This window comes from Camellia sinensis, chromosome 14, assembly GCF_055761805.1.
Source record: "Camellia sinensis isolate YWXY chromosome 14, ASM5576180v1, whole genome shotgun sequence".
NCBI lineage: Eukaryota > Viridiplantae > Streptophyta > Magnoliopsida > Ericales > Theaceae > Camellia > Camellia sinensis.
The window spans coordinates 69,705,299-69,777,387 of NC_138974.1; the positions used below are offsets into that span (position 1 = coordinate 69,705,299).

Genomic DNA, 72,089 nt, shown 5'->3' on the forward strand with positions numbered 1-72,089 from the left:
TGAAATTGGCAACCAAAAATTTTTTTGTCGCCAAAAGTATAATATTTAGCTACTAATTTTTTTTAGTCAAGATATATTGATTATTGGCGACTAAAAAAATTTTAGTTACTAAACATACCAAATTGGCGACAAAAAAATTATTTTAGTCACCGTATATTAAGTTTTTGCTACTAAAGCCATTTAGTCGCTAAATGAAAAATAAAAATTTATTTTTTATCTTTGGCGACGAATAATTTGGTAGCCAAAAATATATTTTCAGCGACTAAAATTTTTTTTTGTCGCCAAGTAGTTAGTTTTGGTTAATAAAATTATTTAGTCGCTGAATGAAAAATAAAAAATTATTTTTATCTTTGGCGACTAAAAATTTGGTCGCCAAAAATATATTTTCAATGACTAAAATTTTTTTTGTTGCCAAATAGTTAGTTTTGACTAGTAAAATTATTTAGTCACTGAATGAAAAATAAAAAATTATTTTTTATCTTTGGCGACTAAAAATTTGGTCGCCAAAGAACTAAAATATTTAGAGGGAACTATTTCAAATTTTGGAGGGATTTATGAAATTAATTAACATTTGCCGACGAAAATTAGTTTTTTGGTTGCCAAAGGTGTGAAAATTTTAGACAAAACAGATGGTTCTCTGTTTAGACAAAACAGATTGTCTGTTTGTCTCTCCCTCTCCCTCTCCCTCTCCCTCTCCCTCTCTCTCTCTCTCTCTCTCTCTCTAACCCAAACAAACCAAACAAAAATAGAGAAATCAAAAGGAGAAGAGTACTTGTTCAAGATAGTGGTGAATGGGGACTCAGCGGTGGAAAAATCGAACTTGCTCTCAGCAGTGATTGGGTTCACTGTTTGAATTCTTCGAAGTGCAACTTCAACCATTGCATCATCCATGTTTGCAAAGCATACCCTAAACCAACCAGGCTCCACACAATGAAAAGAACTCCCCAGAGAGACATTGAACTTCGCTTCTTTGATTATCACATGTCATAGTGCCATTTCATCTTCAAATGTCGGTTCTTTGAGCAGCAAACACAAATCCATCCAACAAATAGTAGCGGAAAATAAGATTTTTGGCGACTAAAATATTATTTATAAGACTTTGGCGACTAAGTATTTTTTAGTAGCCAATTCCTTCCCCGACAACCTTCCAACGACCAAAATATTTAGTTCGGCAAAATTTTTGGCAACTAAAATTGTACTTTTGGTGACTAAAAATTTAGCCGTCAAAAGTGAAATTTCTTATAGTGTCGCCCCAAAATTCCTATCACCTGTTATACAAAAAAATGATCAGTCAATCATAACATACAGTAACATCATTTGAACCTAAACTTTTCAAAAGAGGGCTAGAAAGAAGAAAAAAAGCAGAATTCATAAAGGTAAATTGGTTTTGTATGTCTTCCATTGATTGTAAAGATGAAGTGATTGAATTGGGTTTGTGTGAATATACAAAGATTATAGATAAAAGAGAAAGAAAAGAGAGTTAAACATACCTTGATCAATTGGATCGGAGACGGAGTCAGAGGTGCTATAACTGGTGCAACGTTTCTGCTGTGGAATCGGTAAAAGATAGCATAATTGACATGAGTTGTGAGAACTATTTACTTAAAATTTGTTTGGCTATCTGTGCTTTCATGTAAGATGTCCTCCTGATCGAATAAGTTTTAAACTGTCTTTTTAGGTTATAATTTAATTGTGGCTTGGGATAGGATAGCTGTTGTGGGTTGTTACACACTGTAGTTTTTTTATGCATCGTGTTCATTTATGTGTGCCCCTCCTAAAACTGGAGTCCAGTGTCCCTTTCCCCACCCAACCCCTCCTTGTTCTATGTTTCCATTCCAATTTTTTACTTTTTATCAATTTTATCACATCTGCTTGGCGCTCATAAATTTATATGATTCGAATGCATGTCGACGGCCTATTTAATGTTGTGTTTAACAGGATTGTTAGGTTTTATTATTGGCAATCCCATTTGACAAGGATTTCTTTAAGAAGTTGATTTTTTTCCAAAACTAGGATATCCAAAAGTAATTGGATTTCTTCCAAAACTAGGATTACTTTTGGATTTTCTATAAATAGTTGGTTTTCTCCCAAAACTATTTAATTCCTCCAGATCTTCTTTTTGGTTCTTAAGGTTTATATCTGGGGATACTTTGTGAGTTTTCTTTGATATTTTGATTAAGTATTCAACTCATGTTTTAAAGAGTCTACATCAAAGGTCTTGTTTGTTCTACAAAAGAGAGAGTTGTTCTTTGGTGGATTTTGAAGAATTCGACCCTGAAACTTTGGTGGATTCCGGGGTGGCTCATCGTAAAGACAATTTCAAGGTGAAGACGGGTTGGAAGAGGCACATAGAGGCTGGTTCAATTAGGCGTGGATTCGCTAGGTAATTGAGAGTATACCTGTGTAATTCCTTTAAATCTTCTTAGTGGATTGTTTTGTGGCTGTTGCCCGTGGTTTTTTAATCACAGTTGGAGGTGTCCAATTGTGGTTTTTTCCACGTTAAAATCGTTGTGTTGATTTGTCTTGATTGTTTGATTGAGATTGTTATATACTGCTTAAAATTGATACATAATCACAAATCAATATCTAGAGGATTTCTAGATTTTTCAAGGATGTTTACCTACTTTGGCTACAATACCAATCTGGATTGGTTTATATCAAGCTCTTTCAAATGTGGCAAATGAGGTAGTTAAGAAGTTGTTAAATCTTTGGCTTTTAAACAATGTTGATGGAATTTTTTATTTTTTTTTTAAATGCAGGATAAATAGTTTATTGCTGATTTTTCACATCATCTTTACTCAAGGGGACTGCTGACAGAAGGTTTCTTTTGGATCCCATCTTTCGAAGACCCAACTACAATAGCTGCTCGACAAAGTGGAGCTGGAATTTCCTGGCTTATCCCGTTTGTGGTAATTACACCATGTTCTTTATCCATTGTCTTTGTTGTTTCTTTTATCTATATTTGGAATTTTATTTCTTTGACATCATTTTTTATGTTGACGTCCCTTATGCATGCTTTGTTCCAAATGCTTAAAAGGAGCCAACATAACTATATGTTCATCTATTGAAACATTTTGGCTTGAAGAACGTTGTTCAGTGACAAAGGCATGGACTAGGAGAATTTTTCACCAACTCTCATCAGTACAGAACTGAGAGGGTAATTTTTGTGAAAATTGGGCCGAGCTGGGAGATGGTCATTATGGCCCACAATACGAAGGGCTGAGTAAAAAGGCCGTAAAGTTATTCCGGCCCAAGAGAGGTACAGAATTACTCCGGCCCGAGATAAATGTAATGTTACTCCGGTCCAGAAGTGACTTGGAGTTAGGCCGGTTTCAGAGTTAGTCCGGTCATGGCGTATTGTGGTTAGAACGGTCAGAACCTTGTTAATCGAAAGCTCGGTCTAAACACACCATGGTTTGTACATGAGAGAACCGAGATAAGACATAGCGAAAGGAAGACCGAACTAAGTATAGTTAGGCCTTCTCTACAGCTCAGCATAGCCATGATTACTTCAGTCATGTTGGAGTTCGGCCATGGTAAAAACCATCTCACTTGTTTTAAGCAGTGAGGGGGGTGTTGAAGGATAAGCATTATCTTTCAGGAGTATGAATCCTAGGAGGACTCTGCATGGAGGAGTAGAAGTCCTACTAGGATTATGCCACACGAAACCTATAAAAGCTCACAATCATCACCTTTGGAGAGGTAACACACAACTTTGCTTTCTGAATACACAGAGCTTTTGTCTATTTGTCAAGCTTACTGACTTAGGCATCGGAGAGGTTTCCGGCACACACCCGCCGGCTAGCTCACGTTTGCGTTTTCAGGTGATAAAGCGACGACATACAGATGAGTGCAGACTTGATCAACAGGATTATACGAGAAGGTTTATTTCTTTCCCGTACAATTGGCGCCGTCTGTGGGAAAATCAGACAGGACAAAACCTCTTGATCAAGCTTTACCTCTTGGAACAATGACACACATTGAAGAATTGCCACAGTCCGCCATCGACGGGCAAACTCCAGATGGGGGTGCAAGGCGTGAAGGATTACCTTCTATCCCTCCCATGGCGGACTTGGAGTCCCAACGACATAACCCCAGGAGAGATACTAGGGGAAGGCGGACTCACAGCCCCCATCACTCTCGTTCACAAAGTCCTGACAGGCAAAGGCGGAGGGTTGATCCTCAAGTTCTGGAGGACCGCGTGAAAGAACAAGATGAATTAATAAGGAAGATGGCGGCGGACATAGAGGCCTTGAAGCGCCAGATGAAGATGAAAGAAGTGGCGACAGGAGAGGGGCGCAAAAACAAGACGCCCCCTCGCCACTCAGAAAATCGTAGTAGAAATACCACACCCTCACAAGGAGAAAGCAGAAGCCTCAGGACAGGCGATACTCAATCCAGGTCTTCCAGAACTCGTCACTCCAGGTCTGAGAGGACGAGATTTGAAAGATCATACACTAAAGGAAGCACGTATTGGCCCTCTCATACGCACCAAACCAGATCTAGACAAACGGAGTTACCCAGATCATCCGACTTACGAACCGTGCTCGAAAAAAAGGCACGATGCAAGGAGGATGCCAGGGCACGGGATCCACACAGAGTTTCTGCTTTACAGCGGTTGGCTCCTCGAACGCATGGAAGCGTCGAGGTTGGAATGCCAATACCGCACCTTGCCTATGAACCAGCGGACAAAGCATTAGTGAGGCTACACACTTCGCCGTTCGTTCCGGCGATTGAAAATGCGCCCCTACCATCAGGCTTCCTTCAGCCCAAATTCACTACATATGAAGGGAAGACGGACCCCTACTCACACTTAAGCCACTTTCGCCAGGTCATGGCTGTATACAAGCGAAACGAGGCCTTAATATGCATACTCTTCCCATCTAGCCTTGGCGACCTAAGCTTGACTTGGTTCGAGAAACTTCCAGAGGGCAGCATAGCCTCTTGGGCGCAATTGGCAGAGGCGTTCGTAACAAGGTTTTGAACAAACACTAAAACCCCGGTGGAGATCGACCAGTTACTCTCCATCGACATGGGCGATAAAGAGACCCTAAGATCCTACAATAGTCGCTACTGGGAGACATTCAATCAGATTGGGGACTGCCCCACCAATCTCGCCATTGCACAGTATAAAAGAGGCCTTCCAGTCGGGAACAGACTAAGGGACTCGATCACCATGACGCCACCCCTCACCATAGAAGCCTTGATGGAAAGAGTGCATCAGCACATCAGGGTAGAAGAGGATGGCGCACGTGCCAAAGCAAAATCTGGGACAACCACAGTACCAGGAAAAAAGACCTCAGCAAAGGTTAATACGGTAGATCGACCAAACAAAAACGGGCGTGGCAGACGAGATAACAGAGAAGACTCAGATAAAAGATAGTTGAGAATCCGCACTGCCATAACCACGGTGTTCAAGAAACCGATATATCGGATTCTGAGCGAAATAAGAGATGAGCCTTTCGTCAAGTGGCCAGCTAAGTTGGGAGAAACACAAAAAGACTATGACGAAAGATCGCGGTGCACCTTCCACAAAGAAAAGGAGCACCGCACTGAGAATTGCACACCATTGAGACAGCACTTAGAGGAGTTGGTGGCAGTAGGTCACCTGGATAAATACATTGAAGGAAGGGCCCAACCAGCACCCCAGGACCATAACCACCCCAACGGAATGCCGATCGACGCCCCACCTCAAGGCGTTATCAATGTGATACATGGAGTCTTTGAACCTGAGCGTGTCTGCGAGCTTAGGGGATAAATCAAAAAGGCTGAACACTTAAGAGAGGTGCTAAGTGCCCAACCTGCCATCAAGAAGGGGAAGACAGAGGTAACGAACGTCATGTCTTTTTCGGATAAAGACTTAGAACGGATATATTGCCCTCACAATGATGCCCTGGTCGTCACTCTCCGAGTCAAGGATTTTGACGTCAAGCGGATTCTGATTGACCAGGGTAGTTCATGTGAAATCATGTACTATGAAACATTTAAACAATTGAAGCTACAAGACAAAGACTTGGCACCTGCCGTATCTCCCCTAATTGGGTTCAACTCCATGCCAGAATGGCCCGTCGGCAAAATAATTCTTCCAATCAGAGCAGGGAGCATGACGAAACAAGTGGAGTTTTGGGTATTGAAGGTCCCCTCCACTTACAACATCATCTTGGGCAGAACATGGCTGCATGCCATGCGATCGGTGGCGTCATCCTACCACCAAGTAATGCGATTCCCAAACGACACTGGTGTAATTGAAGAGGTCTATGAAGATCAAATTATGTCCAAGCAATGCTTTGTCACGGTAAATGGCAGCCGCGCTGCCAAAGGATACGTTCATTCGGTGGAAGAACCTGAGAGTAATGAACTGTTCGCAGATGTAGGCAAAGCAGCTAATCAGAAAGCAGTGGAAGACTTGGTAGAGGTAAGAATAGATGAAGAGAACCCGGATAAGTTCTTTTTGCTCGGTTCGTCGTTGTCCAGCACTGAGAGATTAGAGGTCTTGGAATTCTTAACCTCTAACATCGAAGTGTTCGCCTGGATGCCCTACGACATGCCAGGCATTGATCCAAACTTCATCTGTCACCAACTTAATGTCCACCCATCCGCCAGACCAATCATCCAACACACACGCAGATCGGCACTTCACCACGCCGAGATAGTGGCGGAAGAAGTAGGTAACTTGCTGGAGGCAGGAGCAATTAGAGAAGTGCACTACCCAAGATGGATTTCCAACACAGTCGTAGTGCCAAAAAAGAATGGCAAATGGCGTGTCTGCGTCGACTATAAAACAGTCAACAAGGCGTGCCCGAAAGACAGCTTTCCTCTACTACGGATAGATCAACTGGTAGACTTAACGGTGGGGCACAACTGACTTAGCTTTCTGGATGCATACAGAGGCTACCACCAAATCGCCATGCATGAACCAGACTAGGAGGTCACATCCTTTACAACACCTAGAGGACTATACTGTTACAAGGTCATGCCCTTTGGCCTGAAGAACGCAGTGGCAACATTCCAACGAATGGTCACCAAGATGTTTGAGCCATTGTTAGGAAGAACGATGGAGGCTTACATCGATGACATGGTGGTCAAAAGCAAGGATGAGAATGACCATCTCAAGGACCTAGGAGAGATGTTTGAGATCCTAAAGAAGCACAAGTTGCGCCTCAATGCGTCCAAATGTGCATTAGGATTAGGGTCTGGCAAATTCCTGGGCTTTCTTGTTACCAACCGGGGTATAGAAGCAGACCCCTCTCAGATCAAAGCAATCCAGGATTTGGAGAGACCAAACTCAGTGAAAGAAGTGCAGCATCTCACCAGTATGGCAGCCGCACTCAATCGGTTCATAAGCCGGTCGTCAGACAGACTACGACCATTCTTTCAAGCTTTAAAAGCCAAGTTTGAATGGGACGAAGAATGCGACCAAGCTCTAGAAAGCTTGAAAGAATACATGTCCTCTCCACCATTGCTGGTCACCCCATTACCAAGAGAAGAACTCTTCCTATACCTGGCAGTCTCTCAGTACGCAATTAGCGTAGTGTTGGTCCGTGCAAAAGGAATTCAACATCTGCCCATCTATTATGTCAGCAAGACATTGCTGGGAGCCGAAACAAGGTACTTGCCACTGGAAAAACTTGCATTGGCCTTAATGATGGCCTCTAGGAAATTGGCACACTACTTTTCACGCCCACGCCATAGTTGTCCTCACAGCTTTTCCACTAAAAGCTTTGTTTGAGAGGGCAAACTTTTCTGGGCAAATCTTGAAGTGGGCAGTAGAATTGGGGCAATTCAACATCAAGTTCCAACCTAGAACCGCAGTAAAGGCCCAATCTTTGGCTGACTTCGTCGCAGAGTTTACTCCTGGAAGTCATCATATCTGCCCAGTCGACCTAACTGACAAAACCGAACTAGGGATGGAAGTGGACGCCGGAATAGCGCAACCCCTAGCAGAAGGTGCTCAATCAAACTCCAAGGCAAACCGGACTGAAGACAACAAGGAAGAAGCAAACCAAGCTACACCAAACCAAGACGCACCAACAAATAAAGATTTGGTACAATCAGATAGCGAGGGGCAGACAGCAGGCATGAACCTTGAAGAGGACACCAGCAACATAGAAGACCCCAAAGCATCTTCTGATCCCTCCACTTGCTGGAAGTTGTTCGTTGGAGAGATATGGAAGCTCTTCGTGGATGGAGCATCCAACCGGCATGGAGCAGGGCTTGGCATAGTCCTCATCTCTCCAAACGGCCTAGTAGTGGAGTAGGCAATCAACCTTGGCTTCCCAGCATCAAACAACGAAGCAGAGTATGAAGCACTTCTGGAAGGCCTCAAATCAGCATTCCATATGAAGGCCACCGAACTAATGATCTACAGCGACTCACAGCTGGTGGTAAACCAAATTTCTGGCGACTATGAAGCAAAGGATGACATGATGGCCAAGTACCAAGAATTGGTCAGAATAGAAATCAAAAAATTCGAAGTAGTAAGGATAGAACAAATTGGCAGGGAGGAAAACAGCAGAGCAGACGAACTAGCAGGCATCACCTCAATGGCAGACACCTCCATCCCTCATCCACTACTGATCGACTACCTACCTAGACCAAGCATTGAAGACCCCGAAGCAGAAGAGGTATGTTGCGCAGAACTAGGCCCTCTTGGATGGATCCCATCATCCTGTTCTTAAAAGATGGCATCTTACCAAAAGAGAAAAAAGAAGCCAACAGAATAAGAGCGAAGTCGCAGCGATTTTGGCTCTCCCCATCTTTGGCATTATACAAAAAGTCATTCTCAGGACCTTACCTAAAGTGTGTTCATCCCAGTAAAGTGGAAGCATTCTTGTTCGAAATACACGAAGGGGTGTGCGGAAGCTATCAAGATGGAAGATCGCTAGCTTACAGGGCCATTTCGCAAGGATACTGGTGGCCATACATGCAGGCAGACTCGGAGAAATATGTGAAGAAGTGCGAGAAATGTCAGAAATTCGCACACCAAATACACCAACCAACTAGAGAACTCCTACCATTGACTAGCCCATGGCCTTTCGCAATATGGGGCTTGGACATAGTAGGACCACTTCCAACAGCACCCGGAAACAGGAAGTTCTTTCTCGCAGCAACAGACTACTTCACAAAGTGGGTGGAATCAGAAGCATTGGCATCAATCAAGGAAAAAGATGTGAAGATGTTCGTCTGGCAAAACATCATCACTCGGTTTGGCATACCAAAAGCCCTAATTTCAGACAATGGCACTCAGTTCGACGGCAGAATCTTCAGAGGCTTTTGTGAAGAATACAAGATAGAGTTCTATAATTCTACACCGACATATCCCCAAGCAAATGGACAGGCAGAAGCTTCAAACAAGGTAGTCTTGGATGGGTTGAAGAAAAGGTTGGAGAAAGCCAAAGGCAAATGGGTGGAAGAACTTCCTCATGTTTTATGGGCTTACCGTACTACACCACGACGATCAACTGGAGAAACACCATTTTCCTTAGCTTATGGCATGGAAGCAGTAATCCCACTGAAAGTTGGTCTCCCCACAATTCGAAGCGAAAATTTTGATCCTGCCTTGAATAGCGAAGCCATAACTTTGGAACTCGACCTTGCGGAGGAAAGAATAGAAAGAGCACTGGTTCACATTGCCTCATATCAACAAGAGTTATCCAGGAAATACAACAAAACGGTGCATCCAAGACAATTCAAGATCGGAGATTGGGTACTGCGCAAAGTGATGGGGAACACCTTGATACCAGGAGATGGCAAGTTAGGGCCAAATTGGGAAGGTCCTTACAAAGTGGTTGGGTTAGCAGGCAAAGGGGCATACCACTTAGAAAACGAGGACGGCAAGACAATTCCCAGACCATGGAACACCGCCAATCTCAAGATATTTTATTTTTAGTTTTTTTTTTTTTTTTACAAGTATGTGTAAATCTCCTTTCTCTCAATAAAACAACGTCAATTCTTTTCAACACAGTTGTTTTTTGCATGAGATTGTATTAGTGAGTTAGGAAAAAACAATCTATTCTAAGTTGGCTGGAAAAACCAACTTAGAGATTGGCAAGATTAAACCAACTCTTGTTACTCTTCAGCCGAAGTAAGTTTAAGGCTAAAGAGAGGTTGGCTGGATTAAACCAACACCCCTCTTAAGCCCAGGATAAGGATCCAGGCTGCAGGACGTTTGGTTGGAATAACCAAACAATCTATTCTAAGTTGGCTGGAAAAACCAACTTAGAAGTTTGCTGGATTAAACCAACACCCCTCCTAAGCCCAGGATAAGGATCCAAGCTGCAGGACGTTTGGTCGGAATAACCAAACAATCTATTCTAAGTTGGCTGGAAAAACCAACTTAGAGGTTGGCTGGATTAAACCAACTCTTGTTACTCTTCAGCCAAAGTAAGTTTAAGGCTGAAGAGAGGTTGGCTGGATTAAACCAACACCCCTCCTAAGCCCAGGATAAGGATCCAGGCTGCAGGACGTTTGGTCGGAATAACCAAACAATCTATTCTAAGTTGGCTGGAAAAACCAACTTAGAGGTTGGCTGGATTAAACCAACTCTTGTTACTCTTCAGCCAAAGTAAGTTTAAGGCCAAAGAGAGGTTGGCTGGATTAAACCAACACCCCTCCTAAGCCCAGGATAAGGATCCAGGCTGCAGGACGTTTTGGTCGGAAAAACCAAACAATCTATTCTAAGTTGGCTGGAAAAACCAACTTAGAGGTTGGCTAGATTAAACCAACTCTTGTTACTCTTCAGTCGAAGCAAGTTTAAGGCTGAAGCAAGGTTGGCTGGATTAAACCAACTCTTGTTTCAGCCGAAGTAAGTTTAAGGCTGAAGAATGGTTGGCTGGTCTAAACCATCTGTACTCCTCAACCGAAGTAACGACCTCGGCTGAAGAGTGGTTGGCTAGATTAAACTCTTTATACTCATCAGCCGAAGTAATTATATCGTCTGAAGAGTGGTTGGCTAGTAAGCATAGATTGACCAACTAAAAAACCGAAATAACACGTGAAGGAAAGAAAGCAATCATTCAAAAAGAACAAGTACAAACAAACCAAAAAACCGACATAACACTGGACTCAAGAGAAAGTTTTCAAATACCATGTCCATAACAATTTTCATTACAGAGCAAGGGACTCAACCCGGTTACAAAAGAAAGAAGAAAAAGTGCAAAATCAGCTAAAAAGGTCATCTATTTCAGCATTCAACTCGGCATCAACCCGAAGCCCAGTTTCAGACGGAATTACAGTCTGAATTGGGAGCTCGGTCTCGGCCTGGAGCTCGGCCTCAGCTGGTTGCTCAATAGGCTCCACTCGATGTGATTGGTTAGCTGGAACATTGTCAACCAGAGTGTTAGTCGGCTCATTCTCTTCGTCGTCGTCGTCAGATGCCTCAAGGAATTGCTTCTGAAGATTGGTTGCATACTCCATCAGTGAGTCCGGAATGAAGTACTGAGGAGCGTTGTAGATCTCGGTGTCGGGACCACAACCGAGCTGCTCCGCAGCACTCCTCCAGCCGCACTTGAAGAACAAGTCCTTCACAGCTTCACACTGCTGAATGTATGCAGCCTCGCCTGCCTTGAAGCCCTTCTTTTCGGCATCATCAGATTTCTTCTTTAGCTCTTGTATTTTGGCAGCCTTAGAGCTTTCAAGCTTTGCTAGCTCCCACAGGTGCTTATCTCTCATTTCGGTCAAAGCTCTTTGCTTGTCAGCATTAGCCGAGGTAACTAGTCCGATTAGACGTGTTACCTCGGCCTCCAACTCGGTCATTTTTGCCTGGGATTTTTTCAGCTCGGTGGTCTTGGCTTCGGCTTCGGCTTCGGCTTCGGCCATGGCCTCCCTGGTAGTCCTCCTAAGCTCCAACACTCGCTTGTGGGCGATGTTGTTCTTCTGAATGGCCTGCAAAAGAGTAGTAATTTTCTTTTAGAACCGAACTGAAAGTCGGAAAAAATTGGAAGGATGAAAAAGCAAAGAAGAGAATTGCCTACCAGGATCATGGACTTTGTTGAAGATCGGATGGCCTTCAACTCGGTGTTCAATTGATTATGGTGCTCCATGTCTTTTGGAAGGCACACACTTTTGGCAAGGTTAAAAGCCAATATGTGATCCTTCTCAACGACCACTGAGTCAGTATCTTATATATCTCGGTTCTGAAACGTGAGATTGGGAACCCACTTGGAGGCAGATCGGTCAGCTGGCTCCGGTTGTGAGATTAGTGGGGGGCTCGGCGGAAGGATGGTTTCATCCTCATCTACTAAGCGTGGCTCGGTCTGGTTAGTCCGGGCATGCTTCTTTGACTGAGATAAAGAAGGTTGTTGCGTTGGCAGCGCCACCACGGTCTCTTAGGTTTGGCTCGGTGGCGATACTTCGGGTCTGTTGGTTTCAGTCAAGAGGGCCCTGACTCTGTTTTTCTTGGCCATTTCTTCTTCAGTGGTCAGTGGGATTAGTCTGATTTCTGGCAAGGTTGGGTCCGGTTCTGGGGCCTCCTCTAGCAGAAAGTCGGTCACTCTCGCTTTTCGGCGGCCGCTGTATCTATAAGTCGGTTCGAACTTTAGCAGCTTGGCCCAACTACATTCTGGATACCGTAGTGCGGCGCGCAAGGTCGCTAGATTTGGATAGCTGTATAGAGAATGGAGGTGGGCAGAATCTGCGAAAGAAGACAACTGTTAGTTCGGCTGAAAGATTGAAAAATCGAAATATAGTAAAACACGCAAGAAAACCGAAGTAAATATACCGGGTTCTCTTTTTTTCCAGTTTATACGTCGGCCAGGAATCTGGGCTTGATGATCCTCAAAGTTCCCAGACACCTAGAAAAAATCGTCATCGTTTAAGTCTTTATCCGGTGTATATTTTATTATCTTCTCTCGGTGACGACGTATTCTTAAATAGTAGACCCACCCATCTTCTTTTGAACCAATGGAGTATTGGTGGAAGATTTCGGCCAGACAGAGGTTGAGACCGGCTTGGCGATTTAGTTCGACTATTCCCATTATTATACGGTATGAATTGGTGGATAGTTGGGTTGGGCATAATCTGGTTTGCCTAAGAAACTCACAAATTAAGGGTTGGACTGGAAATCGTAGTCCGGTTTCAATTATGGACAAGAGTGTGAAGGGGACAAAGCCTTCATTTCCCCAGGGTATGACATCTTTTTCGGCCAGGGTGAGGTGCACATCGTCAGGTATGCCATAATCCCTTCGGAATTCGGCTAGACCACCTGGCGTCTCTACTAGAAACCTATACTTTCCCATTTATTGTATAATTTATGGATAAATTAGTCCGGTCCAAAAATTGTGCTCAGTAGCACGGTTGAGCGCGCAGTTGAGTGCCTGAGCAACCTAAGTCTGCAAAGTAGAAAGCAAAGGGGTTAAGCACAAATCATTGGACCGTGCTACAAAATAAAAGTAAAATATAGGAGCCCTACTTCGGCTATGTGGATGCTACAGGTTCTATCTCGGTTTCTACAAGGTGATTGGTAGCTCGGTTTGAGCAGGGTTTTATTAGCTCGGCCTTGGCAAGTGTCTCGATGTATCGGTTATGGAAACGATTTTGTTAGACCAGTTGATCGTCTAGGGGCAGCTTTCTGAGTTCGGTCTAAAAAACTAAGACAGCTGGTTTAGCCCCGAAGGCCTAAGATCGGTTGGAATTCAGGTATCTCAGTATGCTAGGTGCAAATTTAGTTCGGTTTGTTACCTCAGCTAAGGTTTTTCAAGAAGTGGTTTGACTTATTCAAAGCTACTGGTGTAAACATGAAGTGTTAGTCCAGTTGTAAGCTGACTAGACTTTTACCTAGCTTAAACAGTATCCTAGTTCGGTTGCATCATGATTCTGGATCAAAAACTAGCTTTCTACAGGATATTTCATATACTCATGTGTTCTATGGTGAAATTTTTTCCATAAAAGTACAGAGCAAAGCAAAATGGAAAAATACGTTTTGCAAAAACACAGAAAACAAAACACAGAAAGCAAAATACGAAAACAAAGTAAAGGTACAGTGCTTACCTAATGAAGAGGCAAGAGTTGAAGGGAGACTAACAGTTATGAAGAACACGAGCTCAGAAGATTGAAGAAGGAGTAGAGGCACAGAGAGGGAAAAATTGCAAAGAGTGTCAAAATGAGGAAGCAATGGAGGCTCAGATAAGGAAAAGTTACAAAATATGGCAAAATGAAGAGACTCGTTTTAGGTAAAGGAAAAAGGGCGAGACTGTTCGAATTTCACGAAGTACGAAGACGGCGTGACAGTCGTCCTCAGTCAATCAGAGCGTGCCACGTGTCCTGGGAAGGAGAAACGATTCAGTTGCTGTGATTGAAGAGACGTTTTGACCGAACAAGCAAAGCCCGGTATGAAATTAGCTCGGCTGGAAGGCTTAAGAGTCTTAGCTCGGATGGAAAGGCTAAAGGATTTTTTAGCTCGGCTAGAAAGGCTTAAAAACTTCAGCTCGACTGATAGACAGGTAATCCCTATCATGCTGCGCAGATGGAATTAAGGGGCAATTGAGAGGGTAATTTTTGTGAAAATTGGGCCGAGCTGGGAGATGGTCATTATGGCCCACAATACGAAGGGCTGAGTAAAAAGGCCGTAAAGTTATTCCGGCCCAAGAGAGGTACAGAATTACTCCGCCCCGAGATAAATGTAATGTTACTCCGGTCCAGAAGCGACTTGGAGTTAGGCCGGTTTCAGAGTTAGTCCGGTCATGGCGTATTGTGGTTAGAACGGTCAGAACCTTGTTAATCGAAAGCTCGGTCTAAACACACCATGATTTGTACATGAGAGAACCGAGATAAGACGTAGCGAAAGGAAGAACCGAACTAAGTATAGTTCGGTCTTCTCTGCGGCTCAGCATAGCCATGATTACTTCGGTCATGTTGGAGTTCGGCCATGGTAAAAAACCATCTCACTTCATTTAAGCAATGAGGGGGGTATTGAAGGATAAGCATTATCTTTCAGGAGTATGAATCCTAGGAGGACTCTGCATGGAGGAGTAGAAGTCCTACTAGGATTATGTCACACGAAACCTATAAAAGCTCACAAACATCACCTTTGGAGAGGTAACACACAACTTTGCTTTCTGAATACACAGACCTTTTGTCTATTTGTCAAGCTTACTGACTTAGGCATCGGAGAGGTTTCCGGCACACACCCGCCGGCTAGCTCACGTTTGCGTTTTCAGGTGATAAAGCGACGACGTACAGAGGAGTGCAGACTTGATCAACAGGATTATACGAGAAGGTTTATTTCTTTCCCGTACAAGAACAAAATTTCATTTGTAGATGACACCATCTTCTTCTGTTCTGCTGCCAATAATATCTTGATCAAATTCATTATTTATTTGGAGATTATTTGAGCCATGTAGATCAACCTAAGGTAGATCATTGATTGGCAGGTAGGATTTATATCCTGTGTAGGGACAGATAGGATGTGGATAAGTTCTTAAAGATCAAAATTTCTGGTCTCTTACATGACAGGCCTACACTGCATATGACATGGTCTGATGCATCCATGTGTACTTTAAATGGCTGTGTGATCTGGCTACTGCAATACAGGCCATCCACTTTAACTTGACCCCCATTTCCTTGGCGGTTAGTTCTTAAACATTATGAATTAAGATGATGAAAAAAATTCGTGGAAGCGGATCATATTGCCTGCAGTGATGGATGGCTCTTACTTAACTCTATCTGGGACTAATTTGACCCCTGGCAATTTCATTTGGTCCTGTCTACGAGGGAAAATATTATTTAAGCATTGGCTGGTGTGCCATATCAAAGTGGATGGTAAGTTAGGTTTGGATAACATTGGACAGATTTTTTCTCAGTGGAGGTTGCAGAATCCTTCCATTAGGGCCCATGATACATACATGTATTAAACTTCAAAAATTCCTAAATGAATATCCCATTCAGATATTGCCATGAGTCATACACTGATTGCTGTTAATCATTAGCAATAGTGGTTGGCTGGAACATTCTTTTTGATATAGACTGAACAGAGGAATGCAGACATGAATTTGCTTTTAGCTGATTATTGTGTGTACTAGAAACATAGCACGAATGGTAACTCTACCAATAGCTTGCATGGGTCTGAACTTTGGACATTGTCAATAACAAAGAAGAGATATCTTCTAGTCAATAACAAAGAAGGGATACCTTGTTTCATTTGTTCATTATACAGTACAGAGGACTGGTTTCGTTGCAGTAAATCAGTGTGCTGTAAATGGGAGTATGAATTTCTTAATTTTCATGACCAAAAATAAAAAATAAAAAAAAAGCTTTAGAGGATTTTGACACTGATTGAAAGATGTAACTAGAGATATCTACATGAACTCAGGGACTAGATTTCTTACATAATGGAAAATTGAGTAAACTCTCAACTTTATAAACTCCACAATAAATGAAATATATTACAAATTGAAGGTTTTCTGCAGGACGGGGAGGTTTTGGAAGAGGTTTATGCTTCTAATGGAAGTAAACCAGTTCCAAATTATTCTAGGCCAAGGAGGAGCAAGCCATTGAAGCAGAAGCATGCGGTATGAAAATGTATACTTATTTGAGAGTAGATACAGCGAGTCCTGTATATTTGAACAAAATGTATCTTAGTCAATATATAGTGGCCATTTTTATTTTGTCTAATTCATATGGTCCTGCTTGCACTTATTTTGAAAATTACTTATTGAAAAGGCCCAGCATAGTATTTGGAACAAGTCAAGAGTTTTTGCACTCTTTTAGGGAACCAATTAATCACATTCTTTTGAAAATTAGAAATTGTTGAACCATGAATCATAGCATTAGAATTAAGTGGCGACTCATAGCTCTTGATGTTGGGATCTGGGATCCCGCCCAAGACCTTATAGAAATCATTGCAAGCAGAAAAACACACCCACACACAAGGAGACACAATATTTTACGTGGTTCGGCCCAATGCCTACGTCCACGGGAGAGTAACCGGTTATCACTATACCAATGAGGAGATTACAGAAAGATTACAATAGAGGAGGAGCTCACACTCTCCCCACTCAGCCACTCACCCGTCTCCCTCGCTCACACCGAGGGAGACGGTCTCTCCGCCTCACATCTCTCGCACTCTTTGGTTCACGGTTTTCTTCCTCACTTACTCACTCACCCTTTGGCCTCTCCTCTCAACCTCCATTTATAGGTGAGGGAGTAGGTGGGAGAGCCTTTGGGTAGCCTCCATGCTTGACCCTTGACATGGTTGGTGGCCACCAAGCTTGACTTGGTTGGTTGCCTTCCATTGTTGACCAACCAACTTGGATGATCACCTCTTTCACACATGGGTGAATTCAACAAATCACCCCCTCAACCCATGTGAGGTGATCCACTGCACATACTGCTGCTAATCTTGTCACGCCCAAATTCGACATAGTCTGCATCTCTTCACTGAGACGCTGCATCCCCTGAAGCTAGAGATAAAACACCAGAGATACAAGAGGAGGAGGGAATCTGACATCCTCAACTCAACTCACACCACTCTCTGATTTGGAGAGAGCCACTGCTCCTATCTCCCACAGATCTCTTCCATGCTTCCTGTCTCGGATGTCTATACCTGCTATGCTTGAACTTGCGCAACCAAGATATCCAACACCCCCTGATTGGATGTCCTGCACCCCCTGCTTGGATGCCCTTGACTATCATGCAACTCCTTGCATGATGAACACTGGAGCAACTAGAAAACTTCAGAGTTTGACACATCAACATCCTCAAGTTTCCTTGCTCGGAGCTTATTTCTGAACAACCAGCCTTTGCCCTTCTGCACTTCTGAACAACCTCCTGGCGTTTCCACATACGCTTGTTGTCTGTGCTGCAATCCCTGATGTTCGGTTCTGTCTCACTTGTCCGTACTGATGTTTGACAGTTAGCCCTTCTGTCAAGACAACTTCCACCGGTCTGTACAAGTTACCACTATGCAACTCCGTGCATAGTGCTCGCACCCATGGCTTCTGGTCTCCCTGCGTCAAGCTTGCTTGAGAGATCTGTATCAACTCTATCATCTGCTGCCATGGAACTAAAGAAACCACCATAGAGAAATAAGACTTGCCACTCCTTGGCACGCACTCTTGCGTTTTACCTGTCTCAATTTCTCTGTCTGGAAGTTCCTGTGAACTGTCAACAACCCGCTGCTGCACACTCTTCTCGCGCCTCTGTACGACACTCTAGCGTACCCTTGCACTGTTGCACGTCTGCAATTGTACTTCTGCGCTTAGTATGCTCCTCTGCAACTATTGTTCTACATGTCCACATACCATTAGTACCTTCTCGTATACAGTAGCTCCAACAGCCACAGTATTTCCCTGAGCCTGTACTGGTTGCCAAATCATCTATCCGTCGATGAATGGTCTTCTCTTTTGATTGAACCAGATCCTCCGATCACCTCAACAACCAGGAAAGTTCCCAGGAAAGACTGGTGGGGTCACAACCGGTCCCACTTAAGAACCAGTCTCCTTAGACAGTGTCTTTTTGACAGAACTTTCCTAGACCTTTGATCTTGAGATAATCATGTCTGCAATCCTCTGATCGCCCCTGACCAATCCTGATCTCCCTCGATCTGCCATTTGATCAAGCCTGATCTCCTCTGGTCTTCAATGATCTATCTCAATCTGTATCTGGTTGTCCAATCGGGTCAGAATCTGCCCATTCTAACCTCTTCAGTGAATCCGCAGCTTTCCACAATATCCGGCAACCTTCCTTCGACTATTGAAGATGACAAACTCCCATGTTTTGACAATCTTTCCAAACCGTTCAGAATTTCACTATTCTGACCTCGCGGTTGCGTCCGGAGCGGTCCGTTTAGCTAGGACCAACCTTCGCTGCATTTCCGGGGACCTCACTGAAAACTATCCCCGAAAGCTGGGCCACACCACAATTTTCTGAAAATGTTGGGCCAAATTGCAATTTTCAGAAGTTCAGGGAATATTCCGTGTTCCAACAGAATATTCCGTCCACTGTCCCTAACGCCGTCTGCCACTTTAATCTGCCTTCTTTTTACAGAAACTCCATCTCCAAAATCTGACCGTACGGATGTGTCCGGAATACTCCAAATAGTCGGAAACCACTATTGGATCACCAAAAACGGACTCCAAATGGCTTCGATCTAGCCAAAACATTTTGTACGCCTCAGATCTGCGGCTGCACCGTAGCCGCGAAACACAGGATTCCTCCTCCTGCGGATGACGTGGCAGATGACGTGGCTGCTGACGTGGCACGCGCGTGCCATACACGCGCCTCCCCCACTCATCTTCTTCCTTCATCCGCGCGTGGGGCGCGTGCCGCGACTGGGCCGACGCGCCGTCTGCCTTCACGGCGCGTGGAGGCGCGTGCCGAGACTGGGACTCACGCGCCTTATTCAGGAGGCGCGTGAGGGCGCGTGGCAGCTCCTCTGGGTGTCTGCTTTATATGGTTGGACTCCTCTTCTCGAGACCTTGCTCCTGGTATGCTCAAAATCGGATTTCGAGCAACTTGATTTCTGGGCAGTTTCGGACAACATGCTGTTTTTGTTCCGAAACGCCACCGACGAGGCTCTGATACCACTTGTTGGGATCTGGGATCCCGCCCAAGACCTTATAGAAATCATTGCAAGCAGAAAAACACACCCACACACAAGGAGACACAATATTTTACGTGGTTCGGCCCAATGCCTACGTCCACGGGAGAGTAACCGGTTATCACTATACCAATGAGGAGATTACAGAAAGATTACAATAGAGGAGGAGCTCACACTCTCCCCACTCAGCCACTCACCCGTCTCCCTCGCTCACACCGAGGGAGACGGTCTCTCCGCCTCACATCTCTCGCACTCTTTGGTTCACGGTTTTCTTCCTCACTTACTCACTCACCCTTTGGCCTCTCCTCTCAACCTCCATTTATAGGTGAGGGAGTAGGTGGGAGAGCCTTTGGGTAGCCTCCATACTTGACCCTTGACATGGTTGGTGGCCACCAAGCTTGACTTGGTTGGTTGCCTTCCATTGTTGACCAACCAACTTGGATGATCACCTCTTTCACACATGGGTGAATTCAACACTTGAATACTTTGAGGAGTTGAATTTTATGTCCTGCATTGTTTTATTATAAAGTTCATTCCTACTTACTGGCTTCCATTATATGAGGGTCTTGGGAGGTGTAGATTTGAATTTGATATAAATCTTAATATTTGGCATAATATGCACAAAGTGGTTATCCTAAGACTTGGAACCCACAAACTCACACTCGGCATCTAGAGTTATGATCCGGTGCTTTTTTTATTATATAAAATGAATAAGAGAAAGAAATAGATATATCTGGATGGATATTGCAGTCTGCAAAGTTGAACTTTCCCATGCTTAGCAACTGTAGCTTGAGCAAAGACACTTTCTCTGAAGTGGGACTAGAACCTTGCAAGCAAGAGGTACACATTTGTTCAAACATGATGAGAAGCTGAAACACATGAACCCCCTCGCCTTTCAAAATCAGCGGGCAGTGAATAATCCTAGCTCGTGCAGGACCTTTTTGCAAGTATATGACAGCAAAACTGAAAGATTTGCAATTCAAAATCAATAGTTTATTGCTTGAATGTGGCCTGGGAGGGACTCAACATTTTTTTTTTTAACAAAATATGTTAGGAGCCATTATATTTTGTTTTAAATAATATTAGGAGTTTATGCTGGGACATCTATTGTGCAAAGAGTGAAGGAATTTGAGTTCTTTCTAGTTATCATTGCATGGGTGATGAAATTCACGAGTATGCTACTACTTTCTTATGAGTGTATGTTGTCGGCACCCCAGTGTATATTGAGTACTTGAGTTATTTTCATTATAGGATACATGTAATCTAAGGTCTCTACCTTAATTAGTTTGAATTATTTTTTAAAAAAAAACTCATATGTACGTAGGAGGCCTAATGGGATGGTTTGAGAAATGTATTACTGTGTTTAGTGTCCTGGATTCAATTTTCCAAAAATTGAATTTTTTTATTTTTCATATTTTTTGTTTTTTATTTTTAGTGAATATTTTTAAGATTTTAAGCATTTTTTTTTTACTTTTTAAGATGCACCTAACTTAGATGTATCTAAAAAGTAAAATATTTATAAAAAAATACTCTAAAAAATCAATAAATACATAAGAATACGAAAAATATATTGAATTTTTGTATATTTTTTGTATTTAGTGAATTTCTTAAAGATTTTTTTTACAAACATTATACTTTTTTTTAAGTGTATTTATGTTAGGTGTATCTAAAAAAAATTTTTAAAAAAATTGCTTAAAACGTTAAAAAAATTCAGTGAAAACAAAAAAATAAAAAAATTTCAATTTTCTGAAAAGTGCATTCAGAAAACTCAAACCAAACAAGCTAAATAAGGCTTGGATATTATAGGCCCGATGTTCGGGTCAAGCTAGGTTTGGACAGATACAAAGTTCCTTATTAAGTAGTGTAAAGTCAATTCAAACTCAACCTTGCCCTGTTCGATGTGTAGCCCTAAGGGTGATGGAGGGTTGAGTGTGGCGGTGGTGACAGCGATGAAGGGGGTAGGTAGAAGGGGTTGGTGGAGGGTAGGGGAGGCGCAAAGAAGGATGGGAGAGAATGGGGAAGGAGTGGGCTAAGAAAAGATGAGGTAAGGAAGAGAAACAGATAAGAGAGAGAAGATGAGAGAGATAGAAATTGAGGGGCAAAAATGTCAAAATGATAATATGTTAGTAGTATTTTTTTTAAATGCTCCATTTCTATTGTAATTAAAAAAATAATAATAAAAAAAAATTCCCCCACTTGTGTAATTAATTGCCCCTATATATATCATTTTTATGTAATCTTCTTATAAGGTACACAAAGTTGGGATTAATCTTAGTAATTTTGAGCACCTCAATTTTTATTTACGTTTGATTTAAAACAGTATAAACATATGATGTTTATGCCCGACTTGTTTATTACACAAGTCAAATTTGAGCTTAAATTCAACTCTTATTTTTTTTGATAAATGAACAAAATGCGCCACATACATTGACAAGATGATTGTACAGGAACAGCTAATGAAACTTGAGACAGAGAAATCAAAAAAAAAAAAAAATTTTGGGGGATGAAGAGAGGGAAAACAAACATGATTGAGACCCCCACCTCCACACACACGTGGGGGTTGGTTATTGGAAGAAGAAAAAAAAAAAAAAAATCCTGGCCAATCAGACCCTACTGGGATCCTGGGGTCACCTCAATGGGGGTCTGAAATATTTTTGGAGGGAAAATATCAAAATTAGAAGCATTCAAGCATTAGAAAGAAAAAAAAGAAAATTCAACCATGCATATTGTGTGTTTTATATTGAAGTGTCTTACATAATGTATAGGTATATACTCACAAACATAACGACTAAGTTGGACTGTGTTCAAGTTTAATTTATTTATTATATAAATTCAAAGGCATAGTTTTAACTCGACTCATTTATGAAATGTTCAAATAAAAACAAATTTGTTACTACACAAATCAAATTATTTATAGACAACTTGTTCATTTACAACCACTATTTTTTGAGCATGGTCTTTGGGCTTTGATAGGGCCCAAGTGAAATCTAAAATGGACCTTTGGTGGTACCAAATTAAGAAGTAATTATGTGTTTCGATTATAATTTGAATATAAATTTAAAAATTGTATGTCTTGTCTGAATTGGGCCATTTGAAGAACAGTCTTTAAATTTTGGGTGGGCTGGAGCCTTAGAGCCCACTTTGCCCACTGCATAACTATTCGTCCACTGACTGGTCTAGGTTGTTGTAATCTGGGAGTGATTGATTGCTGCTTTGATGAATGCCTATAAATATACATGTGTTTTAAATTGATTTTTTTAGTGATTTTTTTTTTCTGTTACTTTTTAATAATTTTTAAATTTAGATTTTTAAGTTCTATTTGACTAGATTAACAAACAAACAAAAAAAAAACTAATAAAAAAGTAAAAATTGAAAAAAAATCCATCAAAATAAAAATTAAAAAAGCAGTTGCCTTTTTTTGGTGTTTAGTAAACTTTTTTTAAACTACACTAGACAAACAGAAAAAATAAAAAAAAATTTGACACAAATTTGAAAAAAAATTACTAATGATAAAAAAGTGACTTTTTTAACTGAGTAACAAACGAGACGAAACTAAATTAAGATATATATATATATATATATATCTTCAAGAATCAAGATCTTGTAAATGGTAGGGCCGAAAGAGGAAATGTTTGGTTGTGAAATTTTTAAGTGCCGGTCTAAACCTAAAGCAGTTGACTGGAATTTGGATGCCATATTTGATTAAATGAGTATATTTTAACCTCTTGGAATTTTTATATAGAATATTTGATTAGAATGATATGATAGAAACATTTGTCTTTTATTTTATAATAAGGTATGATTTGATTTTTGATTTTTTAGCAATTTTTTGTTATTTTATTTTATTTTTCTAGATATAAAAAAGTAGATGCTTTTGATAATCGTTAAAAAGAATTATTTTTTTGTTATGAATAATGTTTTGCGGGTCCAAACTTTTGCTTTTTGGCAAAAAAATTACCATATTATTTTTATTGTGATGTAAAGTATTGGTTAACATAATTAAGTGGAAACAGTGGAATTTTCGAAGTATTGAGAATAAAATCGTTTTTATACAAATATTTAGGTGTTTTCAAAAAAGTTATTTGTTTATGAAAAAATTGCTTATTTAGCGAGACTAAAGTCTCTTTTGAAAAGTGGCTTATAAGCCAATTTATTAAATTTTTAACTTATTTGGATTATTTTACCTCTCTACCTTTTATATTTCTTTTCATAATAAGTAAAAAAACTTATTTTAATATTTTTGTACAGCTTATTTGGCAATGCAGGTATACAAGTTTCGTGATTAAAATGAATTTTTATTACTTAACAGAAATAGGTGAATGCTTTGGATTAAAAATAAATTAAAAAATTAAAATTTAAACTCACAGAATTAAAAATTAAAAATTTATTTTGTTACAAGGTTAAAATCTTAAGATTTTTTTTTATTGTAATTTCTCCAAAATTAAACATTAGGAGGGGCAATAAGAAAATTCTATAAAATTTGCACATAATTTTACAATCAATGTTTATACTTAAAATTGTATTTTAGTGGTTAGAAAACTAATTTACTATTTTATGTTACAACTTGGTTCCAACTTGCATCCTATGAGGCATATGACGTGGCGATATATATTTGCGGGGTAACAACCGTTATGCGAATAGTCGTCGTAGAGGATTCAACCCCCGTTTTCTTCAGTGCATGCAAACCTTATATTTGATCATTTTTACTTTATATTTTAATTTTTTTTCATTTTATTTTTAAAATTAAATAAAAAATTTAATAAATGACTATCACATAACATAAAAATATATAATTATATTAAGATTTAAATTTATGTTAAAAGTATATGTTATATATAATTAAATTTATATATTACGTGACTGTCAATGTATTATTTTTTATTTAATTTTGAAATAAAAATTAATTTATAAAAAAAATTAAAATATAAAATATAAAAGATAAAAGTAAAAATAAATAAATTTTAAAAGTAAAAAGTGGCCGAAAATAATGAGGTAAAAATATAATTTACAAATCCGAGAGCCCATAGAGAAGCCGCATTAAGAAACTTTCCCGTATCTATAAATGCACCAGTTGTCGGCCTCTTTCTATATATATACATATTGCCCATTACGGCGGTGGTACCTCTTCTTCTTCTCTCTCTACTCCAGCGCAATCTCACCTCTTTCAACTCTCTCTCTCTCTCTCTGGTATGGCCACACAAGCAAGCCTCCTCCTTCAGAAACAACTCAGAGGTACTGATCAAGTTCTCTGTTGTTTTTCTCTCTCAAACGAAGTATTGACAGAGACTCAATACATATATGTGTGTGTGTGTGTGATTGATGGACTGGGGTTTTGATTAATCGGTTCTTTGTTTGCAGATCTTTGTAAGCACCCTGTTGATGGGTTCTCGGCAGGTTTGGTTGACGAGAGCAACATCTTTGAATGGAGTGTTACCATTATTGGACCCCCTGATACTCTTTAGTATGCAATTCTATCTTAAAGATTGTTTCTTTTATCATTTTGATTTTGTTGTTGGTGGTAATTTGATGATTTTGTTTGCTGTGAGTGGATCTATCTAGGGTTGATATTTTTTTCCCTGTTTTTTTTTTGATCGGCATTTTTTTCCCTGTTTAATTGGGGTTTTTGAATGTGTTTCAATTGATTAATTTGTTAGGCCTTTGTAGATTGCTTTTTGATTTGATATGGTTTTTGTTAGGGCTTACCCGAATTCTGTAGCTGGTATGATAATTATTTTTCTGGAGTTTTTGGGTGCTAGGGTTAGAAATTGTCCAAAAGAACTGCCACTTTTCTACTTGAATTTTGTTTGGTTGCCACTTTTGTATTTATTTGTCGTTTGATTTTGCATACCCAGTTTTTACCTGTTATGGTTGGGATCTTTGGGAGTTGTTTAGAAGTAGGCCACCTATTTGTTGGTTTATAAGTAGATTCTTTGCTTGAGTTTGTGTATCTAGTGCTTGATTTTGCTTACTTTATATGCTTGGTAGTCAATTCTTCTCTATGATTCCCTTTGATGCTTGATTCGCTGCATGATTTCATGTAGTCAAAGGAATTTGTTCTAGTTCTGTGGCATGATGGTTCATATTTGCCTCAGAACCCCTCTCCATTATTCCCTGATCATAGTCAAATTGAGTTGCCCACATTTTGGGGCCTTTTGTGGATGTGATTGTGGAGCTATGTCTGAAGTTTTTATTGATTGAAAGTCTCTTAATTGCTTTAAGAGTTAATTGTTTTCCAATTTTTTTTTAACTATTGAATGCCAGTGATGGTGGATATTTCAATGCCATCATGAGTTTTCCATCTGATTACCCAAACAGCCCACCAACAGTGAAGTTTGTTTCGGAGGTTTGGCATCCCAATGGTTAGTCGCTGTTAGCCATTATATGTTTGTTTTTTAATCACTGACGTTAGAGTGTTGCTTGAAACTGATTTTGTTCACTGTACAATGCAGTTTATCCTGATGGGCGGGTTTGCATATCAATTCTTCATCCTCCTGGTGATGACCCCAATGGCTATGAGCTTGCAAGTGAACGCTGGTCACCTGTGCATACTGTATGTTCTATATTTTTGTGCTTTCTTTCTTCCATTCTAGACGGTTTGCATGTTCCCACATAGTTGTTGAGAATGGTCCTTGAACAGCCACATGTTCCAAGCTTTGGTGTTTGGGTTGCACCACAAGTGTGCTTGCCAATCCATCTCTTAGTTATTTTACATTCGATAGCTTGCATGCTAACAGTATTGGAAGAAGATAATATTATACTCTAAATCCAGTAAAAAAAAATCTGTCGATAGATGAAGCTTGTTATTTATGGAAAAAACAATTATAATGCAAACTTGGTCTTTTCTGAAAGGTGGGAATTGCTAAGATTAACATAGCAATGGGATTAGATAGAAAATAATTGTCAATGGTTGTTTGTATCAAAATCAGAATGGCCTTCGTTGGAGGACAATGCCAAACATTAACATTATCATTAGTATATTTTTTAGATAACACAACAATAGAGGGGGCCCTCACTTGCGAATCTTCTGGCATGTCACTCATAGAATATTTCAGATACCTCTTCATTTTACAATACGTAATCCCCCATTTAATATTCGAATTTTCAAGTCGATACTTCACCATTCATGGCACCTGTTTATCGTTAATTGAACAATAACCATTTCCATAATAGACTAACTCGCATTGACAATCCACTAGGAAAATAAACCACTCCTGCAAACTGTCATTACCGTCTAACCTTCGATCATAAACATTTATTCTGACCAACCCACTGGCATTGGGTCTGCAAAGAGGGGAATATTTTATCAACCTTAATACTTTTTTGTTTGTATCTTAACCTCAATTGAGAAAATAAATTGTATGTATGTAGGTTTGTATGTGTGTGTGTTTTATATAGAACCAAATGGTAAGTATGAACTAGTTTCCTCTTGTAGCAGCAAATTTAGGTCTAGGTTGTTAAGTTTGATTTCAAAGTTGTGGAAGATTTGTTCACAACCTTGGAAGAATGGAATCTGCTGCTTCCTCCATGGGCTCACTTGGACCATTCAACAGACAAGTTAATGATGCCGTATTGTCCAACACACACACACAGAGGTTTTGTCTGTCCTTTTATTTTATGTCTGCATTTCAGGTTTAATTACTTTTGAAATGATGTTATGACAGGTTGAAAGTATAGTTTTGAGTATCATTTCAATGCTTTCCAGTCCAAATGATGAATCTCCAGCAAACGTGGAAGCAGCAGTAAGTGCCACTTAGTTGTCGTATAGCATCTCTTTTTGAAAGTCCTTTATCTTAGTTTGTTCAGATAACTGAATGCTTAATTTAAATTGTTCATGTTGTTTATCATTGTATGGTTACATATAGTTTGAAGTAATGTTGGGCTAATCATCATCACGATTTACTAGGTGGTAGTAATGTGGGTGCCCTGTACTGAACTGTTTTAGAAATTTCTATTTCCTCGATGCCACCAATGTCCAGACCCAGAGAGCTCTTTGTCTAGTTAGGATTTTTGCAACATAGAATAGAAAAGCATGTGCTTTGTAGTTGGTGAAATATTTTGTTACTTGTGATCAAGGTTTTAAAAAGCAGGCGCAACCGTTATGTAACGCCGTTACGTAACGGTTTTGACGGTTACCGCCACCCGTTACGGCCGCTTTTACAGTGTGATTGAGATTCACAAGTGTGTCGGCTGTAGCGGCTACCGTAGCGGTACGGTTGTTACGGCACCGTTGCGTAATGGTTCCAAACTGTTTTTTTCGAAAAAACATACAAAAAAAAAACTGAAAATTGGGAAAGATGGATAGAGAGAAGAGGGAAGATAAAGAGAGAAAATTGAGGAGCAAGAGATAGAGAGAGAGATAAGAGGGAAAATGAAGAACATGTTATTGATTTGTTGAAGTTGTAAGACATATGCTATTCTATTCAACTGCTATCACTAAACCATTTTGTTTGTGTGTGTCTATCTATATATAGTTTGAAAATAATAATAATAATAAGTGTGGTCATTATCTATTTGGCTTGGTTAAAATATGTATATATATATATATAGGCTCTTATTTATTCTCTTACTTTTGTCATTGTTTATCTTATATATAATAGTTAGTGATTGATTTTTTGTATAATATAAAGTCATTAATTATTAAAATAAAATGTTAAAAACTCAATTTATAGTGATTTAAAATTATGAAATATATTGAATCATACTTAAAAATTTACAAAAATTGATCAATATTTATTTTTAACCCAATAAATATGATCATGAAAAAAAAATATGCGTATCGGTAAGTTTTTTTCAAATCGTGCGAAAAATAAAAAAAATCACGGTTCCGGTTACCGCAACCGTTACACTACGGCCTTTACACCCGGCAACCGCAACAGCGTCACCTCCACCGTTACGGCGACCGCAACCGCTTTTCAGAACCTTGCTTGTGATTAAATGCCGAGGTTGCAAGAGTTAAGAGTTTTACACAGATTTGTTGACTAGTAGTAACACCAGTTATATTTGTTTACTTCGAAGAGATGCATCAAACTTCAAAGCTTTAATATGGTAGGTTATATACCCAAGTTATCCTAGAGGAAAGGAAAAGATAATAACAAAATTTTATATTTTTGTATTTTAGTAGTAATTTCATTGGCTAATTGGAGGCTATGTTTCATGTGGAGGGAGCATTTGATATGGTTAATCAAATTGAGATCGTACTGGTTGGACTGTGAATTAGTCCTTTACTGGTTGATTAGTGGTTGCCTGTCTCTGCAATGGATGGTTTATTTCTGCAAGTTGATACTTGATATTTAAACTGTTCTGGCATGATATTGCAAGTAGAGGTATCTAGGTTGGGGAGTTACATGCTCTATCCTCAAGCTTCGTCGGAGCGAAAATTGGTTTGCGTGTAGATGATTAAACATCTTCATCATTTAGTCACTTCATACTTATCTAAGGTTCCTCACTGAATGATGTCCCCTTCCAGCTCTGATTCACCACTTCCTAGATAGTATAGGGATCGTTTTACTTCGCTACCATTCCTGGAATTCAGAAGGGCTACATACTTTCAGTATAACTCCTCAAGCCCCTTTGCTTTCTTTAGTAAAGGATGCAGTGAACTGTAATTGTGAAAAGGTTCGAAGATCTGGCCAAAGAAGGTGATAGCCCTATAGATTCAATCCCATGGTTCAATCCTTCATAGTAAAACGTGGCATGTTCAAATTTTGATCGCTTTTACGCTGAAAGGGGGCTGCTATGCTGCTAGCTATGCCTTGCTTGGTCCCTTGGCATGGTGGAGGTTTTCCGTAGTGCATCATGAGCACTTCAAACAAAATGAGAAAAATGGTCAGTCAATAGCATAGCTCTTTCTTTCCCCGGTCTTCTTTCGAAGGAAAGGCCTTCACATTCCTAATCTGGTAGGGCTGGACGACTTTCTTTGCCCCAGCTTAGCAAATTGCATCCCCGTGCAATGAGATCTATCGTTTTTATTTAGAAAATTTTGGATTCTGAGTCCTAACCTTATACTTGATAGGTCAACTTGCCTCTGATATAGTTCAAATCCTAGTACTTTGGTCAGCTTGCCTTACAAATTTTTTCAATGGCTACACTTGAAAATCTGCACTTTTTAGTTTTAGAAATTTAGAAGTATATTTGTGCTTTTTTCAATATGTTATGAGAGTGCCGAGGGGGTTGCTAATTATGTTTCTTATAAAGGAGTTGCTTCCAATATTTTAAAGGAGTATGTCCTAGCATAAAGAATATGTCCTAAAATAAGTCTTCAACATATAAAGTCCTTTTCTCTTAGGTGAAATCCATGTTTAGAAAGAGGAGCTTTAGTCAAAGGCTATCATTGGTACTTTGTCTCTTATGTGTCTACAATCTTCTTTCACTGCTAAGCAAAGTAATTTTGAGATCTAATTTCAGTGTTTTTATAAAAGTGCAAATGGAGAGAACTTCAGTCAAAGAATAGAACATTTTTGCATTTCAAAAGAGAAAAGTGTTATCTAAAATTGGGAAAAATTGTTGATTCATTTCTAAATATAATTGATACGAAAGTAATATCATAGATTAGAATGAGATGCAAGACAAGTCATGTGTGCATCTGTTCGCTCGATGGGGTAACAATAAGTTCTGATTTTGGTTATATATATAGAGGAGGCAAATGGAGAAGGACTTTAACTTCATGCTGACCATCTCCCTTTTCCTTAGCTAGGTATCAGAGTTTCAGTGTTGTCGATTAACTTGGTGCAGGCAGATGTTATGAGATTATGGCTTCATTTGGCTGAGATTTCAAAATATGTTTGTTTAGCATTTTTAAAAATTAATTCCACACTCATTTTTGAAAACTCTTTTCAATGTGGGAAAATTTGGACTATGTGGTCGTCCAGAGCAGTGTTCGGTTTTTTTTTTTTTTTTTTTTTTTTGCACCTGTTATTTTTATATTACAAAAAAGAAATATTTGTGAAACTTTTAAAAAAATTTATGAGTTTTGAATTAAATTTTGGGTTGAGTGTTTAGTTATGAGTTGTAAGTTTTTGTATCAAATGTCATATGTCACATCACTCAATTCAAACTCAAGTTAAAACTCTTTTCAAAACTGATAACCAAACAAATTTTCCACACTCAATTCATAATTCCAAGACTCACAAACTCAAAATACAACTCTATTGTCAAATCATAATTCTAAAACTCTACCAAACACTACCAAAAATTAATTCCACTCACTTTTGAGTGATGTTTGTTTAGCATTTTCAAAAATTAATTCCACACTCACTTTTGAAAACTCTTTTCAAGGTAAAAAAATTTGGGATAATTGGTCGTCCGACCGGTTGACCGGAACAGTGTTTGGTTTGTTTGTTTGTTTGTTTGTTTTTTTTTTTTTTTTTTTTTTTTTTTTTTTTTTTTTTTTGCACCTGTTATTTTTATATTATAAAAATATATATATTTGTGAAATTTTTTTAAAATTTTTTATGAGTTTTGAATAGAATTTTGGATTGTGCGTTTGGTTATAAGTTGTAAGTTTTTTTTTATCAAATATCATATGTCACATCACTCAATTTAAAACTCTTTTCAAAACTCATAACCAAACAAATTTTCCATACTCAAATCATAATTTCAAAACTTACAAACTCAAAATACAACTCTATTTTCAAATCATAATTCTAAAACTCTACCAAACACTGCCTAGGTTTTTCTTAAGTACTTCTATGCTTCACTCCTCAGTAGCTTTTAGGTTGACACTAGCAAATTTAGCCATGTTATCTGTATGTCCATTGAGTTGGGTTGTCAATCCATTATTTTTTCAAGGCGGTATATGGTTCACCATTGCTTTCTCTTGTTATGTTTTAATTTTTTTTTTTTTTTTTCTTTTTTAATGTGATTTCTTTTTTCAATATTATTAGTTTGATTATGGTTTGTTTCCATGCTTGGATTATGGCCACTTGTTTGAGTAAATGTTATCAATTGGTTTTTCTAATCTATTTATGGAGATGTGTGTATTTTGTTGCCTAATATTGCCAATTTGGGATTATATTGCCACTCGTTTAAATGTTTGAGGTTCTATATGTTCTCACTGTTATATCAAAGTTAAGTCATTCTGATTTTACATAACCCAGCACAAACATGTCTTTTTACACTGATGAACATAAATTTAAAAACAAAAAAGTGTGAAAAGATTTTATTTTTGTTGTTCTGAACTATTTTGGTTTGCTTTATGTAATTGCAGAAAGAATGGCGAGAGATGAAGGATGAATTCAAGAAAAAAGTTGGCCGCTGTGTGAGAAGATCACAAGAAATGTTATGATCAGCTGCCATCTTCTCGTGTGTACCAGATTGTAATTTTTGTGAGGAAGGACAAGTTCAATATATTGGTTGTTGATTCGTAGCAAAACTCTGGTTGAAGTTCTCAGACCCGTGTGTTCTTTTCCTTATATATTTATCTTCAGGTTATCCTCATAAACACATTTCTGTATTCAAGTGGTTTGGTTAGGGTTTGAGGGGTTGGTACTCTTTGCACTGGACTCATATATGCCTAGGTAGTTCTTGCTTGATTAATTTTTTTTTTTCATTTTCTGTTTTTTGTACTTTATTTATTTATTAATTTTTTTTTTGTTTATTGGAACAATTTTTTTGGATTTAGTTTGGAATTCTGTTTGAAGTGTAGATTTTACATTTGGGTTGGGTCTGTTTTTTGGGATTGAGTTTTCTTCCTTGTACAAGAAGATTAAATTATATGAGAATTCTAGTTAGTGCAGTTAACATAATTCTGCAATGATAAAGTTCTGTTTGGAAGTTTTCTCAATTTGGTTGAGTTTACTTGCTTTGCATGCTCTCTAGATGTTTATCATTCTTAATCTTACATTAGCATTATTTGGTGTAATTTATTTGAGTTATTTATAGCTCATTTTATTATGAGAATTCGTATGTAATTTTTGTTTATAATTTATTAGGTAAAAATAGTTGAAAAAAAATTGATTATTCAAAAATTGAGAAGGGGATGTTTTTGACTTTTATTTCTTGATTATTAATTTTGAAATTGTAATAAACTGGACCAAAACAAACATTGACTAGTTAGTCATGACTGATGATCCAAGATTTTTCTTTTTTTGCCATGTTGCTGAAAAATTGTCAATCCTGAATCACTTTAAAATGTTTAACAATAATGATAGTCTTAAGAATTTCATGAGAAGGTGATATGATATATATAGTGATATTTTTATTTAAAATGAGAAAAATAATTTTATATGTGAATTTTATTTAAAATAATATGATAATGATATTTTTAAATAAAAAAAATATAACACAATAATTTTTTTATACAAACTGGTATTTTTTAAATTTAAGCTCACAGTGGTTAGTATTTTTATTTGAAATAAAGGAATCATAAAAAATTACATTGCAAAAAAAATATATTCTTTGAATGATATAATTATTTTTTAAGTTATTAATTGTAATAATAAATATTTTGATTTGAAATGACATTGAACTAATGACATGCTCTAATTTTGTATACGCACGCATTTGTTCCCCATCGTAAAGTTAACCCGCCGGCGAGTTGGAGCTCCATTTTGAGGCCCGCCCGACGCCGACCCGTAAAAATTCACCTGCCACGCGGGCTTCTGCACTCTCTCTCTCTCTCTCTCTGTCTAATCAGATGCAAAATTCCCAGCCAATTATCACCGAAATGCAACACTGAAAAGCTCTGCGACTGCTTGGGACCGACCTTGATGAATTTCGATCCCTCTGAATCTCTGATGGCCTGATGATATTATTAATTAATTCTCGAGGTAAATATTTAATATTCGATTCAAACTCAAAATTCTCCGATCAAATTCACCCCCTCTTCTCTAAACAAGTAATTTTTTATTTTATTTTATTATTAGTATGGCTTCTTTTTCTGTGATAACTTCAGATTTTTGGTTTTTGCGTGTTGGTGTGATATTCAATGAAGTGATTGATTAATTTCATCTGAAGTTTGTTCTATCAGAGAAATTTGACAAGAGGTGAATTCTATGGCTGTGTTTGACTTTGGCTGCATGGAATCTGTTGTTGTGAGTTGTCTTGCGTTTTTACTTTTTACAGACGCAGAGGCCCGGAAGTTTGGAGGTTTTCATTGTTTTTTTTTGGCTAGGGTTTCTGATGCAGGACGAATAGGGACAGCTACAGAAGAGCTGTTCTGGGGCTGTGAAGGTGCTGAAATTTAAGGGAAAAAAAGAAAAGAGAAGAAGATAGATTTAAGGATAGTTTGGGATGCATTTTTTGACTTTTTATGAAATATGGGTTGGGTTTGGGTTGGGTTTGAATTGATGTGGTAGAGAAGTGATGTGAATAAATAAGATAACGTGACTTAAATAGGATAGTGACTTTTTGACTTTTTGTCTTTTTTAGTACATGACAAACAAGGCCTTCGGAATCACTCCTAGAATTTCTTAAGTATCATTGATTGCATCATACAATCTGTAAAGAAGCTTTAAAGTTCTCAACTTTTTATAAAATATCAACTTTATTGAATTGTAGACATTACATGACTTTATATAAAATTATGGAGAAATTCTATTTTCACACATATAGTTAGCTCATGGCACACATTTAATAAAATATTAATTTAATGACAATTATATTTTAAATAAAAATGATTATAATAGACATTCCATAACATCTATAATATTATATGAAACAATTCTCTGTACACATCTTTTTAAGAATAAAAAAAATTCAATATACACCTTTTGAGTTAGGAAAAAAGAAAAGAAAAGAAAGTAAACCGTAGTTTTTCCATTGTTGTCACATTGTTGAGAGAGATTACTTTTTTTTTTTTTTTTTTTTTTTGGGATTCAATTGAAATTAACTAAGAAGATTGAAGAACAGGGTTAAGGATTGTTAACCAGCGAAGCAAAACCTCAAAAAAAAAAAAAATAGTGAACGTGCTCTGCTATTTGGTTTATGATTGATTATTTTTGGTTTGTCTTCTTATCAACATAAAATGCTCTTTGGTTTATGATTGAAAAACTTGGTTGAGGAACTAAAATTAGCTAAGAAGATTGAAGAATTGAGGATTTTTTTTTTTTTTTTTGGTTCTCTGAGAGACGCTTCACTCAGCTTCTTCAAACATATTTTCTTTTGACTTATAATAGCCCGTCATGCACGATCTCTTTTCTCTCAAATTACATGTTTTCGCTCTGATAATCCAATTCCATTGTTTTTGCGATAATTCTTTGCTGATACAACTTTATGTTCACAATCAACATAAATTTTGTGGTAACTTTCTACTGTAAAATCAACTTGAAATTTTGTTCACAATCAACTTCAGTACAAAGTCTGCAGGAAAAGCTGAGTGAAGGGTCTACAAATTTTGCACAGTACACGAGTGCAAAGTCTGCAAGAAGTAAAATTAACTAAGAAGATTTAAGCGTCTCTCTTTGCACTGCACCGTGGGTCTATAAATTTCCAAACCGTAACAGTAGTAGTGCTTGTGAAAGGAGGGACTAGTGTGTGGAATGAGGGTTGAAGGGGTGTGTATAATGATATGAGTGAAGGGTATATTCGATACATTTAATGTATGGATTGAGAAAACTAATTAATAATTAAATTATAAAGTGTGTACTGAGAAATAGTGTGGATTGAGATAATTAAGTGTGTGGAAATAGATTTTTCCAAAATTATGAGACTTCCTAAATCAACTATAACCAAAAAAAAAATACTATTAAAATATCTTTAATTTCTAAAACTAATTTAAGACCAAATAACCTCACAAAATGATTCATGGGCAACCTATACATGTCAGTAAATATAAAATTATCAAAATATCCCTCACCTAAAAATCCTAGAAAATATAAAAATAATTATAAAATAGAACTATAATAATATTAGAAATATGATTATGTATGGTTCCTATTGATTTCTCTTTAAAACCATTCCAATTTTCAAATATTGCCGCTTTTTTTGAATTTACTTTTCCTCGAGCTTCTTATATTCTGCATCATTCTATCTTGGTTGGAAAAAACTCAACCTTGAGTTTTGAAGTGTTGAAGTATAAGCATCCACAAGCTTTGAAGTTGTATCCGCGACTTCATTTTAAAATCTTTAAGTTGTCGCCGTCTTTTATTTGTTGGAGATAGGAACAAAAATTTTGAGAAATTGATCTTGTCTTTCATGTTACTAAATATGTCAGGAATGACAACATCAATAGAAGGAATTGAAACATTCTTTAATTGATCCAAATCTTAGGCTGCAAAATTCATTCCATGCATTCTGTTGTTGTTTGGCTTTGCTGGAGAGAATTTAGGCAGCAAATTGGTGACTTGTAAGGCCTTATTAGAGTTAGTATCAGCAACTTGTTGCTGTAATTCTTCAATTCCTACATCTTGTGTGGCCTTCGAATCTTTTATTTGGACAATATCTATAGGCTCTAGAGGTTGTGGCTCTGAAATAGACTCAGCCAGTAACTTATTAACATCTAAAGACAAATCTGGTTCTAGACCAGCAACTTGTTCTTGAGATTCTTGAACAACAATTTTTATAGGGGGATTGTTGGATTTCTTTTGAATCATCAATAACTGCTTTTTCATTTTTCGAAATTTGGTCATCTTTCCCCATGGAAAAAGTTTGCTTGTCATCTACAAAATCTATCTTGGAACACACAGAATTTGGGTTGATGAATTTTTTCAAAGTTGGTGCCTCTTGGGGTGTTTTTGATTCATCAATCAGATTATTTTTTCCCTTATAATCTGACTGTTTACGACCTTCTGTTGAGCTGCTCATTTTTCTAAAGAATTAAGCCGAACTTTAAAACCATCTAACTGCTCCACAATTTAAAAAAAAAAATTGATCTCTTTGGTTTTCAGAAAACATTCCCCTTTCGAGAGATCTTCTAGGATGTGTAGACATGTTTCGGAAATTCCACAAAACAATAGGATCTTTTGCTCTGATACCAAATTGATGTAGGACGAATAGGGACAACGACGTAAAGGTTGTTCTAGGGATGTGAAGGTGCTGAAATTTAAGGGGGGGAAAAAAAGAAAAGAGAAGAAGATAAATCTAGGAATCACTCCTAGAATTCCGTAGGCATCACACTAAGGGTTTGATTGCATTACCCAACCCATAAAGAAGCTTTAAAGCTCTCAACTTTTTATAAAATATCAATTTTATTGAATTATAGGCATTACATGGCTTTATATAGAATTAGGAGACTTCCTAAATCAATTATAACCCAAAAAAAAAAACTACGAAAATATCTTTAATTTCTAAAACTAATTTAAAGACCAAGTAAGAAACAAAAACAAAGACTAATTAAATAACTTGACCCACAAAACAACCCATGGGCAACCCTTACAACCCGTGCCAGTAAATATAAAATTATCAAAATACCCCTCGCCTAAAAATCCTGGAAAATATAAAAATAATCATAAAATAAAACTATAATACTATTAGAAACATGATTATGTATGGCTCCTATCGATTTCTTTTTGAAACCATTCCAATTTCCAAAGATCGCCATTTTTTTGAATTTACTCTTCCTCAAGCTTCTTATATTCTGCATCCATTTCAGCATGAGACTATGACAGTGTTGTAGAGTGGTTGAGTTGAGAGGTTCAGAACTTTGTAATCCTTATTGCGCATAGTGGGTTTGATTTCCTCATCTCCATGCCCGTAGGCACATTGCCCAACCATGTATATCTTATATTATGCGTGTTTGCTTCATTTCTCTTTACTGTTTTGTGACTGGATGCCCTTCGATTTCTGCATAATCCTTGCCTTAGATTTGGAATTTGAGACATTTTGAAGTTATAAAAAGGAGGTCTTCAATTCCAATTCCATTCCCAAGGTGTGCCCAATATAGAATGCAATTCATTCATGATTTGTGAATTCTTTGCAAAGTTTGTATATATCAGACTTTGCTTTCAAGGAGTTAGGTATAGAAGATCTCTGAGCTTGAAAATCATTCATGATTTATCTATCGTCTGATACAGTATATTTTGACAAGTGCAATTCATGAATCTCTAGGAAGATATTACTAAGGTTGCATGCCATCAATCATGTAAAAGATTGTATCACCAAGCTTGTTGAGATTAGATATTGAGCTTATTTTAGTCTATACTTTTTCCCATCTGTTTCTTAGTGCATAACAAGCAAGGAGATCCCTGTCCTTGGTCATAGTTTCTTTAAGTCATATCTCAACACATCTCTTTTTTAACCATCATAGATTGAGTTTATCATATCTTGTCCACTGTTGGTTGTTTGCCTCAAAGTATTTGTTTCTTATTAATGTCTCATTCATCTCAACATTCTCATCTTGCCAATGCTCTTTATCTTCTTCGTTTCTTTTCCATCTTGAATTAGCTATCCATGTAGTATCTTACAAACTCTAGTTTAGTAAGAACCTGCCGATCAAAATGTGCTTATCAAAAAAATAAAAATAAAAATGTAGCTCCTGATTATATTGTACTCCAATAGCACATCTCCACTTCATAGTTCTTTAAATTATCTATATTTTCTAGTGCGTTTAAGCAGTCTGAAATAATTAAAGTGATTGCTTTTTTGGGTATTTCTATGCCACTTTACTTTGTACATCATTTACTTATAACTGTCATTTCATACTTGGAACATTGTTCTTTCTTTCTTCAAAACTTATAGATTTCTAAGTATATTTTTAGTTCTAAGTTAGAAACACAAACACTATGCTGGATTCATGAACTAGAACTATTTCATCAACAAACAACATGCACCTTGTGACCTTTGTCCTACAATATGTCTGGTAAATTCATTTATGAGCAATACATAATGGTTAAGGTTCATACTGACCCTTGATATAAGTTTGTTTAATGGAAATTCATCGTTCTTTCTATTTTATGTAAAATTGCACTGTTACCATTTGATTTAAAATTCTTTTTTTGACTTACACTTTGCATGATTGCATCCTCTTTGATTTTAAGCTGGGAATTGGAAATAAAGATTACCGTTGATATCTTTTTCTATAACGGATGAATGTAATTACTGTTGTTGTTCTCATAACATGAACTCGAACCATTTTGGCATAAAATGTTGTCCTTGTATGATCTTTAATATGACAATTGATAAAGGATTAGGGGATATTACTCAGTTTTGACTCGTGTGTATTTGTAATCAATATTTTCCTTTTCAAAATATAAAGATTGCACAAAAGGATGACAAAATATATTTTGGAACATGAAACCATCACTGGCAGTTGTTAAAGATTATATTTGGTGTGCAAAATCATGCTCACCTTCATTTGCTCAAACAAATGCTCATCTTATCTATGCTACTCACAGGCTCTTATTCAAAATGGCTCCATTGATTGAGATCAGACTGTCGCTCTCCCAACATTTAGCCTATGCCCTTGTGAGAGATCCATTAATCTAGCAGTAAAAGTAATCACAGAGGGTGGGCCTTTTCTTTTTTATTTATATTTTTTTCTTCCTTAAATTGTATTGTAGTTTATTCATTGAATTAGATTAACTTCTATCACTTGTCTTCAATGGGGGACTCATTTGACAATCTTGGTTCAAGAAAAAACTCTGAGTTGACTAGTGTCATCAACAATAATAAAGTGTCTAAAAGCTGTTTAGTTGCCTCTAGCCCCAAGTCTTTCTCACAGAAAGCTACACAGCATGTAGTTTCATTCAATCCTATCAGGATGGGAAGGGGTACTGCTTTTGATGCGGCATTGTTTTTACTCAAGGTTGCTGCACTTGAGACAGTACGGAGGTTCTCAAGGGCAAAATGTCCATTTTTATGGCATGGAATTCAGGTGTTGCAAGTTCTTTGCTATCCACCATTGAAGTGGATCCAAAGATGGGCTCCTTTCAAGGGTTTAGTAAACAACATGCAGGTTGGTTCATGTGTGGTTGAAATCATTTTATGTTGGATTTACATTTAACAATGGCTGTACACATACATTAATGTTATCTCATTCATCTTCATGCAAGCTTCTCAAGATGCATTATGTCCTATAAATTAGCTAAAGTAATTAAGTGGTACAACTGTTGTCAGAAGCATGCTGATCTTGTTTAGATTCTCATTCTCATAGGCTTGTGTTTTTTTTGTGTGTGATGCTTCCAAATGAATGACACAAATTGTGTCATAAATATGGTTTGATTCATTCCATACCATTGTTTATTTTATTGGTGGTGCTACATGCACCAATTAGTATACTAACTAGTGTACCAATTAGTGTTATGACATTATTACTGATCGCATTTATTATACACATTACAAATACCCAAAACCTTTAAAATGACTATTAGTACACTAGTTAGTATACTGATTAGTACATATAGCATTATTCTTATTTTATGGGTAAATTACATTGACCTTCCATGAGTTTTGGAAAAAATATAGCAAGCCTCACATTTTTTACATAATTACACTGACATCTCTTTTAATAAGGTTAAAGGGACCAAAACCAATGCAGATGAATACACAAAGATAAATAAGGTAAAATATACATTTTAGTGTAAAAGAGATACTCTCTCTGTCCCAAAATAGTAGTCCCTTTTGGGGAATTTAACTTTTTTTTTATAGTACAATTATTATATTTTAAAAATATTAATTTTTCAAAATTACCCTTTGATAGTACATTTTTTTGGAAATGTCAATTGTCATAATTGTACTTTTTGTGTTATTAATGAATTTAAAAGAATGGCAAAATAGTAAATTTATATTATTTTATTCATTAATTTTTTAAACGGGATTAATATTCTGGGACAATGAAAAATAGAATAAGGGGCTAATATTTTGGGACGGAGGGAGTATCATTTTTACATCCATATGTCTTAGTGTTATGTAGATTAAAATTTTAAGGGAGTCCAATGTAATTCTGCCAAACTTGCAGGGCTTATTGTATTTTCTCCAAATCTCACGGAGGTTGGGTGTAATTTGCCCTTAGTTTATTTATTAATCTCATTTTCTATTTTCCAAAGCAAATTAATTTAGGGGGGCCAACGAATAATCACAACTTCTAATTTTTATTTTTATTTTGCAATCAATAACAATAGGATAATAAAAAAAATTTAAGCTAATAATAAACATAAAAACTTAAAAATTGATTAACAAATTTTCTAATGTATATACATTACATTGTCCCCAACAAGTTTTCATCCTTTGGTCTAGAGCTTATGCCTTTACCAAATGAAGCTCTACCTGAACAACAACAACAACAACAACAAAAGGTATAATGCTCTTGTTAGGAAAGTATAATCTATTTACTGATTGTTTGTCACCACAAACCATATAAAGCTTACCCAAACACCTAATTGAATGCAGCAAAAAAAAAAAAAAAAAATTGGTGTTTGTACCTACAAAAGGAAATTACTCATGTAAGCTATGTGATTGAATTTGATCTGAATTGAATTTCCAAGTTTCTTTTCTTACTTTAATAGTGATATTTTGAGGCATATGTGCCCCAAAAATCATATCTGATTGAAATTGTAGCCAATGAATTGATTCAAATCACAAATTTAGATGCACAATTTGTGATTTTAGATGCACAATTTGTGATTTGAATCAATCCATTGTCAAGCCTAATTTCATTACTAATTCTTTTCTTTTCTTTTCTTTTTGTTTTGTTTTGTTTTGTTTTTGTTTTGGTAAATCTTATTTTTCATTGCTTAAAACATTAGAGAGTTTGGTAATAGAGCACCCAAGCTATTTGGTGTAGAGTGGAATGCATTAACTTCACCTGCAAATCTGGTTTCATATCATATCTAATCTTGATATACTTTTCCTTCTTGGTCAATACGATTATAAGAAAGTACTCTATTTTTTCATAAAATACATATGAGTTGATTAATTAGTTCACACTCAAAGTTGTAGATTAGCTAACTGCACATTCTTTATGCTTCTCTTATTTCTTACATAGTAAGGTAGATTAAAAGAAAATCTTGAAATGATAACTAGCCCCTTTATTTCAAGCACAAATCTCTTTCTGCGAGATGATCTTAACTGATTAAGTGTGGCTCTTCCTTGCCAAATGCCTACACCATTTACCCCCCAACCAAAGAACAATTCACAATATTCATGCCATAGTAGTTAAGCTTTAAAATCCAAGCCCTATCATCCCTGAAAAATTGATTTAAATAATGATTATATATGGTTCTTGGGTAGAACTCAACCCCAAAAGTTAGCTATTGAGGTGAGAGTGTCCTCACGCATATATGCGTAACATTACCTTAGTACGCCAACAATGTAGGACTTTGCTGCTGTTAATGTACACCTAAACCTACTCCACTAAACCTAACCCACTACACCACTCCACCTCCACTTCACCTACTCCACTACACACTCCACTTCACTTACTCCACCACTCCACCTCCACTTCACATCTCCATCTCCTATATAATGTACATACAATCAATATCTATACAATTCTCTATTTCTCTTTACATTATATTTCTACATGGTATCAGAGCAAGTTTAGAACTTAGTATTTTCGCTTCACCGGCGGGCGGCAACCTCACCTTAGCCGCCCGCCGGACCTCAACCTATTCCGCTGTCATCTCTATCAATACATATAGCTTCCAGTTCGCCGCCACCAGAGGCGACTTCTCTACATACAAAGATCAACCACTCTCATCTCTTTCTAGCTGGGTCTCTCTTCTCTTGCTTCAAGGGCATCTACTTCCTCATTCGACAGAATATCAACAATGGGTTCATAGACATCCCATTCCCTTCTCTTCCGAATGGCACTGGATTTGTTACCAAATAACTTCATCAAGTCTACTGCAGTTCCACCTGCCTTACTGGCTGGGAATTGTTCAGCCCCTCTGCGACCCTTCTTGTTTATTCTAGTTTCCCTTGTTGAAGCTACACTTTGGATTGCAATCTCATATAGTTGTTCCCTAATTGCAACAGCAATTGCAGGTCCGACTTCAGGGTCTTCAATACCCAAATCTCTGCAGAAGGTTCTTGCAAATTCTTCTGGATCACTCTCAAAGTTGTTCAAGTCCCACAAAAACTGGTCCTTTATTAGCATATGATTCACTCGAAGATCAAGCTTGATGGGGACAATCTTCTCCCCATTGTACATATCTTGCCCTTCAAAAGATCGAAATTCTGTCAGCTGTGATTGAATGGATTAAGCAATCTGTGTAACAAATGCTGGAGGAAGCTTTAAGTCTTTAACTGTCTTCCTTGCAAATACTACCACCTCTGAATCTGGATCAGAAGGGTTCCAGGTAAACGCATCTCTGAACATCTGACCATCGATCTCGATGTCCAGACGAATTGGAACTAAATTATCGGCAGTTGGAATCCTGAACTTAACGGGATTCTTCGACGCAGCGGATGCTGCTGTGTGGTGTTTCATTGCTTCTTTTTTTGGCAGCCGCACTGTGAGTTACACCCGCACAGCTTTTGCCTTGCACCCATCACAGCACCCCATGTTTTTGTGAAAAATTGCTCCACTATTCTGTGATTCTCTCTCTGAGATGAAAAGACCAGTCTCTCTCTCTCAAACAACAAAGACCAATCTTTCTGATTTTTGGTGAAACCAACCCATCATTCCACCATCTCCCTCTTTTTTTCTAACTTATATTTTTGTACCACCGCCCACTCCATGATACCCATTTTTTATTATTATTATTATTATTATTATTATTCTTATTAAAAAAAAAAAAAAAAAAGAAAAACACCATTGCAAACAATTTACAAATTTGCACAACCAACCATATTTTATTCATCTCCGAGAACAACCCCGATCACACTTTTACACACACACACACACACACACACAAAAAAAAAAAAAAAAAAACAACCACATCCACAGGCGGGATTTTTCTTCTCTACTCTGCCGCCGGTCTCTTCTTCTTGCCTCCGTCCTGGGCGGCCCTTGACAGTGTTGCCTCCGTGTTTCCCACTCCACTGGGCACGATCACTCCTCCCTGCTCCTCCACTACAGCATATGGCGGACCTCCAAATCGGAACATAACGGTGGCCTTCCGCTTCAGCTCCTTATTTTCCGCCTTTAGCACACTTATCTCTGCTCGCGCATCCTTATACATGCGTTGGAGCAGAGCCAGCTGGGCGTTTAACTGCTGCACCTCATTTGTCCTACTCTGCAGCCGGTGCGACAGGTTTGTGACCGCCGTCATGGTCTCCACACAAGACTTCAAAGTATACTGATTGGCCTCAATATCAGTTTGCACCGCCATTTTTTGCTCCACCGACCGCATCGGAAAGTTCAACGAAGCAAAACCAGAGGCGCTTGGTTGAGGTTCACTGGCCACCGCACCAGTTATCTCTCTTGTTGACTCGTTGAGGTCGGGAAAGAGAGTGAGCAGACCACGGGACGAAGAGGCCATATTCTGGGTAGCTGAACGGGAAGACGAGGCCATGTTATGGGTTGCTGAGTGTTTCAGAGAAGGGTTGGTTACAGAATGGCAACAGAGTGTTCCAGAATCTCTTTCTCAGAAACGGAAGAGTTTTTTCAAAGAATTTTCGGCGGTTTCAGACTGGTTTGCACAGCCTCCGCCTCAACCTTGGTTAAATAGCCGAGGCAGACACGCGCATCATGCGCCTCTCGGCGCTCGCCGACAACATGGGCGCTCCTTTTGATAGGCACGCCTTTTTATGGATTGGGCACGCCTTTTGATGGCAAGCCTTTTGAAAGATTGGGCACACCTTTTGAGGGTGCGGCTTTTTATGGGTCCGACAAAACTCTATAAACTGTCCCGACATTGATTCCGGTTAGCTCCTTCATGGGTCCGACAAGACTCTGTAAACTGTCCCGACATTGATTCCGGTTAGTTTCTACAAGGGTCCGACAAGACTCTGTAAACTGTCCCGACATTGATTCCGGTTAGCTCCTTCATGGGTCCGACAAGACTCTGTAAACTGTCCCGACATTGATTCCGGTTAGCTCCTTCATAGGTCCGACAAGACTCTGTAAACTGTCCCGACATTGATTCCGGTTAGTTTCTACAAGGGTCCAGTAAGACTCCGTAAACTGTCACATCAACTGTCACAATATTGTCTGCTACAACGGTCCGACATGACCCCATAAACTGTCGTCTACATCGGTCTGCCATAACCATACAGTCTTCTACAACGGTCTGACACGACCATACAGTGTCTCCTATCCTTTTTTATTTTATGTATTCGTCTATTTTCTTGTTTTGTTACTCCCTTCAAACTCAAGTTGGTTTGTGTCTAACCTCCTTGAGTTTGAGGGGGGCTGTTAATGTACACCTAAACCTACTCCACTAAACCTAACCCACTACACCACTCCACCTCCACTTCACCTACTCCACTACACACTCCACTTCACCTACTCCACCACTCCACCTCCACTTCACATCTCCATCTCCTATATAATGTACATACAATCAATATCTATACAATTCTCTATTTCTCTTTACATTATATTTCTACAGCTGCATACCCTCCCTCCCGCCTAGCATGCTCACTCAAAAGCACTTGAGACGTGCAGGCCAGGGACACACACCCTACCCATCCTTGAATGCTCCGGCTTTGATACCATATTACATGGTCTTAGGTAGAACTTATATATTACTTTAATGGAACTATGGATCGACAATTTTTTTTTTTTTCTTTTCAGTACTGTATTTTATTTGAAGAATTGGATCAATAGAGAAACATTATTTTATTTGTGTGTGTGTGAGAAAGATATTACTCACCTTCTTCAATAGTCATTTGCCACTGATAGGTGGTGAATGGTATTGGCAGCGGTTGGTGGTCATATGGGAAGAAGACAGAAGAGAGAGTTAAGCAAAGATAAATGAACTTTGGATTTTTGAAGTGTAATAATAATGGTATATAATTGACCCCATTAATTGAATCTGAAGATGGAAAGGTTGAAAGAAATTTTAAATTTTATTTTTCAACCCAAAGATGTATGAATGGGTTTCCTATCAACCAAATGCAATACCTTTGATTGCTGGAGCATCTCAATATTTGTTTTGGAGTCTTCTCCAATGATTCCATCAGTGCTTTATGGGTTATTGTGAATTGCATGTCCTGCATTATTGTGTTGGTGTGATTCAGGTTATACATTGTCCAGAATATTTGTCATATGTTATGCTCATATCTGCTCATTGATTAATCTGGAAAATACCTATCAACTTGGCTCTTGATTGTTTTGACTTATATGTGCTGGCAGGCATTATCGAGGCCATTACTTGTCCTTTCTATTGCAACTTCTTTCTCTGACAAATCAGGGTGCAGTAACTTCACCTCAGATGCTATCAATGATTCCCATAGCCTGAATGATTCTCAGGCATCTTCAGAATTAAATTCAGAGATACCTTCTGTGCAGTCTACTGTTGAAACAAGGTACATTAAGGGAAATTTCATATGTTAATTCACATCTTATGACTTTATAGAAAAATTGATGATGGACAATAAATTGAATTCCATATTTGTTGAAATATAATACCTTAATACATTCACATATGGAATACATGAAGCAGAATAGGGTTGCATTGTATTTGTTCTGGCGGTGGCCTAGAAACGGCGTTCACTTGATCTTACGAAAATTGAGTACAACAATCACTTGTTCTTTAGCATTTTTATTTTCTTTTGTTGGGCCAGACATGTTTACACACTTGCATTTCACATGATCTTATGTCTACATGCATGCATGTGTTTCTATTCATGTCTCAAAATGTCTCTATGTTTTACAGCTTGTTTTATACAAATATTTTTCTTCATGAATTTTGTACATATTTCTTCTTAGAAAATCCAACTATTCTCAAATTGTCTATGATACTTTAGCTCAGTTTTATTTTTGGTTTCTTCCTTACTATCAACTGCCATTTGGACGGCATCTCATACCCAGTTGAATTACTTAGAAACTTATTTGAGTTCTGATATGTTTATTTGTGAGTTCTCAGTCACTTGCATATCTTGGTGACCTAACATCAAAGCAGAAGTCATTGCAATTCTTTCTAGGTAGTTTGATTCTCATTTATTATTTATCTTAAGCTTTGGGTGTTTTTGACTACTCGTTTTATTCATTTATTTTGCAGGATTGTTGATGCAAATCCTCGAAGTCAATCATTTACAAATTGGTTGCTTCAACTCTATGAAGAGCTAGAAAATCAGGGGATTACTTTACCAGAAAGGTGATTCTACACAATCATATTACTCAGTAAAGATTTACTCTCCTAAGAAAAATTATTCTGTGAACAACAGTAATCAAAGAAAGGATCTATGTAACCAATATCTTAAGGCAATGATGGGCCAGGCTTGCAGAGCTCACCCACCTTATGAAGGTTAGGGGGTCTAGAGTAGGGCCCAAGAGACCCAAATCGGTTTGGTGCCCTAGCGGTGCGGCACATCTCCTTAACCTACTTAAGTAGCTGGCCGAGGCTTGTGCCCTAGCCCTTAGATGAATCTTCAGATGTCTTGGTCTGGTCCTCTTGAGGGGGAGGGATAACTATTACCGGAATTGTGGCAATCCATGATTGGATCATACCTTTCTACTCTATAGCCCAGTTAATGCACTGGGTTCATTTATTGTGCAACCCAATTACGTTGTAGTCTTTGTTGGTCTTAGTGCTTGTTGTTGGTTAGGGCAGCCTGTTGTCCTTGACAGGTACAGGCCCTAGAGAGGTTGAGTTGAGACCCTATAAATACCCCATTAGGCCCAAAGCCTGCTGACGTCTCTTTTAGGGCTTTCTAGCTTGCACTCTATCCTACTGCAATCGCTTCTCACTCCCCCTTCAAGTTGCCTTTCTCTACGCTTAAGGTGAGCCCACTTGGACTTAGTAGCAGGAATTGCTGAAGTTGCTCACGAATTAGCCAAAGAAGCGCGATTCTATGCTTCTGAGGAAGAATTGGAGAAGAATTGCGAGTCTAATACTAGAGAAACGCAAGTCTAAGAAGATATGGAACTTATCTGGATTTGTCATCCTCACTCTCGACCTCAATCTCTTTGTCGATCATCACTGTCTTCTCTCAATCTTGTCGTCTCTCTCTATTGATCGATCGATCTCGTTGTCTCTCAATCGATCAATCAATTGATCTCCTCCTCTTCTCTTTACCTTATTCTGTCTCTCTCTTTCCTCTTCTTCTATTCCGTTTGTCCGTCTTCTTCTTCTCCTCTCCCGCTCTCTTCTCTTATTTTTTTTTTTAAGAAAATAAATAAAACAAATAATTTTTAACAAAGACATTTTAACATAATTAGATAAAAAAATAATATAAATATTTTGGAATAAATATTTTATAATAAATGAAAAAAAAAATCTAATAAAAGTATATAATTATAATATTTTAACATATGATTTTTTATACTTTTTTTTTTAATTTATAAGATATATATTTTCATCATCATTAGAGAAAAAAAATATATAATCTTACAATATATCTTTATATATTATATTATTTAATATATATACAAACGCTCCCCACCAACGATTCTTGGAATGTCTATGATTCCACACTCACGCTCCCGTTCCCGCTTCTGCTCCCATTTTGTACAACCATGCACTTGGACCTCTCTCCATCTTGTGTAGCCCAGTGAAACAATACTTTCTATCACGAAGTCCTAATTACTGATATGATTGAGTTGTCTAGCAAATTGCTTCTCTTTTCTTTGTGATAGCAAAGGCCAAAGAGAGCAAGTTTTTTCCAAAATTTTATCATTGTATTTCAGTGTCCTTTACTTCTATTTTTTCATTTTCTTTTTGGTGTTATGCTTTCTGATTGTACTTTGAGAGTTATATTATGTATAAGTATAATGTATTTCTTATGTGGACTAGCTGTTATGCTTTTCTTCCATGATTTATTAATGTGGTATTTTCTTTCATGTTATGATGTTCTTGTTTAACTTAGCAACATGCACCATCTGCCCCCATCTTTTTCTCTTTCATTGCCTTGATAACTTTGGATCTGTATTTCTTTATTCTTGCTGGTTTCCCTCGAACATTTTGATTTCTTTTGAAGCCTTCATCACCATGATAACTTTTCTAGCTCTGTCAGTAGGCTCTTTTTTGCAGAGACTGTCATTTGAACCTTTTCATTTTAGCATTTAGATTGTTTTCAATGTCAAACATTTCTCTCACTCGAAGAAATTTTTTAGGGCGACTAGGAAAATTAGGTAAGTGGCCCTGCAGCAGTGATTTGGGATCCACTGTATATTCTGTAGCTGGCATATTTATTTTTGAATTTCCTGTATTCTCTTGTTGCAAAGCAGCATGACACCATAATGTTTGTGCAGAATTGACGAGGATGAACTTCACAGATTTTATATTGCTGCAAATGGTGATTTTTCATGCTTGCTATCATCAGTCAAGAAGACAATCCGTTGGAGGGAGACTTATAACATTCTTTCAGGACATGAACTTGAAATGTGGTCTAGTATGGTCTTTTGGCATGGATTTGATGTGAAGTACAGGCCCTGCCTTATTGTACGCCTCGGGCTAGCTTGCAGCAGCTTGTCATCTCATGAAAGACCTTGCTTTCTTCAAGCTGTAGGTATGTCCATTTTTTCCCTTCAGTAAATTTTTGGGTTTCTTACTGTACACTAGTTGCTGGCCTTGCCTACATTGGATTATAAATCAGCATGTCATTTTCTATGTTTAAGCTGCTTTTGACTTGTATTCTCTGTTTGAAGTGTGTTCAAAGTCTCAAGCTTCTCTTTCTCAAAATCCAATCCATCCGCTAATGGAGTTGTGTGTTTTTCTGTTTTGCATAAACAATTTTATTTATTTATTTATTTATTTCTTATTCTAAGTTGTAAAGCAAAATATAGAAAAAGATGTGGATAGAAGGGTGAGAAAGAGAGAAAAAGAATATCAATGATATAGAATTCCAATATGGAAGGTTTATGGGTCATCTCCATCCCAACCCCATGATAAGATAATATGATTTTACCCCAATAAAGCAAACAAGCAGTATCTAATTTCATTTTCCTTTTTTTATTTTTCTTTTTCTTTTTTTTGGTGTGGGGAGGGGGAGATGTGATTTAAGGTCAGCATTTCATATGATTTAAAAAAAATTTTGCTGTGTATTTTAGCCTGGCCTTGTTAAGTAAGATCTTTGATGGATTTTAAAGTGCAGCAATGCTAAAAAAGTGCCCAAAAAATGAACCGTGAACCATATTCATTATGAGTGTGGTGTAGAATTTAAATTTACACCATACACTTTTTTTCTGGGCACTTTTATTAGGTTTGTATCTTTTTCGTTTCGAAGTGAAGACTAGTCAGCAGGAACACATTTATTTTGTTTGATACGATGGTATTGTGTAGTCATAGTTATTTATGAGTTGATGAAAAACTTTATCCATGAGTAGCACTATTTCTTGGCTTATCTGGCGGATTGCCACTGTTTTTATGTTGCCAATTCATAAATCATAAACATCAATTGAACAACTTTAGATCAAAGTGATGTGGAGGCACCATTAATTTTATGCTGTTACCTTCTATTTATTGCTTGGGACTTTATATTGATTGCACTTTCAACTCTTATCATATTGGCATAAAAAAACTTGGGATGTGCTTGCCATAATCGGCTGTCTTCGCGCTTGAATAACCTGTGCCAGTGTCTGAGGAAAATTGTTACACCTTGCTCCACTCAGAATTGCATTAGTTGATTTTGCTTGACCAGCAATGATTTCAAATTAATAGCACTATTTTAGATAGCAAAGGGGTGGGTTATGTGTGACAATACATATCAATGTGGTCACACCATATTATGTCCCTTGCTAAATGAGAACATTAAACCTAGAAGACAACTACCTCAGTGGAAACAGGTTATATTTTACCTCGATTTTTCTGTCAAATTTTTTTCGTTCTTTCACTTTTTTCTATCTAGTGGAAACATGTTAAAGCAGTTAATGATTGCATTCTAATTACAGTATCGCAAGTAGAGCATGGAATTCTGCATTTAGTTGACCGTGAAAATCCTCAAATTACTGTTTTGGTGGATTGCGAAGGAATGTCACGTTTGAGATTTCCCACTCAAATCATGAGATCATGTTTTGCTATTTTTCAAGATCACTTCCCAAATCGGCTTGGCTTTTTGTTTGCCATACGGCTTCCTCCAGATGTTCGAGTTATTGCACAAACTTTTATTCAAGTAAGCTCCTTCCTCCAATGAGGATTGAATGAATGCCTTTCTAGCTTCCTGTTCCATTTGTAGATATGATAATTAAAAGGGTAATTGTATTTGCATACAACACTTTATATCAGTACTCAATATTTGTGTTGTTTGGATATCAACTTAACAAAACAATAAATGTTTGGATATCAACTATTGAAGAGGATTTTTGTTCAAACAATTGGGTTTGTTTAGAAGTTGATATTCTGAACATTGGATTTTTGTTCTGAAATTGATATCCGAATGGCATAAATGGTGTTTACTGAAATAAAGTGTAGTGTGCGAATATAATTATCCTAATTAAAACATAATTATTTATCGTTTCTTAGTCATGGAATCTTGAGTATCTGTTTGTTTATGTACAAATGTGGTTTGTGGATCTCCCTCAGGTTCTGAAGCCCGTCACTCGGCAAAAGTTGAAAGTTGAAGGGGAGATGTACCAGGAGGTTCTCATGGAGAACTTTCCCACACTCCCATCATATCTTGGTGGCACTTGCAAGTGTATAAGATGTTCAAAGCTCAGCATTCGCAATATGGGACCGCCTCAAATGAATGATGTGGTCAGCTGTGACAACATGTCATCACCTCATCCAAGCAATATGACCAATACACACATGAATGGAAATTATGATCAGGTTTTGCGATCTGCCATAGTAAGCATCCTCATGCTCTGGGTTCTGATTGCTCTTCTTGCAGGAATATATGATCCTGAAAGCAGTCCATTTTTACCTTCCTAAGGTAACGAAAAGTGACCCTTTTCATTTCCCTTTTCTCTCTCTCTTGCATATAATAAGTTGCATCAGTTTTGTACTTTCTACTCTTTCGAATGTCCTTACAGAAATCAGATGAGAATATTATTTTGAGGTTGATTTCCTCAGGGTTTTTTTTAATTTTATATATATATATATATATATATTTCCTCTGGTTTGAAGGGTTGTCTTGTGACTCAAATGTGGTTCAAAAATCAGATGAGAATATTATTTTGAGGTTGATTTCCTCTGGGTTTTTTTTAATTTATATATATATATATATATATGTATTTCCTCTAGTTTGAAGGGTTGTCTTGTGACTCAAATGTGGTTCAAACATGATTGAGAACCCCACCTTCCCCCCATGTGGGGGTTGGCGATTGGAGGAAAAAAAAATAAAAAAAAAAATTCTAGCCAATCACAGCCCACTGCATCCTGGGTGTCACCCAGTGGACCCCAGTGGTGGTCCGAAGCATTTTTCAATGTGGTTTTGGCAATAGGCCAACATGTCTGTCCAAAAGAAAATATACTGTGTTTGGTTTAGGGGTGGAAGGAATCATAATTCCACCCTCCTATTTCACTGTTACGTTTGGATATAGTTTTTAAAAATTGATTTCACATTTACGTTTGAAATTTTTTTTCAGAACATGTTGGCAGAGTCAATTTTTGAGTTTTGAATTTTGAAATTGGGTCTACCCATTATCCATCCGGACATCTTCCCGAACAGTTTTTAAATTTTTGGGTCTATCCGATTGTCTGCCCAGACATCCTCCCGATTGACCAGAACATTGTTTTTTTTTTTTTTTTTTGCTTGTTATTTGAAAAAAAAAAATTTATATTTGTTTTTGATATGTTTAAAATATATAAATTATTTTCTTAGACCAAAATGACAAATTATTTGGTCATTTATTTAAAATTAACAAAAAAATAATTTAAATAAATAGAAATTCAAACAAAACAATTTTAAAAAAAAATTCCAATCAAAAGTAATTTTAAAGTACTAGTTGAATATTTTTTGAATTTTTTAAATAAAAAATTATTTTTTTCAATAATTATTTTTTTGAATTGAATTTTAAAAAGAGTTTAGTTATGAGTTTTGAATAGAATTTTGAATTGTATGTTTAGTTATGAGTTATAAATTTTTGAATTAAGTTTGAAAAACTCGCAACCAAATAATTTTTCTTATTTTAAAACTCATTTTAAAAATTCAAAACTCATAACTAAAAAATTTTCTTTTCTCAAATCAAAATTCAACAACTTACAAAATCAAAATATAATTTAATTTTGAAATCATGATTTTAAAATTAAACTAAACACTACCTAAAACTATTAAAGGAAATGTTTGATATAATTGGAAATATTAAACTCTGCCCATTTGTCAATGGCTATAGGCACAGATATGTGGTAACAAGATTCATGGTGCTGTAATTACGGGTAAGATTTGTTGTAAACTAGTGTATTGTACTTTTTGAAAATAAATATAAGAATATCTTAAAAATATACAAAGGTAAAATTAGTTTGAATTATGTATATGTGAGAAAATAATTTGTAATTTACAATAATTCATGTTTATTATATATTATAGGGTAAATTACAAACACACTCCCTGAGGTTTATTTAAATTATAAATTACTCTCTGTGATTTTAGAAATTACATTACGCTCCTAAGGTTTTTAATTTTATAATAAATAGGTCATTTTATTAATAAACTATCAAGTTAATTAATAGTTTCTAATAATGTTAAAATTTTATTTTAATTAATAATTCAGATAATTTTATTATTGTATAAGTAAACAATTAAAAATTTTACTTTTTCAATTAATTCTGTTAAATAAAAAATTATAACAGTGATGTATTTATAAATTTTCAAACCACAGGAACAATTCGTATTTTAAGTAAATCTCAATAATTATATTTATAATTTACCCTATATTATGTTAACAGTATTTGGTTTACTTGAGTTGCGAAACATATGTCTAATTGCATTGAAATTTATTATTATAAAATAAAGTACCCACTATTATATTATTCTAATAATAAATTATGTATCAAAAATATTTTTGTTATAGAGAAATGCCTCATTTTTCAATTCATCACCCTTAATTGCACTTCTAATGAAGCGATAAATAATAACAACTAATCAACTCTTTTCAAATTATGGAACTGTTTTACATGAGAGTGAGACACGTCATTAGAGATGTAAAATTAGAGGAATGTAACACTATTCGTACGAAAACTCATCTGAATCTATCTTGTATGATTACTAAATGTACGGAGACAAATGTAATGATCGTTAACACTAAGGTCTCATTTGGGAACAGACTAATTTAGTAACTTTTTGACTATTTGGTTAAAATATGAGCTAAAAAAAACTAGTATGTTTGGGATGCCTTTTTAACTTTTTACGAAAAGATATGTAAAAAGTAGAGAGAAAAGAGAATCTTTAATTTTTTGATATGAATTATTAACTTTTTAATTTTTTTAGTGACTTTTTGATTTTTTAACTAAAAAAACCACTTACCAAACGAAGCCTAAATATTTGGGTGACTTCATTGATACAATAAGAGGACGAATAGGCCACTACTACTAGTGACACACGTACAGATCACTTGCACTACTACCTTACATAAGCTTTGTCCAATACTCCGCATGTGGTTCCATTCTTAAAACTCAAGCTCGAATGCACAATACAAAAGTCAAAAGAAAGAGTCATTTCAATGCCTTGTACAGTCACAAACATTGGATTTCAAAGTGGATCTGTTACATCTTATTCCACTACCACTACCACTACCATGAGGTTTAATTCATGTTTCAAAGAATGCATGATGCTAATCCTCTTTTGAATTTTTTGATTTTGAAGTTGTGGAGAGAATGATAACAAATGAAAATTAAAGTAGAATTTTTCCCTAACTTTTTCTTCTTCTTCTTTTATTTTTTTATAAATATTTTTCATAATAAATTCAAAATTCAAACACAATTTATATATATATATATATATATATAATACTCTGCCCACAACAAAGGAATCTTTGTTGAAAATTTAAAATTAAAAAAAACAATTACAAATATAATTTTTATATAAAACTTATCACAAGAATATTATAACAATCAGTGTGTTTGATTTGAGTTTTTTATAATAAATTTTTTGAAAACTAAGTTTTTTGATTTTTTGTTTTTTTGTTTTTAGTGAATATTTTTAAAATTTAAAATTTTTTTTTTACTTTTTTAGGTGCACCTTACTTAGATGTATCTAAAAAGTAAAAAATCTGTGAAAAAATATTTTAAAAAATTAATAAATACATTAAAAAATGTATTGAATTCTCGTATTTTTTTTGTATTTTTGGTATTTAGTAATTTTTTTAAAAAAAATTTCATAAATTTTTTACTTTTTAGGTATATTTATGTTACGTATGTCTAAAAAGTTAAAAAAAAATTGTTTAAAATATTAAAAAAATCAATAAAAACAAAAAAAAAACACGAAAAATAATAAAGTAGAATTTTCTGAAAAATGTTTTTAGAAAATTGTAACCAAGCAAAGTGAATGGTATTTTTTAAAATAAAATTCATTCTTAAGGGAATTTTTTATTTAATGAAAAGACCAAAGATTGTCACATATTTCTAGTTTAAAATTCTATACGAGTTTATTTTTTTGTTTTTTGCAAAGCATTATTTTTTAAAATTTAAGAAAAAAACATTTCTTACATAAAAATGTCACCACAACAATGTGACGGTAATATTTTACAATTAGCCGTCCTATTGGTGGGTTCTTTAGTTTAAATTGATAAACTAACAATACAGTAACATCATTATGTATAATTATATATAATTCTGGTGTTGTTTGGCAAGTTGGTTTGTAGCTAAAGGAAAATGTCTCGTAACTCAAATTTTGTGACTCAAAAGTGGCTCAAATGGCCAAAACGACGTCGTTTTGGCCATTTTTATGTTGTTCTGTACTCAAAACAACGTCGTTTTGGCCATTTGAGCCACTTTTGAGCCACAAAATTTGAGCTACGTAGCATTGTCGGTAGCTAAAATAGTCACAAAAGACAAAATAGACTATGTTAGTCACAACAAACAAAACATCACATCCAACCCATAATCATTATACTCTTTTCTCACAAAAAAAAAGTCAAAAAAGTTAAAAAGTCAAAAAAACCTAGGCTATTTTAGCCACAACAAACAAAATATCACATCTAACCCATAATCATTATACTCTTTTCTCATAAAAAAAACCAAAAAAATTAAAAAGTTAAAAAATTCTTCTCAAACTAAATTTTTTAACCTAAATTAAAATAATCAAAAAAATTAAAAAGGCAACCGACTTTCCATAGGGAGGCTCTATCAACCCAACAGAACATTACTCTAAAATCTGTAGCGAGGTGCATTTCACACGTATCATCGGCTAACTAAAACACTAGTATCAAGATGCAACTAGTTGAGTCTCCACTTATCTCTTATATATCCCATTAGATCTCTCCACCAACGCTTATCACATTCCGTAATAATTTGTTTTTGTTTAATGTGGTCTCTGACAAGGTTATAATTGCCAATATAAATGGAATTTTTCGAAGGAAAAAAACACTTGGTTTGATTCTGAATTTATGATGTTTGATTCTGATTTTCATAAATCAGTTTTTAAAAATTTTATTTTTTTATTTTTTGTATTTTAATATTTTCAATGAATTTTTTTAATATTTTAAGCAATTTTTTTTTAATTTTTAGACACACCTTACATAAATACACGTAAAAAGTATAATATTTGTGAAAAAAATCTTTAAAAAATACACTAAATACCAAAAATACAATAAAAATATGAAAATTTAGTACATTTTTCATTAATTTTAAAAATATTTTTTCATAAATATTTTACTATTTAGATACATCTAAGTAAGGTGTAATTTAAAAAGTAAAAAAATTATTTAAAATTTAAAAAATATTTACTAAAAATAAAAAAACTTAATTTTTAAAAAACTGAAACCAAACATAATATTTGAAAAAGTTATTTTGTTGTCTTGAGCATCTCCAACGGTAGTAGGCATTTTACCTATCTGAATATTACTATAAAGTATATATTTTATTTTGCCTATCAACTGTTTTATGTTTTTACTCCAACCATACTCTTTATTTTAGCTATTTATCCAAATACTATTAATTTTATAAAATTCCACGTCAACAACAAAGATGGAGGGAAATGATCCTAATGATTGAATACATTTTGCCTAGCGTTGAATGCTAGCTACATGTAACTAGTGAAAATGAATTGAGCCAAAATGCCTAATCATATGCCTAGTGCATTGGAATTGAAAAAAGTGAATCATACTAGGTATTTTAACTAACAAGTATTATATGCCTAGTGCATTGGAGATGCTCAATACTCCATATTATTTATGGAATAATACTTATTTAATTGTTTCTAAAAATTAACCCAAAAAAAAATACTGAGTTTTACTATTTCATCCAATAAAATTAATGTCGAAACACCACAAATATTTTCCCAAAGACCACTATATAATTTTGTCCGTAGAAAAATTAGTTAAAAAGAAAAGCATTGGAAAATGAGTTTTTATGTAGGTTTTTTTAGTTGTAAGATATTATTAGAGAAAAAAATTTGTGTTTGGGAAGATAGTTAGATTTTTTTATGGTTAGATGTGATGTTTGTGAGAGAAAAAGTGAAATGAATATGAGATTGGATGTGATATTTTGTTTGAATGTGTTTTTTTTGGTTTTGGAAAAAGTTTGTCATTTTTTGAAAAAAATCAAAAAAAAAAACCCAAGTTCAAGACTTCCCAAACACCAAATGTCAATCAGAATTACATTCAGATAGAAAAATAATTGAGAGTACTAAAAATTGTGCTTTAATAGCACCACTAATGATGTGACAATAGACCATACTTTGTTTTTATTTTTAACATTTCTAATATATTAGTACTATTAATAATTTTTTTTAATGGTATGAATCATTATTGGTTCAGATATGTTGGCCAAAAAGCACAAAGATGGGGTTAGGAAAGAATCAACCCTGGTCTTTTTTCATTATTGGAGTTGGATCTGAATCATCTTTTGGATGATGAGTGATGGGTTTTAACCTTTATAAATTTTTTTTTTTTTGTTTCAAAATTAAATTAAATAAATAGCATTCCAACAAATTTTATTTTCGAAGTTGCCAATCACGTAGTCTGAAAAATAAAAGTGGTAGTACATTATTTGTTTAAACAAGAAACCAAAAAACATTTTCAAGAAATGAGACTTTACTTATTTGCAGATTTGTTTACCAAAAGTAGGATTGGGGAGATTTCTAGTTGTTCTATAAGGGTCTTGAGTGCCAATTATCTTATTTGGTTCTGGTTTTCAAAAAATTCTATTATTTTATTTTTCGTATTTTAATATTTTTAATAATTTTTTTTAATGTTTTAAGTAATTTTTTAAAATTTTTAAACACACCTAACATAAATACACTTAAAAAGTATAAAATTTGTGAAAAAAAATCTTAAAAAAATACACTAAATACCAAAAAGTACCACAAAAAAAATTCAATACATTTTCATATTTTTGTGTATTTATTAGTTTTTTAAAATACTTTTTCACAAATATTTTATTATTTAGATACATTTAAATAAGGTGCATCTAAAAAAGTAAAAAAAAAATGCTTAAAATTTAAAAAATATCTAAAAATAAAATTTAAAAAAAAGGAAAAACAAAAAACATAATTTTCAAAAAATTGAATTAAAAAAACTGAAACCAAACACACTGAATATTTTGGAGCATCTTCATTTTGACCTTATTCAGAAGGGATTAGTCCTTTTACACCTGTTATGAGAATAAGAAGAGAAGAGAAAAGAGAACTCTTGTATTCAATATATGAATGAATCATTTATATAGGAGAGAAGATAAATATATATGGAGAATATACTATAACAGATATATACAAATAATATCCTAATAGACCTTAATATACTATTTTAACACCCCTATCAAGCTCAAGGTGGTAATGTAAATATCAGGTTGAGCTTGGAAAGTAAATCAGAAAAATGTCCTGAAGGATGAGCCTTGGTGACGATGTCAGTTGTCTGACCAACAGAGGTCACAATGATAAGACGAACAGTGCCACTAGTAATATGGTGCCGGATGAAGTGACAATCAACCTCAATATGCTTAGTGCAATCATGGAAGACATCACTATGTGCAATCTGAATAGCACTCTGATTTTCACAATAGAGGGTAGTGGCATCAGGATAGGGAATTCCTATATCAGTAAGAAGCCAACGAAGCCACACAAGCTCTTGAGTAGTATCCGCAAGAGTACGATACTCAGCCTCAATACTAGAACGAGCAACAAGAGTTTGCTTCTTTCTACACCAAGCAATGAGAGAATCACCCAAGAACAAGCAGAATCCTGTAGTAGAGCGGCAGTCAGTAAGATCCCCGGCCCAATCTGCATCAAAAAATGCATGTAACTGTAGAGAAGAGTGTGCTGAGTAGTGAAGACCATGGAACATAATGCCTTTTAGATAGCGCAAAATGTGAACTAAAGCATCATAATGCGGAGAGCGAAGAGCAACCATGAACTGACTGACAATGTGAACAATATAGACAATGTCTGGACGAGTAATCGTGAGATAGACAAGACTGCCAACTAGCTGATGATATAAAGTAGCATCAGATAATAGGTGACCATAAAGAGGTGTGAGACGAGTCTGAGAATTAACTGGAGTAATAGCAGTCTTGTAATCGGTAAGACCAGCACGAGTCAAGAGATCAGAGATATACTTGGCCTGTATTAGAAAGTAATCAGAAGGATCGTAAGAAATTTCCAAGCCGAGGAAATAACTAAGCAAACCCAAATCTGTCATCTTAAGCTGGTGACTGAGGAACTATTTGAGACTAGAGATATCTATTGTGTCATCGCCAGTGATGATCATATCATCCACATAGAGAATAAGAAGAATAATACCATGCTCTATTTGACGGATAAACAAGGTAGAATCATAGACACTGAAGGAGAAGCCAAAGCCATGAATGGTAGAACTGAACTTGGCAAACCAGGAGATTAGAACAACCCTCACGATAAGAAGTAGGTTCATGAGAGGAAAAAAGAGTGGAACCAACAATAAAATCACGGAAAATAACAGAAGGTTGTTTTACTTGAGTTAAATGACAATCTACTGGAGAAGATGGTGGTGGGGATGAAGAAAGCTCCACAAGAAATGATGGAGGAGGCTTCACAGGAGGTAATAGAAGAGGCATAGGACCATCATCAGATACAGAAACCTTATGATTGACAGTAGGCATATGCAGCTGTGAAGGCATTGAACCAGAATCTGCATCAAATTCAGGAGACAGCAAGTCTATAGAAAGATCAGTAAAAAACAAGAAATAGGTGGATTATGGTAGGTGAAACTTAGAAAAAGTACATAACATTTTGTGTTCCCAAAAAATCACATAACGAGAAATACGAAGATACTTGTAGACTAGATCCCAACAGCGATAGCCTTTATGTTTTATACCAGATCCCAGAAAACAGCAAAGACAAGAACGAGGTTTTAGATTAGTGTGTTCATGAGGTTGAAGGAGAACAAAACAAACAGTGCCAAAAACTTTAAGAGTGGTGTATGTAGGAGGAAAACCATACAAACATTCATAAAGAGAGAGATTGGCTATGAGAGGAGTAGGCACATGATTTATGATGTAGACAGCAGTGAGAGCAGCTTCCTTCCAAAACTTTCCAGGACACGAAAAGGAGATAAGAAGGGCCCAAATAGTGTCTAGAATATGACGATATTTTCTTTCAACGCGACCATTTTGTTGGGACGTGCTTACACAAGAACGATGAGATTGGGTACCATGTGCCTGAAAAAAGGAAAGAAAATCATAATCTAAGTATTCCATAGCATTATCAAAATGAAAGGTTTTAATAGTTTGAGAAAACTGAGTATGGACCATGGCAGAGAAATCATAATAAACTTGTTTAAGTTTTGATTGATTTTTGAGAAGAAATATCCAAGTATAACGAGAAAAATCATCAACAAAAATCACAAAATATCTAGACCCTCCCATGGTCGGGGAGGGGGAGGGTCCCTATATATCTAAATGCACAAGAGCAAATAGAGGAGTAGAAATAGAATTACTTTTATTAAAAAGTAATGCAAACTATTTAGCAAGTTGACAAAGTAAACAATCAACATTTTCAAAACTAACAAGACTTAACCGACCACTAGAAACCAAAGTTTTTAAACGACTAAAAGAGACATGTCCTAAACGACAATGCCAAAGGTGAAAAGAAGACATAGAAGTAGAAGTAGCAGAAGAGGCAACAGAAGCAACAGTGGATGATGTAGATGGAATGCGAAGATGAAGAAGCTCGAACAGACGTCCATGCCTATGGCCTATCCCAAGGATCTGTTTCGCCTGAGGGTCCTACACCAAACAACCATTAGCAAAAAAAATGATGGTGAGACCAAGTTCACATAATTGACCAATAGAGATAAGGTTTAATTTAAGAGCAGGAATGTAATAAACATGAGAAAGAGATACAGTAGAAGTAGAAATTTGACCAATGTGACTAATAGGCATATGAGAACCATTAGCATTATGTATAGAGGGAACAAAAGAAGATGATGGGATAGAAGAAAATATAGTAGAATCAAAGGTCATATAATTACAGCAGGCGGAATCAAAATACCATGAAGGATTACCTGATGTGACTGAAAGAGCAGGAGAATGAAGAGTACTAGATTTGGCTAGCACCTGCTAGATAATGGACTCAACATCATCCATAGAAAATGATAGAGCAATAGGATCAGTAAAGTGAGGAGTGCAAGAATTATCTGATGCAGCAGTAGCAGTAACAGGACGAGAACTATGAGCAGATTTGGACTGAGGCCTAGAACGTAAAGACCCTTTCTGGAAGAAGAAGCAAGGGGAATGCGAGGACAATTGTTTTGGAGATGATCAAGAGCAGTCTTGTGGCAAGTCAAGCAGTCATGAACTTGGCACTGAAGTAAAGAATGATTGGCAGGTAGGCCACGGTTACGACAATAAATGCATGAGCTAAGAGGCTATGTAGATGAAGAACCTCGTGATGATGGTGTAGCAAGAGCAGAATCCAAAGTTGGAGTTTTGAGCATCCCAAAATGAGTTTCTTCTAATAAGAGTTCAGTAATGACTTGCTCTAAAGTCGGTAAGGGCAGATGATGGAGAAAGAAAGCACACACAGGTTCAAAGGTGCTATGAAGAGCCATAAGAAACTGTAATAGTCGCTGATGATTCCTATGAACAATAAATAGTTGTGCATCCTCTGAATCTGCCCAAGTAGGTTCAAAAAGAGCCAACTAGTCCTAGACAGATGACATCTGGAATAAAAAATCGTTGATGGACTAACCAAGCTTTTGGCGCATGTAATGAAGAGTTTGTAGGAGTTGATATTGGTGAGCATGGCCAGTAGTCTAATAGCGTTCCTTCAAGAAATCCCAAAATTGCCTTAATAGGAGAGACAATGGAATCATCATCCTGAAAGCGTCCAAACTGAAGGTTAATGGAAGAAACAGAAGTAGCCCGGAACCATGTGATAATCTGGTAGTTCTTCCCTTCCCATTCATCAAGACACTCATCGAAAGCAGATGCAGTTTCTTTTTCTTCCTGGACAAGTTTACAAAGAGCACCAGTGATAATACGCCAAAGTCGCTTCCCTTCGATGAATCCAGAGAGAGCTTAGGCCCAGAGAACATAGTTAGACCCATCAAGTGCAACGGAGACAGAATGGATGTTGTCAAAATGATCCATGATGCTCAAATAGGGCAAAAAAAGAATAATGTGCTTTGTAGAGGCTGATTATTCCAAAACAGAACGCACCAGCAGATTCAAGAGGCCGAAACCATAAGGATATGGTTGAACGGACCAAAAATACAACCAGAAAGGCAGTGAATCGACTAGCCAAAGTGGGTTGACCAATCTGGTCAACTAGGGCTGATGTCACAGCAGGAGGAATGATGTTAGCAGACACGACGCAAGTTAGCAAAGAGACGCGCGGTGCACGATAGCAGGGGAGCAGTAGGGGCGCACAGAAGCAACCAGGGCTAACGTTAATTAACGTTAGAAACATGCGGCTCACGTTAGCAGATGAGGCCGCGGAGCACAATAGTGTGAGACAAGTGCAGGAGGCACATAGGGCGCGTAGGATAACGGAACATCACGTGGCCAATCTTAGGGCGGCGCGTGGAGTGTCGAATGAAGATGAGTCTAGTGGCGTTGGCTTCGTCTTGAAGAGACAAAGAAGCTTGTATAGTCCAATCGGTGAAACAGAAAATGACTAGATACGCAGAAACCAACATGAGAAGGAAGCAATCTGCCAGACGAAAAAAAAAATGATGCAGAAGAAAAAGAGGCTAGAAAAAAATCTTAGGCTCTGATACCATGTTATGAGAGTAGAAAGAGAAGAGAAAAGAGAACACTCGTATTCAATATATGAATTAATAGGTAAGCACTCCTTTATATAGAAAAGAAAATAAGTATATACAGAAAATATACTATAACAGATATATATAAATAATATCCTAATAGATCTTAATATACTATATTAATAACACCCATACATGAGAAAAAGTATTTGGGAGTATCTAAATACACCCAATAATTATATAATTATACCCACTTGTACAATAGTTTTTCATAAGGTATGAGTTACAATGCATTTTTGTGTGGGGTCGATTTGGTGTTGGTTTTTTTGTAGAACTTAAAAATGTTAATATCTTTGCGAAATTGTAGAATAAAAAATTATTTTTTTGTGAGTAAAATAAAAATAACATGTCATTTGATTTTTTTAACTGATAATCAATGGTTTGATAGCTTTTTAATTTTTTTTTAGCAATAACAACTTTTTTTTCTTATTATCCCAAACACTCATTAAAAAAGTTAATGTTCAGAAAGCTACTAAAAAATTAATTTTGTGAGTGAAAAATATTAATGTAACATTTGATATTTTAGTTGATGACAAACAGCTTAATAATTTTTTAAAAATGATTTTTTTTCTCAGCACTCTCAGAAGCTTAGGTTTAGCCATCAACACTTTAGCGGGCCTTTGTTATAAAAAAAAGGCATTTCCTCCTCTTCTTGTACATAATAAATAAACAAATAAACATATATATTTGGTACACATGTATATATATATTTAAAGCTGTGCACTTGAAAATTAAATTTATGAAGAGAGAAAAATAAAAAATAAAAAATAAAATAAAATAGAAACTATTCTTTACTTTCACTTTTCTCATTTATTTTCCTCCAACAAATCTAAAATACAAACACAAAATAAATTGTTTACTTTTGCTGCTAGCTTACAAACCGGGCTTCGTTTGGCAAAAGAAATTGGGACTAAAATAGCACAAAAGAAAAAATAAACTAACTAAGTCAAAAAAATAAAATGTCATATTTAAATTATAATTATTTTATTTTTTTTCTCATAAAAATTAAAAAAATTAAGCCAAACGAATTTTTTAGTCCTAAGCTAAAAAATTTCAACTCAAAAAGTCACAGCCAAATGGCAACTAATAAGTTGTCCTCCAGTAAAAAAAAAATTAGTTGACTTTTTAGAGGTAAGACTTTTTTAACTTAAAACTAAAAAGAATTTTTAATTGACTTTTTGGAGTTAAAACTTTTTAACTTAGAATTAAAAAGTTTATTTAGGTTATTTTTTTAACTTTTTTGAAAGAAAAAGTGAAATGATTATAATTTAAATATGACATTTTTAATTTATTTTGTCTTTTAATAACTAATTTAGGTCACGTTTGGGAACAAGCTATTTTAGTAATTTTTTGGCTAAAATCTAAGGTAAAAAAAATTAGTATGTTTGAAATGACTTTTTAATTTTTTACAAAAAAATGTGTAAAAGGTAGAGAGAAAAAGAAATTTTTGACTTTTTTATATAACTTATAAACTTTTTAATTTTTTTTATTAACTTTTTAACTTTTAAACTAAAATTCTCACATGCCAAACGAGGCCTTAGTCCCAACCCAATCTAATCCACAGAGCCATACGAAACCTAAATTTTACACACTTTCATAATTTTCTTTTCATGGTCTTAAATTTATTATTACTTTTTGGATATAGTGGGTTGTTAACAAATACATAATGTTTATTGTGTAAAATTCATATAAAAAAAAACAAAAATACCTAATGAAATTCATGTGACACGTTTTTGAAATTAGCCACCACCATCTACTTAGAATTGTCTCTTTGTCATGAAAACAATGTAAAAGTATTCTCACCTAAAATAAAAAATAAAAAATTCATTTGTGACCTTTCAGATTTTGAATAGATACCATAACCATTCAAAGGAATAGCTTATCATGACCATTCAAAAAATAAATAAATAAATTGTGTGATCCAAATTTATTTGATAATTTTTTGCGCATAATTCTCTAGTATTTTTATACTATATCATATACAAAATCAAATTACATTTTCTTCGTAGATTCCGCTATAGAGAATGCACTCCCTCTCACATTTTTAAGATGAAATCCTTCAATCAATTAGAGAGAATTCATATCATAGAGTAAAGTCATACAAATAATATTAAATTATATTAAGAATTTCCATACTAATGTTGTGATTTATTTTTATCGATTCCTTAGAGATAGAAGGGCCAAAATGTTAATACCATATTGTTTTATGTTTTTGTATTACAATTATGTTTGATTAGTATTTTCCATAAAAATAAATAAACAGGTAAAATATTAATTTGGGTAATATAAAAAAACATCATGAAAAAATGTAAGCACCACTAAATGATCACCAATTTTCCAGCATACAAACAAACAGGGCACTACCACTTTCTTACATGAGATCCCACCCACCATGCAATGTCATAGAAGGGCTGCTGCATGCCAATTTCAAAAATAAAAGAAACCCTTTCTACCTTCTTTTTGGTGTAGTATAGATATCAAATACTCTTAGCGTTTCCAATGGTTTGTCATTGGATTTGGAGCTACCATTTCTATAATACAACAATAGTAATTTTCTAATAGTGAATATGTAGCCATTAAATTTGACACAAACTTTGACAGTTGTCATATTCATCAGCTCAACCAAAATCAACCAGTTCCCTCCCTTCCTCTTGACAAAACAGGTAAATTTTACAAAATTACTATTTTTGCAAAACCAAATACAAAAATTGGTGTGTTCCGAACGACCGCCACGTGTTTGGTTCTGTCAAAATAGTATTGGCATCTGACCAGTGGAACACAATTACTATAATTCTATCATTTTTATTATTTATTGTCAAATTATAATAATAGTAATACTATTATAACATATGTCATTAGAGATACTCTAAGTATCAATCTTTACAAGTATAGATTATAGATCTTGATGTTAGAGCGAGTTCCAGATTGAACGGGTCGGTTTGATCCACGCTTCCCAAATTGATGCCCGAGACACCAAACCCTCAGGGAGACCTGCACAAGAGTTCAACGGAGAACGGGAAGTCCCCCAGCGAACCCTCCGACAAGCAAATTAGAAAGAGAGATGGAATGTGTAGATAGATTAATGATAGAGAAGCTTAACATTTTTCCTTATCTTCGAAACCCGCTTATATCCTCTACTAATCATTTCCTTGTCCCTTCCGACCTGTCACGTTGGCCAAAAGTCTATGTTCTAGCTTGCCTTGTTCATGGTGAGGCCGTTCTGTTCCGACGGGGAGGGGTTATCGGAATAAATGTTGCAAGGAACCTCATTAATGGCTGATGTGTGGTGCAATAACTTTGTAGGATCTTTGTCTGTCGATGTGGCTGGTTCTACTCTGGACAGTTGTTGGGATGTCATTGGTTCTTAATGTCACGTTGGGCTCCAGCACTGTTGGGCTTTGGTGTTTGAATTATGTTTTGGGCTCTAAGTGATGGGCCAAACGCTCCCATAGGCCCACCTATGTTAGATCTCATATAAATATCTTATATTTTTATCTAAGAATCAGGCCTCGTTTGGGAACAGGCTATTTTAGTAACTTTTTGACTTTTTGGCTAAAATATGAGGTAAAAAAAAACTAGTATGTTTGGGATGATTTTTTGGCTTTTTACAAAAAGATGTGTAAAAAATAGAGAGAAAAAAGAATCTTTGACTTTTTAGTAACTTTTTGACTTTTAGGCTAAAATAAGGACTTGCCAAACGAGGCCTCGGTCTTTACAAGTACAAATTATATGCAACACAAATATAAACACCACTAACTGTTACCACTAATGATATTGTTGCGAACTTATCATCACCCTTGATTATTGTGATACTCATAAGTTTGTGGCATTGCCATCAGTAATATTGAAATTTTTTTTATATAAACACAAACATATAGATATATGCAGTTTTTAAAAAAGATGTCCTTTCCGGCCTACTAATTTCGTGAAAAGAAAAAAAAATAAAGGATGTGTTTGGTTTACTTTTGAGAGAGTGATGTTCAAAAAAAAAAAAATGGGAAGAGAGTTTAGAAATTTTTTTGATTTATTTGGTTGTATATTTTTTTGATATTTTGTTGTAATTAAATAGATGTGTATGAAAGAAAAAGTGATTGATTGATTGATGTATAAGAAAGAGAAATTGATTTTGAAATTTGTTTGAGAAAAACCACAAACCAAACAAAATTTTGAAAAAAAAAATTCAAAAAATTTGGAAAAAATATGTTCTTTCCGGCCTTCTAATTTCATGAAAATAAAAAAATGCCATCAGTAATATTGAATACATTTTATATAAATACAAACATATAGATATATGCAATTTGAAAAATAGATGTCGTTCCGACCTACTAATTTCATGAAAAGAAAAAAAAAAAAAAAAAGGGGGGAATTTTAGTTTAAAATCTTTGATATTAAGATTTTATGAAATAAAAAATATATCATATTTTCATAGTAGTTGGGATCCTTTAACATTTTTACAGAGAAATTTCAGCTCGTCACAGATCTATGGCGAGTTGAAATTAACGAGCTGAAATTTCTTCGATAATATTAGTAAAGCACCTATTAAGAAAAAGGGGTTTTTTTTTTTAAGGTCCCTGGTATTATGATTTTATAGCATAAAGGACATCAAATATTTTTATAATGTCTAAGGTCCCTCAACAATATTTTCATAATGTCTAAGGTCCCTCAACCTTGATCCAGAGAAATTTCAGTCCAGAGAAATTTCAGTCCAGAGAAAATTGGTCCAGAGAAATTTGGTCCAGAGAAATTTCAGTGCAGAGAAAATTGGTCAGAGAAATTCTGGCCCAGAGAAATTTGGTCCAGAGAAATTTCAGTGCAGAGAAAATTGGTCAGAGAAATTATGGCCCAGAGAAATTTCTCTGGACCAAATTTCTCTGGATGAGTTTCTCTACTTTTCTTCTCATTCACATCCAAATCATTGTGATTCATTAGGTAAGCAACATTGTTCAACTGAATTCAACTGGAAAAATTTCACATTGTAATATGTAAGTAACATTAGAATGGGATAACAATGGCAACTTACCAGAACCAGAGAAATTCTGGAAAAATCTGGGTTTGATCCTCCACCATTGTTGCTACTATTGTTACCATCTCCACTGCCACTCGACTCCGGAGACCCAAATGCCCTAACTGTGGCACAAGTCTTTAAGTAGGAATGCTTCCCTATATTAAAACTATGAAGCTTTTTATCAGATTCCAAATCAAATTTCCAGAGAAAATTCTATCCATAAAATTTCTTTGGACATCACAGAGAAAATTTCAAATTTCTCTAAACAAATCACATAAAAAATTTCAAAATTCTATCCACTATAGAACCAATCGATTTTGCGGTGACTTGGATACATATTCACAGAGAAAATCCCATCACCAGAGAATTTCTCTGGATTTAAAACCAGAGAAATTTTCTGCATCACCAAAAAAAAAAAAAACAACAACAACAACAACAACAACAACAACCCAGAGAAATTCTGTTTTTGGTCTTTGAAATTTCTCTGGACACTTCAACCCAGAGAAATTCAATTGGGTTGATCCAGAGAAATTATCTGGTTTGTCTTGATAATTTCTTATTCTTATTTGCTAGTGTCCTAATTTTTGCAGAGATAGTCAAGGAAATACTAAAAGAACGCCTATCAAACTTGAAAAAGAATGCAATCATTTTCATTATCATCAAACAATTTTCAGTAACATACACTGCAAATAACTGAAACAGCAAGTAGTAGACATTCGAAAGCAAAAGAATATGTTTAACTGGGGAGACATTAACAATTGATTCTACAAAATACACAAAATTATGAAGAAATCTACTCACTTCAGCATGGGAGATAAAAGAAAAATATCTTTAGGAATTTCTCTGGATCACTTTAAGCCAGAGAAAATCTCTCAAAATCAATGAAATTCCTAAAGAAACATTTCCAGAGAAATTCTCTTTAACCCAGAGAAAATTCAGTTCAAATAAAAAAAAAATTCAGTCCAAACAAAAAAAAAAAAAAACAGAGAAAGAGGCGGATCTGCACTTATCCCTTTAGCTTCAATCCATCTCTTTCTCTCTCTCTCTCTCTCTCTCTCTCTCTCTCTCTCTATATATATATATATATATATATTTATAAATTAAAACAAACAAATACACAAATAAGCAATATATAAAACAAAACAATAATAGGTGGGTTTCTTTACTTGGTTTGTCCAAGTTCAGGTGAGAAAATAGTTCTCCAAATATTGATCTTTGTTGGTGTTGTAGTGATACTCAAATTATATACAATAAATTCATTTGTTCTATACATTTTATAGCATAAATGATGTTTATTTTATTCGATCCCATAAATGATATTTACCTTCTGAAAAATATGTTTGAATAATGAAAGTTAAATACACAAAGAAGTGGGTTTAATTGAGAGAGAAGTTAGAAAGAGAAAATGAAATATTCTATTGGAATTTGCTGGTGGTGGCTAGAATTGAAAAGCAATATTGCTTGTATGGATTCAAGATGATTAATTTGATTACTTTTTCTCTAATAGCAAAACTGGGTGTGGTTTCTTTTAGATCTAGAAGAAGAAAAAGAGTGAAAGAAAGAAAGGAGGAAAGGGGTGGTGCTGCTGAAACAGGATCACCAAAGGGGGAGCGAAATGGCTATAGCTTCTGGTTCATCTCCACGGACTCTACTTTCACAGGCTCAACAGCTGGAGCTTCCGGTTCAACGGTGGCTGGAGCTTCTGGTTCGCACCTCCTTCGACTCCATCTTCGTCGGTTTGAGCCCTGGTCCACTTATAGATAGTGCATCCTGGACAGTTTGTCTTTTCTCGAAGCTCTAATTGTGGAAGACTTCTCACCATGCTGCGATTCATCAAGATTCGCAACTTCTTGTATTCACGGCGACGACGTATGGTTTCAGAAGAGAAAGGGGTGTTGTTCCGATCATCTTCATTTTCTCTCTCTAGAAAGCTCTGGGTTTCTCTGGTTATGGGTAAGAATGGCGGTGGGTTTGACTGAAATTTGTCTGATATATGTTTAGGACCTTAGACATCAAAAAATAATTTTGTGGACCTCTTCCATTGCGAAAAGTAGGAGAGGGACCCTAGACCGATTTTCCCTAAGAAAAAATATATTAGACTTCTCCTATTATCAAAAGTTGAAAAGGGATATTTCACTAAATTTTTCAACCAAAAAAAAAAAAAATGAATCACCAATGGTAGGGATAAGATCCTTTTCATTTCATAGATAGAATGGATCTCCATTATATATAATCAATGGTCATGACAAATTCATGCCAATAAATTTATATTTTAAATTCAAAAAAATTAAGAGAAATTTTAAAATTTATAATAATTATATATAATTGCTTTTGAGTATTACAACCTTTTAAAATAGAATGAAAATCTACATTAAATCCCAAACCACATATATTAGAATGGTGCATTTGCCTATATTATTATTAACCTTTTTTTTTGGTTGGAGTTGCTTTTGCTTTAACTAATTTCTTCTATTAAAGCATCATGCTGCGGAGGCTGCTTGACCCTTCCTCCTCCTAAAGGATCAGTAGGCTTCGTTTGGCTATTTCAGTTGGGATTAAAAAAACATAAAAGATAAAATAATTTAAAAAAACATAAAAGATAAAATAAACTAAATAAGTAAATAAGACAAAGTGTCACATTTAAATCATAATTTTTTCACTTTTTCTCTCATAAAATTTTTTTTAAAAAAAAGCCCAAAACAATTTGTCAAATGAACTTTTTAGTCCCAAATTAAAAAAGACTCATCTCTAAAAAAAAAAAAATTGCCAAATGGCAACTAAGTTAGGTTGTGTTTGGATTTAGAGTTTAGGTAAATATTAGTGGAGGACAAAAGGGGAAAAAATTTAAATAAAATAGAGAAAAAATTTAATTAATATATTTCATATACCTTTTTTCTTTTACTTTTGTTTTCCATTCACAAATTTCTATTCAAATTTAACGCTCCATTTACATAAATGTAAATTCCAAATCAAGGGACTTAAGGTTTGATTTTATAAATTATCGAAGATTGGTTATTACATGTGAATCAATAGACTTTTTGTGAATAAAGAATATTGAATGTATAAACAACGTTTATTAGTGAATAAAGTACAGCGAATATATATATTTTGACGTACTAAAATTCGGGTAATTATTTAGTAATTTCGGAATATAGACACATGGTATTCTATAATATTATAATTGGTGAAAAAAGTAGGTAAGTGAGATATTGTATTGAGTAATTAGGGAACATAAGAGACATATTGAATAATAATTGATTAAGAAGTACGAATACATAATACTCCAAGAACATTCTACAATTTCTCTTTAAATTCATAGAGAGGAATTTATATAGAGAAATTCTGCAAGCATTCATTGAGATCTTCCTGACAATTGCTCTAATAATATAATTTGTTAAATTATTTAATATTGATACAAATATCATTAAAGGAAGTCAAACTTTAAATTATTGTTTTATTATAATTTATAACTAGTTTACAAAATTGAATGCCATTACCTCTTTTTGTGTATAAAAAAAAAGGGTGTTCATACCACTACTAGTAAGACACTATACCTTCACACTACGTCTATATTTTAATTTCTAAACATTGACCAAAACTTGAAAAACATTTCTTTCATACTGAGGGGTTAAGGTTTAAAATTTATATAACATTTTGACCTGTGTTATTTCTGCAACAACTTTAATGAGGAGTCAAAACTCTTAACATGGACATTTAGGGCAGTATTAGCAAGATTTTTAAACTTATAGTTAAATATTTAGAAACGATTATTAATATTATATTAGTGAGACAATCTAAATCGCGTGAGTGTTATATTTTACTTATTTAGTTGGACCAAATAAATCGATTTCATAACAAAAGTTATGATATAAGACAACTTATAATTTTGAGTAGACAAATTTTTAAGCCTCACAAAAAAAAAGAAAAATTAGTACATTGACAAATGTAAATTACTATTATCATATGGTGAATTAAAATTACGAAACTTAAAAAATGAAATGTATTTATATTTTATTGTAATTTTTTAAAAAAAAAAATTCTTTAATTTTTACCAATTAAATTAACACATGTATTTTTTATGAAAAATTTAGAATATGCAATTAATGACAAAAAAATAAAAAATAAAAACATTTTCTTATTTATTTTCATAAAAATTTTAGAATATACAATTATACTCGTGCATAGCAGGGGTATTAATAATACAATTTCAAAATAAGTCATATTATTAATATAAAAATTCAAACACAATTATTTATCTCCCCCCATTACATTACTAATACCCATCTTCACCAACC

At 35.7% G+C, this 72,089-nt stretch overlaps 3 protein-coding genes and 1 pseudogene across 11 annotated transcripts in view; 3 read left to right on the plus strand and 1 right to left on the minus strand.

Annotated features, from left to right (window-relative positions):
* The first annotated feature begins 24,608 nt into the window (after positions 1 to 24,608).
* On the plus strand, positions 24,609 to 32,292 carry LOC114295755 (ubiquitin-conjugating enzyme E2 7). Its single transcript, XM_028240068.2, has 6 exons — positions 24,609 to 24,766; positions 24,893 to 24,995; positions 25,796 to 25,893; positions 25,984 to 26,084; positions 27,196 to 27,273; positions 31,740 to 32,292. Exons 1-6 carry the CDS (start codon positions 24,724 to 24,726, stop codon positions 31,815 to 31,817), a joined length of 501 nt encoding a protein of 166 aa, XP_028095869.1. The 5' UTR covers positions 24,609 to 24,723; the 3' UTR covers positions 31,818 to 32,292.
* Positions 32,293 to 32,985: 693 nt separating this feature from the next.
* Positions 32,986 to 51,579, plus strand: LOC114295738 (phosphatidylinositol/phosphatidylcholine transfer protein SFH8). Of its 7 annotated transcripts, XM_082904353.1 has the most exons (9): positions 33,053 to 33,300; positions 33,426 to 33,516; positions 38,803 to 38,914; positions 39,167 to 39,362; positions 45,648 to 45,820; positions 46,516 to 46,611; positions 48,708 to 48,964; positions 50,346 to 50,566; positions 50,977 to 51,579. In XM_082904353.1, the coding sequence occupies exons 4-9, from the start codon at positions 39,168 to 39,170 to the stop codon at positions 51,322 to 51,324; spliced, it is 1,290 nt and encodes a 429-aa protein (XP_082760479.1). In that variant the 5' UTR covers positions 33,053 to 33,300; positions 33,426 to 33,516; positions 38,803 to 38,914; position 39,167; the 3' UTR covers positions 51,325 to 51,579. The 7 variants fall into 7 exon arrangements, with proteins under 7 accessions (XP_082760478.1, XP_028095852.2, XP_082760479.1 ...); XM_082904352.1 differs by lacking the exon at positions 33,426 to 33,516 and having other exon boundaries at positions 32,986 to 33,300; XM_082904349.1 differs by having other exon boundaries at positions 38,803 to 39,362.
* On the minus strand, positions 42,022 to 44,430 carry LOC145806713 (chromatin structure-remodeling complex protein BSH pseudogene; annotated as a pseudogene). The gene has a single exon (XR_014350180.1). The product of XR_014350180.1 is annotated as a chromatin structure-remodeling complex protein BSH pseudogene (transcript).
* Positions 51,580 to 72,048: 20,469 nt separating the features above from the next.
* LOC114295729 (P-hydroxybenzoic acid efflux pump subunit) overlaps positions 72,049 to 72,089 on the plus strand; it is a 5,594-nt gene continuing 5,553 nt past the window's right edge. Inside the window, exon 1 of one of the 2 annotated variants that reach the window (XM_028240039.2) lies at positions 72,049 to 72,089. This exon is cut by the window's right edge and continues 660 nt beyond it. The gene's annotated coding sequence lies outside the window, so the exon portion shown is untranslated. The other variant, XM_082904356.1, reaches the window with a different exon arrangement.

Coding starts and splice junctions, on each gene's coding strand:
- LOC114295755 (XM_028240068.2), top strand. CDS start 24,724: ATGGCCACACAAGCAAGCCTCCTCCTTCAGAAACAACTCAGAG. Junction 24,767..24,892: donor CCTTCAGAAACAACTCAGAG/GTACTGATCAAG, acceptor CTTTGTTTGCAG/ATCTTTGTAAGCACCCTGTT. Junction 24,996..25,795: donor GGACCCCCTGATACTCTTTA/GTATGCAATTCT, acceptor ATTGAATGCCAG/TGATGGTGGATATTTCAATG.
- LOC114295738 (XM_028240051.2), top strand. CDS start 39,009: ATGGGGGACTCATTTGACAATCTTGGTTCAAGAAAAAACTCTGAGTTG. Junction 48,965..50,345: donor TTGCTTTCTTCAAGCTGTAG/GTATGTCCATTT, acceptor TTCTAATTACAG/TATCGCAAGTAGAGCATGGA. Junction 50,567..50,976: donor TTGCACAAACTTTTATTCAA/GTAAGCTCCTTC, acceptor GATCTCCCTCAG/GTTCTGAAGCCCGTCACTCG.